Source organism: Anabrus simplex, chromosome 2 (assembly GCF_040414725.1).
Source record: "Anabrus simplex isolate iqAnaSimp1 chromosome 2, ASM4041472v1, whole genome shotgun sequence".
Lineage (NCBI taxonomy): Eukaryota > Metazoa > Arthropoda > Insecta > Orthoptera > Tettigoniidae > Anabrus > Anabrus simplex.
This window is the reverse complement of record NC_090266.1, coordinates 413,595,394-413,667,482: the sequence shown is the minus strand read 5'-3', so window position 1 is coordinate 413,667,482 and position 72,089 is coordinate 413,595,394.

Below are 72,089 nucleotides of genomic sequence, written 5' to 3'. Positions count from 1 at the left end.
AACAAACTCCATCGATTACATTATGTGAGACATGGTTTCGACAGTTCAAACGTGGTGATTTCAATGTGAAGGAATTGCACATTCTGGTAGACCACAAAAGTGCGAAGACGAGCAATTGCAGGCGAATTCGCCAGCAAATGATTAATTGAAATCACGCATTGATCGAAAGATGACCGGAATGAGCCAGAAGACATGGGAAAGTGGTTTTGTTACACGGCAATGCGCCGTTTCTACACAGCAAAGCCAGTGAATGACACCTTGAAATCGCTTGGATGGGTGATCGTTCCGCATCCGCCGTACTGTCCCGACCTAGCGCCATCTGACTATCACCTCTTCGCATCAATAGGGCACGCATTCGCAGAGCAGCACTTATGCAATTTCGAGGAAGTTGAAAAATGGCTCGACGAATGGTTTGCCGCTAAGGCAAACAGTTTTTCTGGCATGGTATTCATAACTTACCTGAAAGATGGGCGAAGTGCGTACTTGCCGATGGCCAATATTATGAATAAATAAGAAATGAATTTCCCTTAAAAAATGACGTGTTTTCCTTACCACAAAAACAAGCAAAAGGTTATGCATACACCCGGTAGACTGGTATACACTATATGTTCATCAAACGAATATTGCTATCCATCCCACGCCATGCAACAGCTCTTTTTTTCTTCAGGCACATATTCTGCACGCTGATAGGTGGTGTAAGTGCAATAATTTCACCCTTTTTTCATATGGTATATGGATAATAAACTTTGTTTTCTACTGTGTTGCAATTTTAATGGTTAGAAGTGTGTATGACGATACTTGTCAAAAAAAATTGGAAAAATATTCAAACCAACAAAACATTTAAAATTAAGGTGAAATGAATAAATTGTGGTGTAATATGTTATTATGTAGTCTGAATTGTGTAATTTATCAAGAATGTAATAATTATGACCATTACAAGTACAGTACTATTTCAACTGGAACGAATGTTTCAGTATTTTTAGGCACTTTATAATGACAAATATGCCAGTGTGATTTCTTGTATGATAATCGTGATCTCTTCTCTTCTTCCAGGATCCAATTGATTTATATAGTCTCCAGATAGTAAAATTTAAATCACTAAATATCAGAGACTCCAGAAATGTTCTACATAGCCTTACTAACTGAATGTGGATAAATTCAATTTAGTTCTCATGTTCAGAAATTAAGATTTTAATCACCAGGATAATTCTTCTAAAATTTCTTATTGAATGTATTGCTTTGGATTAACGAGGAGATGAGAAAAATCACCATGTTTCTTCACAAAATCTACCAAAGACGTTAAAAAAGTTGCGTGACTGAATGTGATGCAAAAGGCTTATTTTCAATATAATTCAACCTCGCTATGTGCGTCAGCTGTTGTACATAGACGTTTAGCTTTTGTGAGGGTGGATCTCTCACGTTTATTACGCAAAACACCTTCACTATCACTCCCACCAGAAGATGAAACTCCATATTCTGGATCAGAACCACTGCACGATCAAGAAAGTGAGTCATGGCCGGCTGAACTAGAGTCTATCATCCGGTTCAAAATGTAAATCCTCTGTGTGGATCAGAATTAAATAAGAGCCGGGTGGTAAATATCTCCCACTGGACATAAGGAGCTGATAGTCATGTGTGTTTGAAAGCAACGTGGGTGCATATGATACAAAGACAACTTTCTGCCCGTATGACTGTACGTGATGCACATGGCCATCGTCAAAATGGCGACCAAAGTTTTGAGAAAAATAATTATAACTAAGGGAAAGTAACAATATTATTTTCAAGGGTTTGGCAGTGAACGTTTACGATGATCACTGAAAGATAAAATAAATTGTGATGTTATATAATAAATTCCCAGAAGAGGAGGAAGAGGAAGTAGAAGAAGAAGAGACATTTTCATTCGGGTAGCCTAATAAACTCAACCAATCACAATGATACCATATTAAAATAGTGTAAATACATCATTTAAAAGATCATTAATAGCTAAAAATGAAGTTGTCAATACTCAAAATAAATACATTTAAAAAGTATGAATAGTTACAAATTAAGTTGCTTGATTCTGACGATTAGAGGTGTTTATCGAAGAGTTATATCTATCAGAAATGTTCTACTGGATCTACATTATGTCCCACGTAGACAATTATCAAATGTCTAAAATCTACATATTACTCATAATTCAGAAGGGCTGATGCACCACTGTACTTTATTCACCACTACAATTTTATTTTACTTCATTTTAGGATTACAAATATCATATTAGCTACGTTCACAAACCATTACTACTGCTATAAACTCTCATAACTAATACTACCATCACCTTTACTAATAACAGTGTGTTAATATTGCATCAACTAACACTCGTATTTCTTAACCTGGACCATGAAATTTATGTAGTAGTATTCCTTTGATATTCTAGAGAAAACTATCTTTCTGAGCATCTTAAGAATGGCATGAAAACCTAGTTGGTACTTCACAAATCCTATGTAACTAGCGTTTCATTAAATCTTGAATTTTCCCGACAAATGATGAAGGTTGGTAACTGGGTATAGGGCTAGAAGCCTGCAAGCGAAGAAGTACGACATCCCAAGACTTACAAATGGTGAATAGCGAACATCACCCTCATTTTGCTCTGATCGACTTTCGATAGCATTCATGCTACACAGGCAGTGTGAATGGAAATGTTACAGGAATATTTCTTCACATTACCAAGCAGTGTGCGGGAATGTTACTTGAGCACAGTTTTAATGCTCTCATCTTCATTATCCGTGTACAGCGGCAGTAAATTTTAACCCTGGAAATGCACTCATGTTCATAAAAACCAGAACACCTTGAAAGACTCGAAATAAGAAGTTCATATTCGAAAGACATGTGCATTAATATGTTCTGAAGAAGTGATTAGCCTTTGAACCATGTCGGCCCTCAGGTTCAAGGTCCACATCGATATCTCGACGCACCACCGCCGACCGGTAAAATGTGCCTGCGGCTCTCGTTGCCGCTATAAAACGAAGGTAATGTATCAGTGTGACTTGAGCAGACGTGCAGGATGCCTCGCACACGTATGCGAGAATGATACCGTGAAATGAGCGAGTTTGGCATGAGGGAAGGTGATGCATCCATCGGGGAAATTTCTGCTCGTGTGGGACGAAATGTGTCAGTAGTGCAACGGGTGTGTACAGAATGGTTCACAGAAGGCCGTGGAACAAAACGAGATGGGTCTGTTTGGGTCTGGTCGCACAACTCAGACAACCCCCCCCCCCCCCACACCGATAAGATGGACACCCCGTTCGAATGGCATTGCTGGACAGATCTGCGTCCTCCTCGGCTCTGGCGCAACAGTGTAACAGCGTAACAGATCGTTCACTATCAGGAGTGAGAGTACTTCGCCGTTTATTACGGTCTGGGTTACCGGCGCGTCATCCACTTCTCCGCATTCCTTTGACTAATGTGCATAAACATGCTAGACTGCAGTGGTGTATGGAACGGCGTCACTGGGGACAGGTATGGCGGCAGATAGTGTTTTCGGACGAATCCAGGTTCCGTTTGTTTGAAAATGATGGCCACATTTTGGCTCTCCACAGACAGGGAGAGAGGCATCACATTGACTACATTGGGTACAACCACAAATCACATTCGGTGCGTGTCTAGAGCACTGTGACCAGTTTGACCTACGTGAATGATATCCTTCGACCCGTAGCCATACCCTTTTTGCACGACACCCCAGACGCCGTATTTTAGCAGATCAATGCGCGACCACATGTTGCTGCACGAGCACGTGCCTCCTTGTTGTTACAGGATGTCAGACTGTTGTCCTGGCTCGCCCGATCACCGGACTTGTAGCCAAACGAAAATATGTGGAAAACAACGGGTGAGGCGCTGTGAATCAATGAGAACCACCAAAGATGAACTGTGGAACAAGGTGAATGCAGCATGGATGGTTATAACGCAGGACGCCATTCGCAGCTTATACGCGTCGATCACGCATGGAACAAGTTATCAGTGACCCTGGAGGACCAAGTGCCTACTAGCTAACAGGGCACATGCTGAACGTAGGTGACTGAAATGCTAATCGTTTCTGCAAAACATACCAGTGAACATGTCCTGTGAATATGAATTTCCCATCTCTAGTCTTTCAAGGTGTTCTGTTTTTTTTTTTTTTTTTTTTTTGTGATTATGAGTGTGTTTGTCACTTAATATTCCAACGATATTTTTTTATTTTCTCCAGAATTTTGGATAACATGCGGATTAAGGATTAGGGATTAAATGAAAACTGTGCTTGTAATGAGAAATATTACCGAAGTTCACTGAATAACTGGCTGAAATAGAGCCATATCTTTTCCTTGCGAGCAAATACGACTTGCAAGATTGTTCATAGAAAGTTGATTCTAATTTTTCCTGTAATATCCATTTGAGTATTTTTATTTTAGCAGAGTCATTCTCAGAATAAAATGCGTTCATTTGAAATGATCACGAAGATTGATAAAACGTTAATAATTTTTATCACATTTAGTTTATTTTAATACAGTATTTTGTTTCCCTTTTCCTCCCTCAATATTGAAATAAGCCACTATATAATAGTCTTCAGCATGATTAACCCAAGTTATAGTATACACTCTGCCACGAACTTACGGCTGGTGTGAGTTGATAGAATAGTGTCTCTCCAACCTCGGATAACGTAAATGTAACTTTCGGGAAACCTAGAGGTGGTTTGACACTTCAACACCGGGTGAATGTCAGGCTATGACCACTTTTGCATCAACCCTAGCCCTAGCTTTTTTAAAAATATACGTATTAGAGCAGATACTAAGGTTATCAAAGTTTCACACACAGGACGGATGGTCAAGATGTCCCAAACCCCTTATATGAATAAACAACTGCATTTATATAAAATTTCTCAAATTAATACGAACTAGTACTACTTCCTTGGTTAAACCTACGAACTGTGTGATGCCAACGATTGATTTTTTCCCATCACAAATCGTTCACGACGGCCATGGGGGAAGCCCTCTGCGAGTTCATAACTACGTTTCTTCCAGCAAAAAAATGCAGGGTCAATCGAGGCGTTATAATTTATGAGATTTTTTCATAATTCGTCATGCCAGTAAGGAAAATCTATATTTTGTTATGGGCCAACGCCAAGTCCCTTAGCAGCTTTCTGCCCTCTTCCGAGATGCCTGGTTTTAATATATTATCAAACCTGAATAAATGACTAATTTGGTCATCCATTTTAAAGTTTGCACGAAGAAAGACTACAAAGAAGGATCCTTTAATGACTGTGGATGACTCCTTGGATGAATTGTCATTGATACTTTTGCTTAGTTTAGGAGTGTTCTGAAACTGGTCTCATTCAAATTCAGTTATCGACCATTTTGACATGGTGATGTATGGGATCATGGGTGCATAAGTTCATAAATACGTCATGCTTATGAAATGAAAATAAGACATTATTGGACATTATTTTCTTAATTCTGTTCTCCGTAACACTGAGTTAGGAGTAAATAAATAGTAATCACCTTAAATCTAGAATTAACCCGAACACGCCATAAAAATAGCTAGATAATAATACACACATGTCTGTATGTATCATATTAGCATTTAAAGTAGGAAGAGTAGTATACAACTCATGAACTAGAAAATAATGTACAACTTGCTCGATTCTGAGCAGGATCATGGTAGACGAGAGAATGAAATGCATGATTTGCGGAACTCTAAGTACCGTGTAGATTTTTTCTTTAGATGTACAAAGAGTGTATTATACAATATTATTTTATTTATACCATGACCTATGGGAGTGCCCGTACGTGTTAACGCGTTACTGTTATGGAGCTTAGCTCTGCATTAGGGAGACGAGGGGTTTCGAACCCCAACGTCGACTGCCCTGAAATTTGCTTTCTGTGGTTTCCCATTTTCACTTCCAGAGAAATGCTAGGACAGTTCCTATTCATAGGCCATAGCCGATTACTTTCACCTTCCTTCATTTCATCTTCATTCGATCCTGAACTGAGGTTGGCGTCAGGGAGGGCTTCCAGCCGTAAAACATGCCTGCCACAAATTTCAGCTCACCTCATCCCCGACCCCGTATCAAGAAGTGGGTCTTACGGGAAGACGCACATTTTACTTATGGTCTAAACAGCGTTCTACCGAATGTCGCACCTTCGTTCGCTTGCAGGTTTTAAGTTTTCTTGTTGAAAGCCATGTAGACTCGACTGTAAAAATGAAATGTCCTTCCGCACTTCTTTGGTGGAGTAACGGGTTCTTACCTGGTGGTAGGCTAAGTGTCTTCTCCTGTGATCAGCCGTCGCTGCCGTCTGAAACATGAGATAATGATAAATAATGAGTTTACATTTACATTGATATTATAGGAACCGTCAATCTACTCCATTCAAAACTTTCCGTTAATAATTAAATCATTTTATATTTTACGATTGGCATTCAAAGAATTTCTCTTACTTCGTACACAAAACCAAAATTCCATTGAATTCATTACTGCAAACGCTAAGAAATGAGGTTTAACATTACGTATTTAATAAAAGATTGTAGACCATTGGAATTAACTTGCTGATTACGACCATACAGTTATTTTAATAGTATCGTAAAACATAAACTACAACACAATGGATGTCTACCAACAATTCAGGATGAATTTACATCTTCAAATTTCTATGTCGGGGGTTGCATTAGTGATATACATAAGTGATACCACATGTGGTACAACTGCCTGTGAACGTACAAAGATTTTCTTGGTTCGATCCCACTACAAGTGAAGTGAAGTAATTTCTGAAAAGCTCAGCGTAAGGGTTAGACGAGGCACTTGTTCTGCTATTCTCCTCGCCAGTCGTCAAAATTAAATGCGCGTTGATAAGAGAGAGAATTGCTAGATTCGAGAGGAAGGTGATATAGTGTTTCCACTCAACTGTGACTCGTCTGTCCTGTAAGCACAGTTCTGATATATGCCCAATGAATCTTGGCAACACAACTGATGATGCACATATGTCCAACGTCAACAATTGCCACATCCTTGCTGAGGAAAGAAAATTGAAGGCCGGCGGAAGACCCCATCCGTTTTCATTTAGCTGTAATTTCTTTGGTGCCAAGTACACTATTATTATATCGTAGCGTTATCCTTCTGGTTCGTGACGTTGACCGCGAAAAGTGTAACATTTGTTCTCAGTTTTCTCACTGAAGTATAATTAGTTGGTTCAAGAGTGAATGTTTCCCTGAACACTTGAAAAATGTCTTGAATTAATAATATTAATTATAAGCCTGCCATTTCAATTGATATTGTAACGTGGAGGTGGGTGGGAAAATGAACACACAATTAATAGCGTTTAATCAAAGGTTAATTGATTGACTAATGATTGCTTATTCAACTACACAGGCACACAATTAAGCCAGTTCGCGAGCTCTCTCTGTTCTAACTATTCAATTACACTAGTAATTCGGTTTATCATTTACAAATTAGCGCACTATAGAGTTCACATTCACATCCATTGTACCTATCGCGGCCGCACAGTTTACAGTTAGCACGCGCGAAATACGGTTAAAGTCTGGACATGGTACACGGTCCGTACACTAATAGCGGCCTTCGTTCTCTGTCCTTCAATGCCCAGTTACACTGCCCCGTACTCGCCTTCAGTACACTCATTAACAGCACTCAGTCGACACTGTCCACTGGCTGATCCAGTATTCCACAGGAACACTCCCAGTGATCCACAGCACTGTCTATTTGACTGAATCACTAGCAGAAAAAAGCCAAAACTGAAACACTGAAGATCATCCGGCATGCCTTATATAGGGAGGTCTGCCCTTCCAGACACTTCGAGAGAGTATAAGACCCTGGAGTCCACTGGAATCAGAAAACGTTGAGTTCACCGTCCGGTCTTTTTTTGGGCCGTCAGGGAGGCCTGAAATTAGATCACGGCGTGGTGGTAGAGGGGCTGGCCGTACGTGCTTGGCTCGATGCTGACTGGTTTTCTGCTATGTATTGAGGGGTTGGGATCTCAATTCGGTGACACCGCCGCAGCTCCAGCCAGGCTAACTTGCATTAAAATGGAGGCCACAGTCACAACATTTTTATAACTTTCAGATGTTTTTCATACATCAGGTAGCCTTGAGGTCGAGCATGTCTGCCTCGAAGCCAGAGGATTCAGATTCAACTCACGGTTCGTCGAAGGATGATATCGAGCTAAGGTCTGAAATGGGATCACTCAGTGTCGTGAGGCTAACTAAGGATCTGTCTGTTATCAAACGTTGCAGCCTCGGCAAGAAATCCAAACAACGTGACTGAGGATATCGGTACGCGGGCCACGTGACCTTTCACTATATATATAGACCATCCAGCTGGGCAGAGTCATCCTGATAGAGTCAGACGACCCTCAACGGGCTGTAAAATCTAAAAGGTTTCCAATATCAGATGAATGTTCAGATGTTTGTTTTATTGCTGTCTAAATAACAAGCATGATTATGGACTAATTCATCTCATGTTACGCTACGAAAAGAAGAATTCAGAAATCCAGTGAAATGGCACTGATATTCATATATACTACAGATGAGACTCAATAAAATTTGAAGGGATAAGATCGGTAGAGAAAACAACATGATAAAATCTCACTCTACAGTGCTGAAAATATGTACGAATCAGTAACGCCGAGAGAAACGAGATTGAATGAAAGATAGTGTACTCACTTTCGCAGGGTGTAACGAAATATCATTGCAGTTACACGTAGAAAGAGATATTATCTTTATAGGGATTGTAATCTCAGAGTGCAGCCACTGGATCAAGATTGAGGTAGGAATATGGATCCAAGAATGAGTCATTTAATAATGAAACATACTATACGTAAAGAATTGTTCACTTGGCTCTAAACTTCAACTGAAGCATAATGCCTACATTTGATTAATTCTAAATGTTCCATTCCATTCCTTCATGAGCTCATTAATCCATCAATTTATGCTATTGTAAACTGCATCACCATAATCAAATATTAGTAGTATTAGTCGTTGAAGGAGCAATTCCTTGGTACTGATAGGTAGGAAAACCTCATTTGTATAGTGAATGTAATGAACCGAATACACGTTGACAAATTTTTGTTACGTCCTCTGACCAACTTAAAATGTTATCAAAAATTATTCCAAGATTCTTAACGGATTTTTTTCAGCGCTATAGGTGTTTCACTGATCTTTGTAACCGTTAGGCCTATGTTTATGCTTTTTAATTTGACATGAGCTTTGTAGGATCCTATTACGACTTGCTAATTTAATTGGTTTACCTTTAGGCAGTGGCTACTAGTCCATTCGTTAATGCTTGGTAGGTCTTGGTTTGATTTCATGGTGGCTTTTTTATGTCATTCGTTTTGGAAGAAATATAAAATTGGATGTAGTCTGCGTATAAGTGATGTTTACAGTTCGTCAATATTTCTCATGTTCTCTCTATCTTATGTGCATAGTATTTAGATCTATTATGCCAATTCACACATTATTTTATTTCTTGCTGATGTAGAACTTATATCGTTTACTAGCTCTATCTGTGGATCCACCCGCGCTTAAGTCAGAATTAGAAGTCGGATAAGAGCACTATTTATAACAGTAGTGAATAGTCCAATAATAACTTTGCCGCCATCAGCTCTCTGTCACATTTCTTCACTCTGCACTAGTTATATTGTAATACCATATCTTCATTACATTTTAGATATTTCTTTAATCAGTAGACCTACATAGATTGTATATGTATTACCTTGTCTTAATGTCAACCTGAAAAGTCTTCAGTGATGAGAGTATGTTTTGTCTATATGCACGTGTCGGACGTACACTTGAATGCTGTAGACCTGGTGAATGGCCTATCCAGAGTGCAATCGCCAACGACACCCAGGTCCCACCCCAGGCTTCATGGTGTAGGGGTGGGGGCATAACATAAAACTCGCGGTCACAGTTGGTGTTTCTGCAGGGTAACGTAACCAGTGCCCGCTACAATGCAAAGGTTGTTGACCCCGTGCTACTGCCATTTCATCGACGGGAAAGTTATCAGCATTTTCAATAGGACAATGCACGTCCACACACAGCTGCTGCAACGCAACGCGTTCTACGTGGTGTACAACAAATACCTCCGGATCTCTCGCCAATTGAACACGCATAAGACATAATGAAGCGGGAACTTGCGCGTTCTCCACAGACTGCAAGAACCATTGCCGAATATCATTAAAAGGTACAAGTTGCTTGGGACAAACTATGGCAGGATGCCACTCGGCACCCTTTGCATACGCGAATGCACGCCTGCATTCAATAAATCAATCAGTCAATACTGATCTGCATTTAGGGCTGACGCCTATTCTTTAATGGTTTCAAAGAAATTGGAAAGTTATTGAACATCTCCCTTGGTATGTTATTGCAATCCCTAACTCCCCTTCCTATAAACGAATATTTACCCCAATTTCTCCTCTTGAATTCCAATTTCATCATCATATTGCTATCTTTCCTACTTTTAAAGACACCACTCAAACTTATTCGCCTACTAATGTCATTCCACGGCATCTCTCCGCCGAAAGCTTGGAACAAACCACTTAGTCGAGTAGCTCATCTTCTTTCTCCCAAGTCTTCCCAGTCCAAACTTTGCAACATCTTTGTAACGCTACTCTTTTGTCGGAAATCACCCGGAACAAATCGAGCTGTTTTTTTTTGGATTTTTTCCAGTTGTTGAATCAGGTAATCCTGATGAGGGTCCCATACACTGGAACCATACTCTAGCTGGGGTCTCACCAGGGACTTATATGCCATTTCCTTTACATCCTCACTACAACCCCTAATCACCCTCGTAACCATGTGCAGAGTCCGGCTCCATGGCTAAATGGTTAGCGTGCTGGCCTTTGGTCACAGGGGCCCCGGGTTCGATTCCCGGCATGGTCGGGAATTTTAACCTTAATTGGTTAATTTCGCTGGTATGGAGGCTGGGTGTACGTTTCGTCTTCATCATCATTTCATCCTCATCATAACGCCCAGGTCACCTACGGGAGGATAAACAAAAGACCTGCACCTGGCGAGCCGAACTTGTCCTCGGACACTGCCGGCACTAAAAGCCATACGCCATTTCATTTCATTTTTACCATGTGCAGAGATCTGTGCCCTTTATTTACAATCATATTGATGCGATTAACCCAATAAAGACCTTTCCTTATATTAACACCTAGATACTTACAATAATCCCCAAAAGGAACTTTCACCCCATCAACGCAGTAATTAAAAAAATGAGAGGAATTTTCCTATTTGTGAAACTCACAACCTGACTTTTAACCTCGTTTATCATCATACCACTCCCTGCTATCCATCTCGCAACATCATCGAGGTCATTTTGCGGTTGCTCACAATCTTGTAACTTATTTATTACTCTATACAGAATAACATCAACTGCAAAAAGCCTTATCATTGCCGCCAGAGTGGGTTAACTGTGTATTGACGCGACTGTTTGGACACCATTTATTGCGATATGTGTGTTTCATTTGTTCTGGATTTGTAATCATAAACTCCTGCAATGACGAACTACCTGTCACACCGCTTGTGAATAAAATGACCTTGTTCTTAAGGATGTTGCGCGGTATTTTCCGGCAGTATATTGAAAATGAAATGAAATGGCGTACGGCTTTTAGTGCTGGGAGTGTCCGAGGACAAGTTCGGCTCGCCAGATGCAGGTCTTTCAATTTAACACCCGTAGGTGACCTGCGAGTCGTGATGAGGGTGGAATGATGATGAGGACGACACATAAACCCAGCCCCCGTGCCAGCGAAATTAACCAATTAAGGTTAAAATTCCCGACCCTGCAGGGAATCGAACCCGGGACCCCTGAGACCAAAGGCCAGCACGCTAACCATTTAGCCATGGAGCCGGACACTAAGATAGCACTTAGATTGGCTGTTATAGTTGTTATATCGTTTACCAGGCAATAACCTCGGCTTCACCACCAATAAGGTCGGAATTAGAAGTCGGACTAAAGTACTATTGGTAACAATAGCGAACAGTTCAATTATAACTTAACCACGATTAGCCTCTCTGTCATACGTCTTCACTCTCGTCAGCCTCTATGTCCATTAGCGATTCAAATCCCGTAGTCACTGAGCATTAAATGTACTTTTAAAAGATTACTTTTTCTTTAAGGGTTCCTTTAAGGGCTTGTTCCAAATTTGTTTTCATTCTCTCCAACTTCAACTATAACAATGTTTCTCTTATAGTGTGCGAAAGCATGACGATTGTTGGACTTGCACCACTAATGGATACCATTGACAATTTTCATCCTAATCCATCCCGCTGAACCACGCTCGACAGGTGGACCCCCTGGGGCTTTGACACGTAATAGCGCAATTATCTGGCAAACCGTTAGGGTTATTAATAAAATGCACAAGGGCATTTTGGTAGAAAAGAACGCAATAACATATGTATGTCCCCTTTTAAGACTGACATTATTCGGTAGTTTGATTGTTATCGGGGGGCTCGCAGCTGTGAGCTTGCATCCGGGAGATAGTGGGGTCGAGCCCCAGTGTCGGCAGCCCTGAAGATGACTTTCCGTGGTTCCCCATTTTTACACCAGGCAAATGCTGGGGGTGTACCTTAAGTAAGGCAACGGCAGCTTCCTTCCCACTCCTAGTCCTTTCCTATCCCATCGTCGCTATAAGATCCATCTGTGTCGGTGCGACGTAATACAAATTGTAAGGTTTTTATCTGATAAAGTATGCTCCAAATTAAGAAAGGGTCTTCATCCTCGAAAGTTGTTAGTGTTAGCAAGAAAATTGATATAAATGGGTTTTTATTGTAAAAATTTAATTCTAAGTAGACTTGGCGGGCTCCGTTTTTAATGGGACTGACAATTCAGATAACGTGTTCGCATTTTCCTACTTGCTTTATCTGTTTAAAATCAACCTTCTCTCCCGACAATCATACGTAGCATATTGGACGAAATAATCATTCTAATGATGTAATGATTACTGAATCGGTTGTGTGATTTCTGAGATTACGGTAGACATACACACAAACTGAAATTTCCTCTCTTTATAATATTAATGTAGAATAACAAAATCGTACATGCTGTCTGCTGTTGGTCTGGTTTCATTTAAGAGAAAGCCTCTGATTAAAAATAATGGGTACGCAATTAATCTGTTAATTACACTAGTCAACAGCCATTTTGCATCTGGAATGTGATACATCAACTAGTATGTATTTTGGTGTGTAGAATCCGAATATACCTTTCAAAATGTTCTAGCACGTACCGTTTTTGAGTTTTTAAAGGTTTTTTATTTATTTTTGTATTCAGTATTTCCCTTTTTGCTGTTCTGTTTTGATGTCTAATTGTTTCTTATTGATTTGCAGAGGAGATCTAGAAGATCTACAAATCGTCAGTAAATGGTTGGTGTGGTAATCCAGTGGTGTGAAAGAGATCCTCAGTGAGAGTTTCCTGTAAAAGATAGTGCAAACTTTTTGTGTTTAAAACTTACACTAAGAAAAATGGCAACTAGTAAATCTCGTTGCTGTCTAAACCACCCCGACAACTTTTGTTATGTGTGTGGGAAATTCACTCCAAAAGCCCAAAGAAAACCAATCACTGATTTGGTTAAGAAGGCATATAAATTGTATTTTGATTGTCCTGTTGGTGATCAAGATAAAAATTTTGCACCTCATATTGCCTGCATAACCTGTACTACAACCTTAACCGAGTGGTTGAAAGGAAAACGCCGAGCCATGCCATTCGCTGTTCCGATGGTGTGGTGTGAGCCTAAAGACCATTATTCAGACTGTTACTTCTGTCTTACAAATATTTCGGGACATTCAAGCAAAACTAGACATAAAATAAAGTATCCAAATGTATCTTCAGTGCATTTGCCTGTGCCCCATGATGAGGGGTTGCCTGTTCCTGTCTGTAACTTGAAAGCCACGGAACCAGACACCATGTCAAGTGAATCAGAAAGTACTGAACATATAGAAGAGTACTGCCCTAAATATCATGACACTTCACCTCAGCTCTTTAATCAAGAGGAATTGAACGATTTAGTTCGCGATCTAAAACTTTCGAAACAGCAAGCTGAACTCTTGGGGTCGAGACTGCAGCAACGGAACCTTCTAGCTTCAGGGACAAAAATTTCCTGTTTCAGATCAAGAGGTGCTTCCTTCGCTCAATATTTCGATATGCAGAATTCAATGTGTGTATGTAGAGATGTCAATGGTCTGATGATGCAGCTAGGTGTACAACATAATCCACAGGAGTGGCGACTATTTATTGACTCCAGTAAAACCAGCTTGAAAGCAGTACTACTGCATAATGGCAATGCATTTCCATCGGTACCTTTGGCTTATGCAGTAGACATGAAAGAAACTTATGAAGCCATGGCTTTGCTGCTAGAGGCAATCAAATATAAGGATCATGAATGGCAGCTTTGCTGTGATTTAAAAGTTGTTGCACTTCTTACAGGTTTACAGGCTGGATTCACGAAATACTGCTGCTTTTTGTGCCTTTGGGACAGCCGTGACACCAAGAACCACTATACAGTCAAGGAGTGGCCTATAAGGAAGTCATATGTTCCTGGAAACGTAAATGTGAACAATACCCCATTGGTTGAGCCCGATAAAATCATTTTGCCTCCCCTTCATATCAAGTTGGGCCTTATTAAGAACTTTGTAAAAGCTCTGGATAAAGAAGGTGAGGCCTTCAAACACTTAAAAGAAAAGTTTCCCAAATTAAGTGAGGCAAAGCTGAAAGAGGGTATATTTGTTGGACCACAAATAAGAAAATTGCTGAAAGACCCAACCTTTGATACCAAACTCACAGATATCCAATTAGCTGCTTGGTCTTCTTTTAAAGCAATTGTGAAGGGCTTTTTGGGTAACAGGAAAGACAAAAACTATGTAATCATTGTGAATGATCTGTTGGACAACTATAAGAACATGGGGTGTAGAATGTCGCTTAAAATTCACTTTTTACATTCTCACCTTGATTTCTTCCCGGAAAATTTGGGAGCCGTAAGCGATGAGCATGGTGAACGCTTTCACCAAGACATTCTTACCATGGAACACCGTTACCAAGGCCATTGGAACCCTTCGATGATGGGTGACTACTGCTGGGGTCTTGTTAGGGAGAGTGATGAAACGGCAAACAAAAGAAGAGCTCCGTCGTCGCATTTTTCAAAAACCAAAGACGATTAAAGGTGAAAATATCTTCTGAACTAATTTGGACCTTTTATTGGCATCATGCCCATATATACATACAAAACAGTATTGATTTCAAACGTTCTGAATGTGTATTTTTGTTTGACTTAATTGTGTCAATTTTCGCTATTGCCGTTTTTTATTCTGCTGCATATCTAGGAAATGTGAGGTCATAGAGAAAAACTGATTTTACCAGTGTATTCAGCACCCCAAAATTAGGTAAATCCACCCATTTACAAACCAGATGCAGAAAAAAAGTTTAAATTTGTTAACTAGTGTTAGCTTACGACTGGAGGATTTATTCACAAAATCTAAAATTTCAATATTACAGCCAACACCGCTAAAACACAGATTATCGGAAGAGTTTAGTACTTCCGTTAGTTGAGCCGTATTTCTAATGCCAGTGATTGAGTGTAAGGGCATAGCTCTGTTTAACAGCTCAGTTCATAGAAACAGGTTCTAATTATTACAACTGCAGGCTGTGCTTCCGCACTTCACTCTTTTACCCGCTCCTGAAACCCTGAGATTTACCCATAGTAAGACTCAACACACTAGACCTATTTAATTGATATCGTTTTAAATAAAGTACAAGTAAAAAAGTCAGTACTCCGCACACCCTCGGTCAACAGCAGCTTAACATTAGTAGATGTTATAATAAACTAGCATTTGCGCCCGTTCTTCGCACGGGAATTTGCAGTGGATTACATGTTTCTTTCAGAAATATAAGCGAAGTAACATAGCTCTACTCACATGTTTAATGCGACATGTTAAAGTTATATTTCCCTACAAAAGCTCATAGCAGTAACGTGAAATATGATGACGATGAACAAAGTTGAGAGACAGAACGAGGACTATTTCGAATTCATTTCACGGTACAGTTCATGGTCCGAAGTTGTGCGAAATTCTTCAAGGTTCTCAGATTGCATATTGTATCTCTGACAACTGGCGTGGCGCTCAAACATTGATGATACCTCCCTTAATATCTGCCCCTTTCGGAAAGAGTAAAATGGCTCTTTAGTCTTCCCGTTACCCACCTTGGACGGTACGTATCACTGGACTTGGACTAAAAATCAAAATTTTCGTAATCATCTGCCTTTATCTGTCGTGCAATAAATACGAACAATGCATAAAGGAACGGAAATAACATATTCCTAAACGCTTCTTATATACAGTCTATTGATAGACCTAATGTGAATGAAAATATTTGAGAATAATCTTCCTATAGTTACCAACTCCGTGTGATTACCGTGACATCATATGCACCTGATAACACAATCCTCAGTGAGCATATTCTAAATACGTAATTTGGTTTGGTTGAAATAAGTAGGGAAGTTTCCCACTTTTAGGAATATAGATAGATAACAAGACAGACTGAAATATAGGCAGACAAACAGACTGACACCAAAGGGAAAACTTCTACCTCATGTTTCCTCGGTTGTCAGTTACATCAGGTGGGGTTAATTATCAAGCACAGCGAAACATTATGCATCCTCTGATTTTCTACCCTTATGGATCCTTCAGATAACTTCAGGTCTGCGAGGGTGTCCGTCACTGGCTTCAGAGAATGAATCCCGTTGAAAATGACAATTTTCTCCGTCATTTGACGAGTAAGCGAAATTATGAGCATAACAAAAGGCATTTTAAATGATGGGGAGTCTCACATAAAGTCTACGGATTTTACATATAATCAATAGTGTAACAGAAAATTGAAGAAACTCTTCTAGTCTTCCTATAAATACGTACAATGCATACCGGATCCTTGATGAGTAGACTCTAAATATAAAGTTTTGTTGAGATATAATGAATAGTGTAAAAAAAGAATTTAAAAGTCATTTCTGGTCTTCCTATAACCCACCAATCTTTTCAGTGATTTTTAAATGATATGCATATCGAAAACTGCTTCTGGATGAATAGAATCTAAATATGAAGTTTGGTCGAGATACTCCGTATAATCAACAGTGTAAGAGAAAGTTGAAACTCTTCTTGTCTTCCTTTATATCCCCAGTCCCTCCAGTGATCTTTCAATGATATGCATACCGACTCTTTGATAAGTAGACTCTAATTATAAAGTTTTCTCGAGATATAATCAATAGTGTAAGAAAAAATTTTACAAATCTCTTCTCGTCTTCCTAGAACCCCAGTCAATTCAGGGATTCTTAAATGATATGCACACCGAAACCTGACCCTGAATGAGAAGACTAAATATTAACATTGGTTGAGATACAATCAATAGCGTAAGAGAAAGCTGAAAAAACTCTCCTCTGGTCTTCCTATAAACCCCCAGTCTTTTCAGTGATTTTTAAATATCATGCATATTAAAGCATGCTCCTGGATGAGTAGACCTTAAATATGAAGTTTGGTTGAGATATAATCTACAGTGAAAGAGAAAATTGAAAAAATCTGCTCTTCCTATAAACCCTAGTCTATTCAGTGATTTTTAAATGATATGCATATCGAAACTCGCTCCTGGATGAGTAGACTATAAATATGAAATTTGGTCGAAATCTATTCAACCGTTTACCCGTAATGATGGAGCAAACAGTCAAACAACCAAACAATCAAACAGACATGAAAGCTAAAACCTACTGATACGATCTTGAGTTGATCTAAAACGAATACATTTTTTTTTTCAAAATATGGCGAAACAAATTATCTTACAGACAGTGGACGCCTTACAACTTTATGCATAAGGTATGAGTTCCTGGAACCTAAAATGAGTTCCACCGAGCTCGATAGCTGCAGTCGCTTAAGTGCGGCCAGTATCCAGTATTGGGGAGATAGTAGGTTCGAACTCCACTGTCGGCAGCCCTGAAAATGGTTTTCCGTAGTTTCCCATTTTCACACCAGGCACCTTAATTAAGGCCACTGCCGCTTCCTTCCCACTACTAGCCCTTTCCTGTCCCATCCTCGCCGTAAGACCTATCTGTGTCGGTGCGACGTAAAAAAATAGCAAAAAAAATGAGTTCCGAATATAAAGTACGAATGTCACTAATTGAGTAACGCGATTTAATGTTATACACTATAAACATAAATACCCCATTAAGCTGTATTTGTTCTCAAAATAAATCTAAAGAGTATATCGTAGTTGCCGGGACAAAACCTCCTGTGTGATAATATTTTTTTGCTGGCAGGACCTAGTGTTTACAGTGCACTATGTCTTCTGGTATGGGCTAGAGCAATTTTGTTACTTTCATTGACCTGTCTCAGCTTTATCCTTAGCTTTGACAAAATGAAAGTGACTGAGGTATGAGTAATGCTAGTAATGCCATTCCTTCTGCAGCCAGTCCCTGCTATGAATGGTGTGAAAATATTGCTCATAGGGTCAGTTGGTGCATGCATTTCAGTGGGCTTGGCAGACTGATGTGTAATAGCAACTTGTGGCTCGGTGAGGAAAGCAACGGGAAACTACCTCACTCCTCATTTCCCTAGTACGCCTCTTCAGTGATGCCTAGGCCATCTATGACAGCTGATGGCGGAACTGTTGAGGATCCAACCAGCCTTCGGGCTGAGGACTAAACATACATACATACTAACCCACAGCACATACATTATGAGGAGCGAGAATGCCTTGACAATATTCACACAATATTGCACCTTACATGACAGAACCTTACCGGCCAAAGTTCTAAGCTAAAATACTTCCATAGGAGGTTTTGTTCCGGCAGCGACGATATTAAATATCTAGGGTTTCCTGTCCCACTAAATCAACTCAAGGATAAATATAATTCATATCTTTCCTGGCTTTTTCCCAATTACCTGGGATCGGCACCAGAAGTAAATTAAGCCCAGTTTTACGGCTGAATACCTTTTCTGTCGCCAACAATTTGTAAAGGGTTGAATTCTATATATTGTGCGTTTCTACTGTGATCGGTAGTGCGATGTGTTGCATTTAAATGAAGGTGTACATGGCGGGGATCAAAAACACTCAAGTCCGGAACCAAAGGAATTAATTAGGTGCGGCTAAAATTCCAGACCAGTTTGGGAATCTAACCTGGGACCTTCTAAACCGAAAGTAATTACACTGATCATTTAGGTATGAACCGAACTCAGGATAAATATATCATAAAAAATGAGAAAGGAAATTAGACCCTTCCAAACATAACCAACCCAACACACTGAATAATGTCTACAAGGAGGTAGTTCCAAAAAACTGAGCTTCAATTTTCAATTCTTCCCTGAAAATATCTTTGGTTGAGTTTAATTGTTCCATTGCTGTCGCTATATCATGGGACTCAAGAAAACAGTAAATTCCACTGTTCTGAATTCTTTATGTATTCTGTAGGCCTTGTTGTCGCAAATAATAAGCGGTATATACATAATGTCCCTCTTACATACTATTCAACATTAATCAAATGGCAATATGCAATTTCTAAAGCGACCAGTCGTCCAGTCTGAATGTCGTGAGGGTACATACACGCCCTTTAGACGTTCAAAGTTATCGTTTCCAGGTAGAAGGCAATTAAGCAAATGGAGTTCCACAGTTACCAAGCAGTTGATGTCTTCAGTAATCACAAGGACTCTCGCGGTTTACTTGAATTACTTTAGATCATAATTTGAGGGGTGCATTTATGACAAATATTTACCATTATATCAGCTAACAAATGATATGAACTCTGCTTTCCTTGCCGGACTAAAGCAGTAGTGGCCACAATCTTAAGTCAGTGGTTGGTTCAATCACACACTTCTCACAGATAGCTCAATTGATGACGGCAGAATTTTCAGGGAAGCTTTTTTTCAGTTTATTCACTTTCTAAGCGATGCTCCAAGAGTGATTAAAATGAACCGCCGTGATCTCAGATGTAGCTATATTCTAAGAAATGAAATAGTATCATATTTTACTGTCTGGAATGGAAAATACAAGACGAAGGAAATGGTCGCGGCATCCTATATTAATCTCAGAATACTCAATCGGTGAATGCGTGATAAATTTAATGATATTTTGAATGAGTGACTGAGGAAAACTTCAGCTGATTTCATTATGTTTGTGCAGTTTGCTGGACGAGTTCAGAATACATACGATCGGTAAGAGTCCTCCGATGGCAAAAGTGAGAGTGGCTCCAAGAATTAATAAAAGTCAATAGGTACTGAGGAAAACTTTTGTTCTTCTGCGTAAGAATCAACAACTCCTAGAAAACTCCAAAAGGAAACGAAAAGCGATCATCTGGACAAAATAGCCAGGGGAGTAGGATGGATATTTTGATCCGTTCCAGCTGTACCCTACCGGATTTGCTAATAATATGACACCTCATGTAAATTTTAACCTAGTCAAATAACAGAAATGATTGATCTGCTTTGAAGAATTGAAACCTACGCTCAAAGACGTAGTACAGACACAAATCTTCTATAGCACAGGATGAACCAAGATGTGGTTGGACATCTAGTGTAAATGAGACGGGATTTTACATTGAGAAACTTGGACATTAGAATTTAGAAATGACTTGATGTAAGCAATTCGCTTCGAAGTTTCAAATCTGGATAAGAGTTCAACATGAGGCATGGGTTTTTAGAAGATAACCCACAGAGAGAGAGAAAGCGATTGGATATACACTGTTGTGTCACTACCAGAAACCACACGCGTTTACATGATAATGCTAGTGCTATCAATATATGACAAATTGCTACCCCCATTTACATGTCCCTGTATTGGATTTGTTTCATTATTTGTTCGAAAATATCACCTCCTTCGTCTGTAAGTACTTCTTCCAAAGGCCAAAGGACAATATGGCAAACAACGTCATAAGAAATTAACTGAGGGCGTAATAGTCGTTTGGCATCGTCACTAGTTTCTTACCAGAGCGACCGCGGTTCGAATCCCTGACAATGTGCGTAGGAGTTTTGAAAAGAAAAGTTACCCCTTCGTGTATCGGATTTGACGTAAATCTGAAGGTCTCTTGTCAGTGATAACGATATCAACAGTGACGTAAAACTTCAAGCTCGCTCGCTCCGAGAAATGAGCTCAAACTGCGAGTCAGTTACGCGTGTCCGTAGCTGAGATGTCTAGGGCTACACAGTTCACCGATAATCCTCTAGAAATATTTTCCAACTTCTTGCTACGAGGAACTTGCCGTCATAGGTAACCCAGTCAAAAGGTGGTGTGAATGATTGCTGGAACAATGCAAGGACAGATACGAAGTGAGTAATGCTACTAAATGAGTATTTTTGAGCATGTATTGCCACTCGCCGAGTTGATTGCATTGTTTACATTCATTTGATTATATCGTAGTTTAAGAAACAATACCGCTAATCTGATAATACTCGTCCTATACATTACTTTCCGTAAGACCGGTCACGCCTCCCAGGCACATATGGACATACAGTACATCAGAACAATTTTTGTTGTGTTCATGAGGGTGCATGAGGGTAGAAGAAAATAAAACCTTACCGTACTGTAGGAATGTATGTCTGCATGACGTATTTACGCACTCCTACAGTTTAACATGTTGTCGCTGCCGGGACAAAATCTCCTATGTGATAATATTTTTGGAGATATACTGACCCGCATCACATACATTATGAAGAGCGAAAATGCCTTGACAATATTCACATAATATTGCACCTTAGATGACAGAGCCTTACCGGCCAAAGTTCTAAGCTAAAATATTTCGCATAGGAGATTTTGTCCCGGCAGCGACGATATTTTAGAACTAGCTACAGTACATGTGAACATTTTACCCTGATTGTTCATAGCTCTACTATTTATTTATTTTTATATTTTTTTACGATTTGTGTGACGTAGCATAGGCAAAGATAGGTCTTATGGCGACGAATGAATAGGAAGGAGATATGACTTGAAAGTGACCGTGGCCTTAATTAAGGTATCCCCAGGATTTGTCCGGAGTGAAAATGGGAAACCACGAAAAACCATCTTCAGGGCTGCCGACAGTAGGGTTCGAACCTACTGTCTCCAGAATGCAAGCTGACGGCTACGTGATCCAAACTGCGAAGCTACTAGGTCGGTCTAATAAGTTATATTTCCTAATGAGGATCTCAATGGGAAGCAATGCCAGTAAAAAATTTGCTTTCATAATCTTATAATAACATTGCTTCAGGATTAGTTACTTTATTTAGCTGTAAATGTGTTAATGGCTGAGCTGAATAACACCGCTGTTTCATTCATCACTGTCATGTGCTACTGCAAGTCAGCTCACTCAAAGTAATTAATCGGCTTTAGCTCCGCATCCGCCTCGTCCCTCAGTTTCTCAGAAGAGCACATCGACGGATCGATAAAACGAGCGGGTGTCTTATGAGAGGAAGCTTCTTCTCTTGTCTTGAGTCAAACCCGAGAGTACTGTAATTATCTAATATCTTCGTAGAATGTTACATGTATAGTAGTGCGTCCAGGAAAGAGATTGCCAAATGCTGATTCCCTATGGTTTGTTGTGTTTGTTTTTGCTTGATGTATGAGGATTGAGACAGCGAAGCCGTGAGTGTACGGAGTCCCTCATAACCTGCGTTAGTATAGTGTCTGTACTGGTATGTGTAATAATAATTGATGCCGGCGAAGTTGATCAGACTTATCTGAGCTCAATTTGGTGGGTTCGATCCCGGCTCTGTCCGAAGGTATTTTAACGTTACCAAATACACCAGCCTCGTGTCGGTAGATTTACTGACACATAAAAGAAATCCTACGGAACGATATTCCGGAACCTCATCCTTTCCAAAAACCGTAAAATTAGGTTGTGAAATGTTAAACCTATGTAATTCTCATTATTATTATTATTATTATTATTATTATTATTATTATTATTATTATTATTATTATTATTATTATTATTATTATTGTTAATGGCGTATGCCTCCCGGGAGACGTGGTACAGGTCATTCGAGTAGACGCCCTGCAGGCGACCAGCACGTATGTGAGGACGGGGCCCTATCGAAGATGAATTGTAATGCTGAAGGTGGTACAAACACGAAGCCCCCAAGCCAGAGGAAGTTAAAATCCCCGATCCGGCTGGCAATCGAACCAAGACCCCTTGGACAATAGGTCAGTCATAGAGCCGGACACTCTTAAGCAATATTTGGATTTTGAAAGGAAGCTATTAGGTCGTTATTAATAGTACAGTTCCGATACTCACCTGGACTTGAATTGCGATATCGTTTAAAACCATTTTTGGAATTGTGTTCCCGAGGGTGTTTTCTCCCAGCTGGTCTTAAATCTCGAACCTAGTCGAGTAACTAAGCGGAACCAATCGTCTAGGGAACTACTGGAATATGAGGATGATGCTTGAGAGTGCAGGGAATATCTTCCGGGCAGACGAGCTGCATGTCAGTAGCCGTAGTGTTAATATACAGCCAGCACGTGCCCAGGTTGCATATGGACGTGATTTTATGGCAGAGGATCGTATCATTTAACCTGTCGAAGTTCGCCTCCGTAGCGTAACGGTTAGTGTAATTAGCTGCCGTCCTCGGGGGCCCGGGTTCGATTCCCGGTACTGCCAGGAATTTAAAACTGGCAGGAGGGCTGGTATGTGGTTGAAATGGTACATGCAGCTCACCTCCAATGGGGGTGTGCCTGAAAAGAGCTGCACCACCTCAGGATGAGGACACGAGTTTACCTGTCGAAGAAGATTCCAATTAGAATAGTCGACAAACTGCTGCTACATTTGGGATGTCTCATTCGATCCTCCTAAGAACATTAAGGAAAAAATGTTAATTAGTCTCTTCATGAGAGAAGATCTTTTGGCTGTTCTAGTCTGTTGTTGAGGAACAAGCTTGTCACTGTATTAATAACTGATATGTCTGTTGTTCATATAGGACAAGATTTGAACTGTATTAACAATTGGTCTAGCCTGTCCATAAACTACGAGCCTTAGCTGTGTTAATGATTGATCTAGTCTGTCCATAAACTACGAGCCTTAGCTGTGTTAATGATTGGTCTAGTCTGTCCATAAGGGACGGGCTTTTGAGCTATATTTATGATTGATCCGGTCTTCTGATAAGGGCTATATTAATGACTGACTTAGTATTCTTAGGTTGTGTAATCTTTCTTCGAGCTCTTTGTTGATATATAAAGTGTCCAGTTCATCTACGAAGAACGAGTTCTTTACTCAACTAATGAAGGGAAAAGTCTCTCTTTATAGATCACGCTCAAGGTTGTACTAATGAAGGACCTAGTTTCCCTTCGCAGAACGAGATCATAATTCTGTTAATGGATTAATGAACGACCCGGTCTCTACTCAGTAGCTTCTCTTTACAGAACAAGCGCTTGACTCTAGCTATAATAGGATTCAGTTCATCCGAAAATATGGGCATCGTTGGTCTTCTAGCTTTATTTATTCCATTACAGTTATTGTGCTCAGAATTATTGTATCATTATTTGAACCTATTCAACGCCACACTAACTCATTTAAATCTTGAGCTACGTGAGTTGGGTAAGAGCGAAGACTATGAAGATAGCGACCGAAGTCTTAATTAAGGCCCAATCCCAATATTTGCCTAGCAGGAATATAGGAAACTATGGAAAGCTATTTCCAGGTTTGCTGATGGTGGAATACATCTCCCGAATGCAAGCTTACTGCTTTTCACCTACTCAACCTGTACTACGTAGCCAACTCGCTCCGTCGTATCTTTTTGTATACTCAAGTATACTGCCTCGTTATTTTATAAACTATGCAACTGATCACTCGGCAGAATAGTAGATTTACTATAATTGTTTGTAGATAGGTTAGATATTCACAGACATTTTTTGCTAGTTCCTTTGCGTCGCACCGACACAGGTAGGTCTTATGGGGACGAGGGGACAGGAAAGGCCTAGGAATGGGAAGGAAGTGGCCGTGGCCTTAATTAAAATACAGCCCCAGCATTTTCCTGGTGTGAAAATGGGAAACCACGGAAAACCATCTTCAGGGCTGCCGACAGCGGGGTTCGAACCCACTAACTCCCGGATGCGAGCTCACAGCCACGCGCTCCTAACCGAAGGACCAACTAGTCCGCTATTCACAGACTTAATACCAGGTAATATCACAAGTTTTCCAAGGAAATACGCTTTGAATAGCAATGGATAATTTACGTTTATTGGAACGAACAAAATAATAAATATAAGTTCGCTTTCTTATCCTGGTATATCGTCGCTGCCGGGGCATAACCTCCTACGTGAAATGTTTTAGCCTAGAACTTTGGCCGGTAAGGTTCTGTCATCTGAGGTGCAGTATTGTGTGAATATTGTCAATGCATTCTCGGTCTTCATAATGTATGTGCTGCGGGTCAATATATCTCCAGAAATATTATCACATAGGAGGTTTTGTCCCGGCAACGACGATATGTCGTAGCATGTATGGATCTTGAGGCAAGATAAGATTAAGTCTAATATGTTATACTTCATGTGGGGTGTCCAGTTACTCACAGTTGAACATCGTCTTAATACGCTTACTAAATGAGCACTTAAAATGCCTTAAAGTAAAATAAATATTCGATATATTTCCAAAATTTCAATCATCCTCGAGGTCGTAAATTATGCGAGTGGCCAGAAAGAGCATACTCCAATACTGTAACATGGGCTGACTTTGATCATAGGAGGTACACTTTATGACATTTTTCATAATGTTTTACAGCCAAGTGGTGGCAAGGATTGTAATGAACATGTGTTACTTGTTTCCATACTGTATGTTGGTTCAACTGGAAACTCATATACATGGTTTCATTACCTGACGTCCAGTTGAGCGGCATATACTGCATGTTTTTCCAAACTTTGTGTTTGAATATTCGAGTTTTCCAAGCTGAAGGAAATCTTGCTCTACGTAAGACTCATTCAACCTACTAGAGGTATGCTTATCTATATATATAAAGTAGCTTGTCCTGACTGACTGACTGACTGACTGACTGATTCATCATCGCCGAACCAAAACTACTGGAGATAAAGAAATGAAATTTTGAGGATATATTCATATTAAGATGTAGGTGCTCGCTAAGAGAGGATTTTTGGATATTCCGTCGCTAAGGGGGTGAAAAGGGGGGTGAAATTTTAAAATGAGTGTGTTTATATCTCAAAACTTTAAAAGTTTAGAGATGTGAGAATTGGTATGTAGAATCATCTTTAAAAATAAGGAAACACGTATTTTTTTGTTTTCAGACAATCCCAATAGGAGGGGTGAAAAAGGGTGAAAAAGGGGTTGAATGCCTAATCAGGATACCGCTGCTTATATCTCAGAAACTGAAGATATTACAGACCTGAAAATTGGTACTTTTGATCTCTATTAAAAATAAAGAAACACCTATTTTTTTGTTTTTGGAAAATCCATTTAATGGGAGGGTGAAAAGGGGGTGAATTTTAAAAATGAGTGAATCTATATCTCCAAACTTTTAAAGTTTGCAGATGTAAAAATTGGTATTTAGAATCTTCATTAAAAATAAAGGAACACGCATTTTTTTGTTTTCGGAAAATCGCAATAGGAATCGTGAAAAGGGGTGAAAAAGGGGTTGAATGCCTTTAATGAGGCTACTTATATCTCAGAACCTGAAGATATTACAGACCTGAAAATTGGTGTTTGGGATCTCTTTTAAAAATAAAGAAACACGTATTTTTTGTTTTTGGAAAATCCAATTAATGGGGGGGAAAGGGGGTGATTTTTTAAAATGAGTGTATCAATATCTCAAAACTTTTAAAGTGTATGGATATAAAAATTGGTATTTAGAATCTCCTTTAAAAATAAAGAAACACGTATTATTTTGTTTTCGGAAAATCCCAATAGGAAGGGTGTAAAAGGGTGAAAAATGGGTTGAATGCCTTTAATGAGGATACTTATATTTCAGAACCTGAAGATATTACAGAACTGAAAATATATATATGGGACCTCCTTTAAAAATAAAGAAACAGGTATTTTTTCGTTTTTGGAAAATCCAATTAATGGCGTTTAAACAGGAGTGACAAATTGGGGTGAATTTTTTGAAAGGCTGTATCTACAGAATATCTTGGAAACGTAAAATGTAACAGACGTAAAAGTGGGTGTTTGGAATATACTGTAAATGTAAAGAAACATAGGTGATTTGTTTTTTGAAACTCCACTTAAGGGGAACTCAAAAGGGGTGAAATTTTAAAATGAGAATTTTTACAGTATATCTCAAAAACTTAACATGTTATAAAAGTGCAAAATTGTATTTTTTATCTCTATTTAAAATAAAGTAACGTGTATTTTTAGCTTTCGGAAATACCACTTGGGTGGAAGGGTGGGGGGGGGGGGGGGTAAAAGTGACTGAAAATGGTGTTGAATTCTTTTAATTAGGCTACTGATATCTCAAAAATGAAGATGTTACAGACGTGAAATTAGACATTTGGAATCTGCTTTAAAAGTATCGAAACACGTATTGTCGGAAAATACAATGAAGGTGGGGGGGGGGGGGGGTGAAAGAATTGAAAAATTAATTGACTTAATTGTATGAGAATACATACATCTAATAAAAACTAAAGTTGTTACGGACGTGAAAATTGGTATTTGAATCTCCTTAAACAAAGAAAAACGCGTTTGGGGGGGGGGGCATCTTGGGGAGCGAGAGTGAAAAGGAGTTGAATTCCTTTCATGAATACATGAAAATCAAAAACTGAAGAAGCTAGAGTCGGGATAATTCCTATTTAGAAGATCCTTTACTATTAAAGAAACAAGTATTTTTTGCCCGAAAATTCACTTACGGGCGGGGGGGAGTGTGAAAAGAAGTGAAAGAAAGTGAATTATTTTTATGGGAATACTTACATCTCAAAACTGAAGGTAACAGACGTGAACAATGGTGTTTGGAATCTCCTTTCAACATAAAGAAACACGCCTTCTATTATTTATTTTTTGGTGGGGGGTAAATTAAGTTAACGGCGGTGGGGTGTAAAAGGAGGTGAGACCAATTGATTTTACAGTTCAAAATGTACTTATAAGTAGCCTCCGTTGCTCAGGCGGCAGCGCGCCGGCCTCTCGCAGCTGGGTTCCGTGGTTCAAATCCCGGTCACTCCATGTGATATTCGTGCTGGACAAAACGGAGGCGGGACAGGTTTTTCTCCGGATACTCCGATTTTCCCTGTCATCATTCATTTCAGCAACACTGTCCAAATTTCATTTCATTTGTCATTCATCGATCATTGCCCCAGAGGTGTGCTTCGGCAGCCGGCACATTTCCTATTGTGGCCGTTAGATGGGGCTTTATTCATTCCATTTCCTACCCTGTCGAATGACTGGAAACAGGCTATATAGTTTCGATGTACTTATTCTGATCATAAACCGATCATTTTTTAATCTTTCCTGGGTTCGTTTTCAACAGCCATCTTTTCATTCGGAGAACGTTCTTAGATTACAGTAGATTCTCCTGGCATAAAAATAAATATTTAAACACATTTGAAATAAACGATAGGAATGAGATGGACTGTCAAATTGTTCACCTCTATAATAAGGTCAATAATGCACGGAAGTATGTCATTGGTGTCGGCAGAAATCCCGCACACTTGCCTACGCGCGACAATGGTACTGGTCACATTGTAACAATGACACTGGCAGCAGATGTAATTTATAGCCACGTAGCGGTCTTGCATCTTGCTCTGGGGTCGAGAACATATTTTAATAATAATAATAATAATAATAATAATAATAATAATAGTAATGTTCTGGACCGTTGTCAAATGTGCGGACCACCCTGGAAACGGGTCCTGGACGTGTAATGACTAAGAATGCAGTCCGGCCGCGGGTTCAGTACCGCGAAGGCACCCAAGACGACACCAAGCCGGATCTCCTGAAGGATTTGATTCATATTAAAAACGCTTATAGGAAGATATGGCAAAGATTTAGGGACCCAACTGACCGGGTGGAATATCTGGACCTAGCCCGGGAAGTACGGAATCGATTGCTGGAATGAAAGATTGAAAAATGGGAGGAAACATACCGTAATCTATTAGAAAACGAGTCAGATCGCGAATTTTGGCGGATTCTCGCAGAAAACGAGTCAGATCGCGAACTTCGGCGGATTATATATCTAAAACAATAAATATTCAATTGTAAATTTCAGTATAATACCGTAGCGAAGCACGGGTATCTTGCTAGTTTAATATAAAATGAGATTTTAGTCATATTTAAAGGAGAAAAGGCCCTATTGCAATTTAGTCTTAATTATTGACTTTCCCCCACAGGGCCCTTTCTCCTAAAGAACGGGAATATGTTGCATCAACAAAAACCGAGCTCGATAGCTGCAGTCGCTTATGTGCGGCCAGTATCTAGTATTCGGGAGATAGTAGGTTCTAACCCCACTGTCGGCAGCCCTGAAAATGGTTTTCCGTGGTTTCCCATTTTCACACCAGGCAAATGCTGGGGCTGTACCTTAATTAAGGCCACGTGCGCTTCTTTCCCACTCCTAGCCCTTTCCTGTCCCATCGTCGCCATAACACCTATCTGTGTCAGTGCGACGTAAAGCAGCTAGCAAAAAAAAAATCGCATCAACGCAAAATGTTTGCAAAGTACGTTATTTAACAAAGAGTTGTATATTATTGTGAAATTATAGTTTCTAACTACACTTATTTACAAAAACATACATATTATAGACTACTATACAATAAATAAATCAATTAATTAATTAATTAATTAATTAAGTAAAAACGCATCATGAACGAATCGCGCTAGTGCAGTGAAGATGGTGTTGATTGAAGGAACCTTGTCGGCTCGGTGATACATAAAGGAAATTCTGTGACCGTGTGTGCTTCCATTCCTGGTGCAGCTGGACTACCCCACTTTAAATCATGATAACGCCCGGCCTCAGAGAGTACGTTAACTCTGGCCTGCATTGATGATGTCAACCTGCCTCCTTGACCGGCAAGTTCTCCAGACCTCTCACCCATCGAGAACGTTAGGGATCAGGTTGAATGGTAACATCGGTCAGCAGTAACTACGGCAGATTTGGAGGGTAAGTTGCACCAACTATGGCAGAATCTTCCTCTGGAGAACATCCGACGTCCGTATTCGTCCATGCCCGACCTTATAATCATCTATCTCCGTGATACGTGTGGTCCAACTCCGTATTAATTGCACCTAGCAAGTGTTCATTATCTTGTAATAAATGATTAGTGTAGTACTATGATGGTTTCCTTATACTACTATGTCCTGTGCTCGTACCCACTTAAGTGCCCCTGCGATGGCTCCTTTGCGGTGCCAAGTTTCTTATATGTGTATTAAGACCTGCCTATTATTGGGATGTGTGAAAACACATCAGGCCGAGTAATTGAAATGGCCGTTCTCTCATTGGGTATGTGACTCTTTTTTTTCCTGTTTACATGCTGAGAAAATGTCCAAGGATAGCTTACAGAAGTGTTTATCAGCATTAAGGAATGGTGAGATTTCTCAGATGGGTACATCAGTTATATTTTAATATTCAAAGAAAAGAAGGATTATAAGTAGGTTAAGTACTGGCGAAAAAGTGAGGAAGCCTAGGCATTCAACCATTTTTAGTCAAATGGGAGGAGGAGGAGGGCTTCGTGATATATGTAGAAAATATGACCGATTTGGACCTCAAGTTAATTTGTATGGTTTGGATATCATAGTACGAACTTATCTGACTTGAACAGGACAACAAGTAAACAAATTCGAAGACAATTTTGCCTGGTCGGGTGTGATTTCAAGTAGTTTTTGCAGATTTCCAATATTCTATCATTGTTATTTGCATCTATCATTAAACCCGGTAGAAATGTAATAAATATGGAGATTCTGTTGCGATTCATTACAAATCTGGGAGAAAATTTGATCAATGTTCCAAGTGATAAAACATACATGGAATTTCGATTCACCAATTTTACCCATAATCCTGTAGAAAGTCACAGTCAAACGTGACACAAAGTATCCGAAAAAATTTGTCATTCTTCGAAATCGAGCAGTGAATGTGATATTGTCGGTATTTCTTCTTAATTGTCCAGTTTTCTGTACGAAAAATGTGTCTTCTTCTTCGTCTACCACTTTTCCCACATCTGTGGGGTCGCGGGTGCGAGCTGTGCTGCACATATGGATTTGGCCCTGTATTACGGCCGGATGCTCTTCCTGACGCCAACCCTCTATGTAGGGATGTAATCACTATTGCGTGTTTCTTTTGTGATTGTTAGTGTAATGTGTTGTCTGAATATGAAGAGGAAAGTGTTGGGACAAGCACAAACACCCAGTCCCCGTGTCAGAAGAATTAATCAGAAGCGATTGAAATCCCCGACCCGGCTGGGAATCAAACCCGGGACCCTCTAAACCGAAGGCCTAAACGCTGACCATTCAGCCAATGAGACGGACTCTGTACGAAAAATGTGTATAACACTTGAAATTACTTCTAACTTGTGATGTAAATAAACGTTCTTTTTAATTAACTGGACCATTGTTTCACTGTCCGTCTCCATGGCTAATTTGTTGGCGTGCTGGCCTTTGGCCCAGGGGTCGTGAGTTCGATTCCGGTATGAGTCGGGGTAACCTTCATTGGTTAACTCCAAAGGCACGGGGACTGGGTGTATGTGCCGTCTTCAGCATTTAGAAATCATCATAGGTAGGGCCCCACCATCGAAGACGCGCAGGTCACCTATACAGAGTCATCTTGAAAGACCTGCACTAGGCCTCTTCGGAGGTCACTTCTAATGTCCTAACTTTGTTCCATCCCCAATGCTGTCTTGAAAAATATAGGAACCATTCCAACTGGAGGAAAGTGTAGTGGAGAAAATATCCATATTCGATTCTATGGTTACTAGAAGTCCATTTTCGGATCGGTGGCTGCTCCCACCGGTAACACCAGGTGGACTAGGTAGCGTACTTCCTGCAGCAACAGTCGGCACCTCACAGGGTTTAGTTTTATGTGAGCACATCGTTGATTCGTGAAAACCTTACGGAGGCCCTTTATGTGCTCTGGAAACGTGCGTCGTACTACGATGATGCCATCTACGTAGACCTGGCAGACATCGTGCGTGAGCCCTCTCAGCACGGAATCCATCAGTCTCTAGAATGTCGTAGTTGTTTTATACAGACCTAAGGGCATAACGGTGAATTCCCACAACCTTGGCCGGTAGAGAATGCCCTGCCCTACTTTTCCTTCGGTCGCAGCCTCACCTGATAATATCCCAACTTCAGGTTCAGGGTTGAAACCAATTGGACTGCAGATAAGGTGTCAATATACCGTCATTTCGGCATAACTCCAAATAAAACTTTTCTGTGACGTCATTCAGCTTCTAATAATCATCGCAGAAGCGGTGCGCGCCGTTCTCCTTCTTTACCAGCACTGCTGGTAATGAACAAGGACTGCTGGATTTTTCGAAAACCATACGTTGCTTCATGTCGCTTATCATCTGGTCAATCTCTGTCCTCTTGGCAGAGGTACCCGATGGGGTGGTTAACGAGTAGGAGTCACGGAACCCTCTTTAAGCCCTGCCGTGGTCACCCGCCGTTATTATGAAGATGTCCAAGAATTTCATGATCAGCCCCCAACTCCTTGAACTGGTCTGCCTCTTGGTGTCTTCCAGCTTCAGATATCACCGCCTGGACCTTGACGTCTGCCTTCCTAATTTCAGGAGTATATGTGTCGCCATCGTTTGCAATCGAACGGTTCACACTGTCCAACGTCGATCCTGCTGGTATCTGCAAACATTGCCACTGCTCCGCCAGTATTGTCGTTAAACGCCGGCCCACACACCCCCCCAGCCTTCATTGTCATAATTAAATGGTATTAAGACTATATGAGTTATATAAGATGAAGGTCCCCCGTGATAGAGTGGCGTAGACAGCGTTTCTTCATATCTGCCCATAGGATATGACTCAAACAACATGAGCTTAAAGGAAAGTGTTTGCTCTCTTAACATGTAAACGAGACAAATACTAGTATTATTATTATTATTATTATTATTATTAGTAGTAGTAGTAGTAGTAGTAGTAGTAGTAGTAGTAGTAGTAGTAGTAATAGTAGAAGAAGTAGTATTTGTTTCGTCATGGCAGGGTTGGCCAATTTCAGACATTACTACTGACAGCTTAATAAACCGGCCTGCTGGCCATGACCAATAAGCGTCAAGTCTATATGGTCTAACACTGTCTCGTTCGAGTCCCGTTGGTCGAAAAAATGTTCACCATCAGAATGTTGGCCGGCAGGGTAGGAGAGGTGATGACATAATCATTAGATTAGGTGCCAACCCCCCTCCATGTCACCACAGCCCTCCAAGGGCCTTAGCCTACCAAGCGACCGCTCCTCAGCCCGAAGGCCTGCAGATTGCGAGGTGTCGTGTGGTGAGCACACCGATTCCTCTCGGCCGTTATTCTTGGCTTTCGAGACCGGGGCCGCCATCTCACCGTCAGATAGCTCCTCAATTCTAATCACGTAGGCTGAGTGGACCTCGAACCAGCCCTCAGGTCCAGGTAAAAATCCCTTTCCTGGCCGGGAATTGAACCCGAGGCCTCCGGGTAAGAGGCAGGCACGCTACCCCTACACCACGGGACCAGCTTAGGTGCCAAAAGCCTGGATTTAATTCCAATACTCTCCACAGCGTTCATATGGAATGAGGGCAGGGCATATGACTGTGTAGGTAGTGATTAGTCCATCGGATGCAGACGTTAAACGTTGAGCAGAGTCCTTGATGCTATTCGACAGGAGTAGGCTATGTGCCGGAACCGGGTCTCCCCTCTCCCTCCCTACAATCTTATATCACGTTATTCACTTTATCTCATTAATTGATGTGATGAGGTTGAAGTCAGGAAGTGCATCCGGTCGTATAAACTCTGTACGAAGATTAATCTCACTTCACGCACCACGCTGTAGGGAAACAGAACAAGGACTGGACACACATACTACAGGCATCTTAATAGCACGTGTTATCACATATAAGTTCAAGGTGCACATTTTTTCATGAAGCTAGTGAACAAGGTGTCAGTAGTCCTTAAATAAAGCGAGAACGCTATTTTCTCTGAAACAAAAAGACTTTTCCTTAAAGTAATATCACATATATTCGAACATTGTATTGAGGTAAATTCTTGCCGTCCAAACAGTACAATAATTGAAATTGTTTATACTGATTCGTAGATGATTTGAATGAAAGTAGAGCTCCGCGTGTTGGATAATATCTAGAAGTGAAAAAACGGATGGGCTTTTTAATCGAGTTCCTCCCTGCTGTGCGAGATGATGTTCGGTCGAAATCGGGCAAAGACCCAAAACTACCAATCACAAAAGAGTGTCGTAAAATAAATACAAGAATGTGATTCCATCTGGCACTGTCCAGTGTTACTCACAAATAATATTTCGCACTCGCTGGGGTATAAAATTGACTGCAAGCCCTAACAGTTTCAAGTAGACCAGTTGCAATTTGGAACTAATTTCTTGGCATTGTATTGCTGAGGGTAGCCTTAAGTCCAGCCTTGTAATATTTCTGAATATTGATACCCATCGTACTTCACTGGCGGCAAACCAACCGATTAAACTCTTGGGGCCTCTCAAGACGATTCCTGCCCAATCGATGGGCCTGTAAGTAGGCCATTGTAGTTCCATGTGGTAAGTGTGACCATTTCCTGAGTGCATTGCTAGATGTTTTTGACCACGATCATCCTCGTGTAAGACATCACCGCAGTGAACCTCGAGTTAACCTCCACTCTAGTCCCCAGATCAGAATCAAATTCCTTGATCGAGACGGAAATGAGAATGAGGCCTTTAGGTAGGATAATATTCATACTTTTATTGATTTTACATCTATTTTCACAGTTCTGGGAGACGAATAAGTTACAGAATTTTGTCGCACGTTTTCTTTTATGAACCGGTAAATCTGCCAGTACGAGACAGATGTATATGGACACCGTCAAATACAATCGGACTGAGCAAGATCGAGCCAGCTAACTTGGGCACAAAACGTCACTGTCCATCCGTCTGAGCCACTAAATCTGGCTCCAGGTAAGTGACATAGACATTATCTGCCCCCCCCCGTTCCCCCACCCTCACACCACCAACATTTCGTTTATCATTGTTTATGCATTTGTTTTCATTGCAGAAAAACAGAGAGATGCATTTAAAAGGGCTCTTCAGCGGTTTTCAGTGATATCGTATGGTTTGTATTAATGCTTCAAAACGACGTTGAGAAAAGAGCAATTGTTACTGACCCCTAAGCTGTCCTTTTTACTATATCTTTCTCACCTGTAGTCCGAGCTCTATATCTTCCTACTATTTTGAAAGATCTTTCTTTGGAGGAGTATTATTTGCAGTCTTCTGTATGTGTCAGTCGTCGTGAGAGAGATGATGCAAAGTTACGTGAAGGCGTAGGGAGCGATTCCATAGTAGAAGAAAAATTCTGACAAGATATCCATCCTATTTCTAGACTCTGAAATATTATTAATATCGTCGAAAGCACCGTACAATGTCTAGTTCAATAGTTCAATATTCGATGTTAAGGGAAAACCTTACTTACAGGACAGCGATATGATTATGATTGTTATGATGATGAAGATGATTATGATAATAATATTTTCTTAAGGAGTCAAACATCAAGTTCATTGGCCAAGAAAACGATGCACAATATTTTATTTGGTTATGGGGAAAACATCCGTCTATGCGAGGTTGAAGCTACATTTGACAAGGTAGTCATCGTCATAGTTTAGAAAATGATCTTACTAGATTTTTAACTTGCACCATAAGCAGCGAATGAAGAACGAGTCAATGAACTCATCACAAATTTTCACCTCACTCCAGGATTGTGGTACACCATTCAGGAAGATCAGATGTGCAACGACTCATAAAGGATGAACATTGAATCACCAAGTTATACATATGATACATATGAATCACATCATTTCAAAACTTGTCAAACCCATTTCACAAAACAGGAAGAACGTTTTACGACTTTCATCTTGGTGTCTCTTCAAGCTGACTATTTCTACATCAACTGGTAGTTCAAAACTATCTTCCAGCGTGAAATAAATAATTTTGTAATAACTGAATAAGAATTTCGAGTTTAAATGTAAATGTAGGGCAAGAAAAGTTTTGATATATAAAAAATGGATAAGTCAATTTTTTTTATTGTACAATGTAATTTAGATTTAGATATTTATTTTCAAAGAACAGTTTATTGAATATCCAAAGCATAGTGATAAAAATATTGCAACTAACAAAAGTAGTTTTTAAACGAAATAAAAGCATATGAAACCATTTTCAATTGTGTAATTTGTCCAGCACAATGCAAAATTTAACGTCATGTTCCCGCTTAGCATAACGAACGTCACAGAAGGTAAGGCCTCCAGTGCCTAAACACGGATGAGGCGAGTGTCATTAGGTGAGAACTATAATTTATATTTTTACAGGTTTTCTTACAGGACTGATGTATGTACGTGTGTTACATGTACATATTCAGGTCCTGCTGCAATCAAGGAATAAGAGAATAAGCTGAATTTTATTTTGGAGTGAACTAGGCGAAGTTTGAAGCAATGTGACTCATATGACATATGTCAGGAGGAAACAATGTATATCCAATGAACCTAAAGAGATTAATCAAATTTTAGATTTACAAGTCTGCCATTTTTATTCTCCATGGTTTGGATTAAAATCAATACATAGTATCACATGAAAATGTATATTTCATAGTACATATCAGAGTTAGTATTGTCTATTATATAGAGGCAATACTCTCTAAATTGTAAATATAACATACACATACTGTGGTAGAAAACAAGGGATGTCAATTGGCTTCGACAGCAGTAATACCAATGCTCGTTTTGACACTGGTAAACAAGAATGGTGGAAATTAGTGTCTGACTCCCATATCAATGTCTGTCCGTTAGATCATCAGCCCAGAGGCTGGTTGGATCCTCAGATAGCACCAAGAAAGGCTATGCAGTTATAGGAAAACCACAAAACCAATGGCAGTACCATAATGAGGCGTACTAGGCAAGACAAGGAGTGAGGTTGCCATTGCTTTCCTCACTGGGCTAGGCAGTGCTATTGTAGCATGACTGACCCTATGAGCAACACGTTTCATGACACTCAGACGCACTGGTTGTACTCTGAATACCATTACTCAGCATCACACGTACCCCAGGAGCTTCCATACTGTCACAGACATTGATGAGACTGGGACTTCAGTGGAAGCTACACTTTGCTCTGGCCTGTGCCAAGAGATGGATGCAAAAGTACTGCATCCTTCAAGAAATGACAGCCGGCAGCCCATATCAATACAGATTTAATATGGAGTTTTAAATGATTGTTAAAAACAGATACAATAATTACTTTCAAAATATCTATCCATCCATTTTTATGTGTAAATTTCATAGAATGTAGGCCTACAAGGGCGAATCAGAAAGTAAGTTACACTTCCAAGTTATGGCCATTTATGGAACCATCTACACATAGGCAACACGGATATGACAACATACAATGTAAATTCACTTTTCTACACAGTACCCAAGAGACTCTAAACATTTGTCGGAACGGTCAATCAATTTTTTGATTCGGGATGCGTAGAAATCACCTCCTGCGCTATGTAACCACTTGGAGATAGCTGCTTTTACCTCCTCATCGTTTCAGAATCGTCGTACACCGAGATTCTTTTTCAGCTTGCCGAACACGTGATAATTGCATGGCGCTAAGTCTGGATTATATAGAAGATGCTGCCATTCCTTCCAATTGAATCGCTGCAGCAGTTCGGACGTTTGGCAGGCCGTGTGAGGTGTTGCGTCATCTTGCAACAAACTCACACTGGCACTCAATTTTTCCCGTCGCTTTTCTTTAATTGCCTTACCCAACCTGTTCAACGTTTGTCAATACGAAGCCGAGGTGATTGTCGTGCGTTTCGGCACAAATTCAACGTGCACCATACCCTCAATGTCAAGGAACACTGTCGCCATTATCTATCCTGCTGAAGGTTGGACCTTGGCCTTCTTTCGTGGTGGTGATGTGGTGTGCACCCATACCATCAATGTTCTCTTTGTTTCGGGGGTGATGTGGTGGACCGTCGTTTCATCCCCTTTGATTCACAACAGAAACTGGTTGCCCTCCACAGAATGTCATTGAAAAAATGCCAGTGACGATTGGAAACATTGTCCCTTGTGAACATCGGTGAGCAGACGTGGGACCCATCTTTGACAGAGTTTATGTAATCCAAGGTACTGGTGAACAGTGGAGAACACACTGCCATACGAAATATTCAGCATGCTGGCAATTTCCTGCAGTGTTATGCGCCGATTCTCTCTAATGATCCCATCCACACGGTCAACATTTGCAACGGTACTGGACGTTGCGGGCCTGTCTTCCCGATATTTGTGCGTCAGATCCGTGCCTCAAGCATCAAATTGTTTACACAACTTTACAATACCTGTGCGAGAAATTGCACGCTCATCATATACAGCAGTTATTTCATGGTGAACGTCCGTGCAATTGAGCCGTTTAGCCCATAGAAATCCAATCGTTGCATACACCTCCAATTTGGAGTAAACATCCAGTAGGCGTGCCTTTGAGCCTAGCCCGCTCTGCACACATAACACGACGGGATACCACACCAACCATTCTGTCGGACGTGTCAGCACTTACTGTAGCTTGCTCCGCATTGTCCATGGTCACGACAACCAGCATGCTCCCGCAGCGAGCTAGTGTGCCTTTTTTATTCGCCCTCGTAATACAAGAGGTGTTTCATAAGCCATAATGAAAACACAAAGTGTTTACAGTCAAATTAATTCCTTCATTGTTTTATAGAGAACCTGATACACAATATTGTCGGAAATAGGTAAAATATATTCTTTTAATTCTTTTTATTTTTACAGTCTCCTTTACGCCGCTCCGATACAGATAGGTCTTACGGCGACGATGGGATAGGGAAAGGCTAGGAGTGGGAAGGAAGCGACTGCAGCCTTAATTAATGTACATCCTGGTGTGAAAATGGGAAACCACGAGAACATCTTCAGGGCTGCCAAGAGTGAGTTTCGAGCCCACTATCGTCCGAATGCAAGCACAAAGCTGCGCGCCCCTAAACGCACAGCCAACTCGCTCGGTGAGTAAAATATAAAGGTTTGGTTTACCACTGAGATCGATCACTCTACCACTCTGAAGAACTAATGTGTTGCAAGCTTATCTTATCCCCTCTTCTCAGATGCTCCACTAGTTTTAAGAACAGTGCACTTCTTTGTTTCAGCGTTGGGTAGCTCAATGTAAAACCTGTTTTTCCAACTCTGCGAACTGGAACCGGATAAGTATACAACGTGTTTGTACTTTCTTTTTACATATTGTATGTTTTTCAGTGTATGATTAAAGAGGCAGGTCGAATTCATGGCGAACATCTAGGAAGCTCATGTCTGATTCAGAAGGTGTGCTTCTTGTCTGTGCAGTTGTTCGAATAAGGGCTTTGCAGTGTTCTTCATTCAAGGTAGGTCGATGCATAATCAGTCGTGGTCATTTGTGCTCATGATTTCTTTGTTTCTTTGGATTAGAAATGGGCAGGATCTTACATACATCTTTTGTGAGAAATTCTGTCCATTGGTTCACATGCACCTGCTGCACAGAGACTACAGTGAATGGAGAAGGTTTACAACGTGCAGGGGTAATACTTTGTTAACATTCGCTGGGAACATCCAATCCGCTTCCTCGTATCTTTGTCTTTATCGCATTCCAGAAAGGAGTGTCCTCGTGCTCGGAAGATTACAGGAATTGATTCTAAAATTCTTACAACATTTACCAAGTAATATACACTCAACCGTGCAAAATTAGCCCGTAAAACGTATTTAAATACTTAATTTTATACATTATCGAAACGCGAGGAAATTCCACAACTGTGGATAACCGGTGGCCGAAGAGATGACACTTGGAATTCTACCACCTTCACAAGATGTTCATCCTATTTCGAACAGGAGGATTTTGAAAAAACGTCGTCTTCTGCGACGGCCAGTTTGTGTGCGATTTAGTGTACAAAACACAAAACTGTACAATTTTTGTTATGGCTATCGCTCCATCATAAATAATATGTACGTGCGTTATATTCCTTGGTAGAAAGTTAACAGTTAACTCATACATAAAAAAGAAGTATAAACCTCATCCGAGCCCTTTTAGCTATAGGCTCTACACTCTGCATAAGTGTATTTACTTTCACCTTTACAGTAATTTACCCCAGTTAGGCTGAGTGGCTCAGACGGTTAAGGCACTGGCTTTCTGAGCCCAAGTTGGTAGGTTCAACCCAGGCTCAGCCCGGTGGTATATGAAGGTGCTCAAATACGTCAGCCCCATATTGGTACATTTAATGTCACCTAAAAGAACATCCGCAGGACAAAATTCCGGCACCTCGGCGTAGTTAGTGGGACGTCAAATCAAATATCTAATTTACTCGATCTAAAAAGAAAATAATAATGGCCGAGCGGATCCGTCGTGACGACCACGCGTCAACTCGTTATCTGCAAGCCTCGGGCTGAGCAGCTGTCGTTCCGTAGGCCATGGTAATTCAGGGCTTTAGCGCCATAGGGTTTGCTTTGGATTTTGCAGTGATTTAAGAATACATGAGTATTATACGCTATTTTTTGCTAGATGCTTTACGTCGCACCGACACAGATAGGTCTTATGGCGACGATGGGAGAGGAAAGGCCTAGGAATGGGAAGGAAGCGGCCGTGGCCTTAATTAATGTTGAACCCCAGCATGTGCCTGGTGTGAAAATGGGAAACCACAGAAAACCATGTTCAGGGCTGCCGACAGTGGGGTTCGAACCCACTATCTCCCGGATGCGAGCTCACAGCTGCGCGCTCCTAACCGCACGGCCAACTCGCCCGGTAGTATTATACGTGTACACTGGTAATTGCCTTCGAAAATACACATCATTAGTAGTCAATACCAGCAGTCTATGATAATATGATAATAGTTTTGCAGTAAATTCGTCGCACTGGCTGTAAGTATCCCTGCGAGGATATCCGAAACTGATGCCGAAATATATTTGAAACATATCCCTGTATGCTTAGTAAGATAGCTGCTTTGATGGATGTTTTTCCAGGAACATTCTGTACATTTTTTACGTTTAGATTTTCTGGAATATACACTCCTTTTAAGGCAATCTTTTCTGCTGTAGTTGATTTTGTCTGGCTTTAAACTAGTCGATATGGTAATGAACATGTTAACTGGTAGTCACACTTAATTTCTTGTAATACGTTGCACCTCGTTTATCTTTTGGCGAATATCTAGGTGATTTAAATACTTCTGCTAGTACTTCAATTTAATTTTACTTATACTGTAATAAGAACTGCTATAAATGGAGCTAATCGAGACATCCTTTATTTTACCACATAACTTCAAGCACAATCATGAAGCTTTGATCCTGATTGCGGTTTCCTCAGTCGACGTTTCTGTACCTCCTTAATGCCGGTTAGACTGAAGAAATAGGAATTTTGTTCATCATGTGATGTCATCACATTAAGTTACCTAGTTCTTCAGGGCTTTGACACTTAAATTGCCTGTATAAACGGATTTTTCCATCACTTCATACATTCCTCCTTGCTTCTTCTAGTTTTGGTATCACGATCAGTATCAGTTTGTGTTGATAACAAAGAAGGCTTATTTCTATTCAACTCCTGGAAATCGCTGAAAATGAACAATAAAATTTTAGTAACATTCATCAAACAGCATTATTTCCATAACCTATTGAGACTTACAAGCCAGTTGAACGGTTAGTATTGCCTGTTCAGCATCTACAATAATGATGCACCGAGCTCGATAGCTGCAGTCGCTTAAGTGCAGCCAGTCGGCAGCCCTAAAGATGGTTTTCCGTGGTTTCCCATTTTCACACAGGCAATGTACCTTAATCAATGCCACGGCCGCTTCCTTCCCACTCCTAGGCCCTTCCCGTCCCATCGTCGCAATAAGACCTATCTGAATCGGTGCGACGTAAGCCAAATAGCAAACAAAAAAAATACTGATGCATAGACGTTTCTTTTCTTTTTCCCATTGGCGTATTGACGTTGCCTGTTTTGTTCCAATATGCTGATTGTAAAGCCATCTCTAATTCAGAATATTTCATGTTTTTCTCCAAACGTAGGCCTATTAGACCTCGAACACAGAAAATGCCACCAGATGGCGTTAACTCCTTAAAAAGGCAATTTGTGACATTTCTTGCTTTCTCTCGACGCCCTTCATACATGAACATCCTGAATGATTTGCTGAACCGAAGGAGATATCTATCTCTAGTGACTTCTTTTATACTATTGGTTTTATGTCTTGCCGACTCTGACAGGCCTTATCGCGACGATGGGATAGGAGAGGGCTGAACGGAAATCCAACATCTGGGCTACCGACAGGGTTCGAACCCACCATCTCTGAATGATAGCTCACAGATATGTGACCAAAATCTCGTAGCCAACTCGCTTGGTAGACGGAGTGATCGCTTATTATTCAATACTCGTGGTGCAGGTTAAAAGTCTGCTTTGGTCATTTTGTGAACTCTGACGGTGGCCATTTGGTGAAACATGCATGTCTCTTATACATAATCATTCCATTCAAAGGATTATATTTCTCTCAGAAAACACAAATAAACTTTCCATCGTCCTCCTCTGGAATAAGATTCTCCCCTAGCAGATGGTGGTGTTGCGCGGGGATATTAACGACACTGTTCTTACCCGATCGCGAAATAGGATGTACTCCTCGTGATTTATACAGTGCGTCTGATCTAGGAAAGTAAGCAGGGTAATAATAATAATAATAATAATAATAATAATAATAATAATAATAATAATAATAATAATAATAATAATAATGGAGTGTAGCCTCCGAAGAGGCCTGGTGCCGGTCTTTCGAGTTGACGCCATATAGGCGACCTGCACGGCTATGAAGATGGGGTCCTACATATGATGAATTCTAATGATGAAGACGGCACACACACACAGCCCCCGAGCCACCGGAATTAACCAATGAAAGTTAAAATTCCCGACCCGGCCGGGAATCGAACCCTGGACCCCCTGAACCACGCTAACGCTAGGCATTTAGGCATGGAGCAGGGCAGTAAACAGGTTTAAAGAAGATAAAATATTTACCGTTAAATTGTTGAAATATAGTAACTAATGTGTGGCTAAACTGCCACTTCGGATAGATAACTCCATTAAGATAACTAAACTGTTCCACCCTAACAACTACCATCTGGTAGTAAATGATCTAACTTATGTATGCCTATACCACAGAGAAATGTGGGAACCATGAGTTCTTGGTCTTTAGGTGATAGACCAGATATCCTACGGCCATCACGGCAGTTTCCAGTGGCGTTTCTCATATTTTATTTGATAAGGAGAATCATTGTATTTTCAGGATCGGATAGCTCCTCAATGTTGTCCACCTGATACTAAGCAGGCTTGCATTAATTTCAGAAGTGAGGAGCTCAGAAATCCTCCGACATGGAAACTTACAATACGATTAACTAGACCGACGAGGTGGTCGAATGTAAGCAAGATTGCAGTCTTACATGACTTTCATGTCAAAACTTTCACTTTAACTAGGAGGGATCCAAACCGCGGTCACTTTGGAGGGAAGAGAGTGACGATATAACCCAGCTGTTAAAAACCGAGGTTTATACATAAAATGAAAAACAGTAATATGTTATACAGTATGTTGAAAGTTTTGCTCGTCGCCTGTAACTGTTTTGAACCAAGAACTCATCGCACCATCGTCTCCCTCTGCTTCCTTATTATGATACAGGACCTGTTACAGACGTCCTTCGATACCATAATCCATGTATGGTAGTCCACTATACGCCTTCTCTATATCTATAAAGCGTAAGTGTGACCCTCTCTTGCTCTCGTATGTGCACTCAATTAAGGTATTTGGCGTTGAACCCAACAAATGAAAAAGAAAAATAACCCGTTCCTCTACTTTTACACCGTTTCATAGAATTTCTTAAAATTAAATTTGAAATGCCACAAGCTAACAACAATCAACCTATCCCATCAATTATGTTTACATAAGCAAACCAGAAGTCCGCCACATCAATCCACCAATTAGACTGTCTAATGACGGCAGGGCTACCGGCTAAGAAAACCACACCAAACAAACGGGAACTGGAGAAGGCTTGCTCATTACAAGTCCTAGGCTTTGGCGCGTCACCGACTGTCAGTCAATGTAGCCATTAACTTTGTTGTTAGCTGGCTTGGCTTTGATGCAATCCCGCCCGGCAAATGGCACACGCTCAGCCCCGCCTTGGAATGCATAATGCAAAGCAGTGTCCTCGGGAGCAAGACGACAAGCTTACAATATTTCTCTTATCGAAACACCATGTGTTGTGGCTTCAACGGCAAGCAGAGATGAGTAGGGAGCAACTTCCCATGGAGATCGGAGTTCGTATCCCGGTGTTGGCATTCAGAGCAATGACTAGATGAAACTGGCAGCATAATATAGTTGGTTAGACGCTTTCCTTCCCGGTTAAAATTTGCAAGATCCAACACGGGAGAATGAAAAACAGTAGTGTATGTTGAAAGTTTTGCTCGTCTCCTGTAACTGTTTGGTGATTTAAGAATGTGATAGAATCGTGTTGGTTGATATATCGACAACACAAAGAACTCCATTTCCGGACGATATTCTGACACTCCGGCATCTCCTGAACGGATGTATATCACATAGTATTAAAATTACCATAAGCAGGCGTCTGTCAGAATGATGTCTGCACTGGTTGTTGCATGATCTCTGCTGGAAAATACAGGGGCAAACATATGTATATTATCTCCAGTTTTACCATCAAGAATTTCGTAATATCATACATACCAAACATATCGGAGAGCAAAAATATACTCAAGTATTACTTCTAATTTTGCATAGTTCAAAACTTAAAATTTTTTGTAATATCGTATACCCAAGGTAACAGCGAACAAAAGCATATTTTCCTTTGCTACTCACTAGAATACACAGATATAAACACAGCCATGGCAATATTTCACAAGCACGCACCATATTTCATATTAATAAGGCAATAATTCTAAACACATCTGTTTTATCATTAATTACCAAAATATCATTCTAACAGCCAATCTCGTATGGTATTTTACCGTGGCTGAGAGTAGCATCACCGGGCGAGTTGACCGTGCGGTTAGGGGGGCGCGGCTGTGAGCTTGCATCCGGGAGATAGTGGGTTCGAATCGCACTGTCGGCAGCCCTGAAGATGGTTTTCCGTGGTTTCCCATTTTCACATTAGGCATATGCTGGGGCTGTTCCTTAATTATGGCCACGGCCGTTTCCTTCCAGCTCCTAGACCTTTCCTATCCCATCGTCGCCATAAGACCTATCTGTGTCGGTGCAACGTAAAACAAATAGCAAAAAAAAATGAGTGGCATCTTCATATCAGAAAGTCACTCAATGAAATGTAGCTTGACGTGAAAATAATGTATGAGGTGATATTTTACAAAATTGTTCCGTCCTTGTAAACGCTATCCATGGTGTAAATCAATCAATCAATCAATCAATCAATCAATCAATCAATCAATCAATCAATCAATCAATCAATCAATCAATCAATCAATCAATCAATATTCACTGATCTACATTTAGCACTGTCACCCAGGTGGCAGATTCACTATCAATTGTTTGCCTAACCTTTTCTTAAGTGATTTCAAAGAAGTTGGAAACTTATCGAAAATCTCACATATTAAATGGTTGTAATTCTTAATTCCTCTCTCTATGAGCAAAATTGTGCCCGAATTTGTCATCCTAAATGCCATTTTTTCATTTATCCCCACTTTTGAAAACTCCATTCAGGTTTGTTCGTCTACTAATACAATTCCACACCGCCTCTCCACTGACACACCACGTTTATCTACTGTCCATCCCACAATATTGTCGAGGTCTTTTTGCCGTCGTTCACAAATCTGTAACTTATTTGTTTCTCTGTACATCGTGAAATCATCCGCAAAAGAAATACGCGATTTCAGTTCTTTTCTCATATCATGTAATGTATACAGGTTCTCTCTTACAAACCCAGACCGAGCGCGAGGTGTTTACTCTGCGGTACGACAGCTGTCTCAACCGAACTTACGTCGCGCGCGGCCGCTCTGCCTTAAGCGTGTATACAATGATATACGAAATCTTACCTTATAAAATATGCTGGAAGTGTCTTCCTTCCTGCGTTATACAGGCAATGTACCTGGTAACAACATTCTGGCTGATGCGAGTGAGTTCTGTCACTGTAATGTTTCTGATTTTATTCGTAATATTTTCTTTCACTTCCTCCAATGTGTGAGGATTTGTTCGATACACTTTTTCTTTCAGTTTATGCCGCAAGTAAAAATCACACACTGCATTTACTCGTCTCGAAAAGGTAGGCCCGATTATTTGTCTTGCCCTGACAGCACACCAAACACCAATCTTCCTATGATTATGAAGGACTTCATTAACATTATTAATATTTTCTGCACACCAATAGGGAGAGTTATACGGTTCACACGACCATTAAGATGAAACCAGGCCTCATCCGAAAAGAACACAAGCTGTGGTTCGAATAAACGTTCATCCAATGATGCAAGATACCACTCACAATATCTCACACTTGTGGCTCAATCAGCAGTTTTTAAACAATGTTAAAACGGTTTGTGTGCGTGCATGTATTTTTTGAACACTGAGCCAGCCGTATCAAAATTATTTACAATTTATTTTATTTGTGGCGACTGCTAGGTCGAACACATGCACGCTCCTTCCAAGGTCAAGAACTATGCGCCCGCCTTCCGTTCTGCTGCTTAAGTCTCAGAGAGTAAAAACGCCGCTGGATGGTCTAGATTTATATGGGAGACCCTGTATGTAAGAAAACATGAAGGTCCAGTGACACTAATAATGCCTTGCGGAACCCATCCCACCTCTAACTCCCCCTGATAATCACAACAGAATCAGATAATGCTTCACTTTCTCTAATTCTTTGAGTTCTATTCTAGAAATTTAGAAACTCATTCAACCACTCTTTTGGCTAGTCCAATAGCCCTCATTTTCGTCGGCAGTCTCACATGATCTACCCCATAGAAACCTCAGATACGTCGAAAGTGATGCAATCCATTTAACCGCGTGAATCTATATCTGCTAGGCCTATACGTTGCTGGAATCCTACAAGTTGAGCCGCACAGAAATAACCTTTCGGAAATCCGAACTGTCTCCTAACAATCCAATGAGTAGTTTCGCTAGTCAGAAGAAATGTTTTCCCGAAGCTTGCATGCAACACACGTCAAGCTGACTGGCCCTTAAATATCCACGCTGTGTTTATCACCCTTTCCTTTCTACACTGGGGCCGCTATAGCAACTAGCTATTAATTTGTTATACAACATTCATGCAAGTAGTTATCATGGATGTGCATCAGATATGGCACTATATCCCAATCCACAGCCTTTAGTACTGTGCAACCCCAGAAATCATATTAATTCCTGCTCCTTTTCTAGCTTTCAACCTTCGTATATTTTTGTAAATGCTATAGGAAAATATCAGCACTTCTCTACTATTAGTCACCTCCTCTACTTGGACATTATCATTATGTCCAACTATCATAAAATCACGCTAAATAAATTATTCCGACTCCTGTAAATCCTCACACATACAGTATATCGTCCCTTAAGAATTCATACCTCGTATCAGACAATGCTCTTCCTATCCATATTTTCCTTAGGACTGGTGACGCCTCCCAGCCACTTGTTGATATGCATGCCATCAGAGCAATTTACGTTGTGTTCATTTTTCTATACGACAGTATAAAGGAAAGCCTTGGACACATTATACTGTAGGAGTGCGCATATACGTCATGCAAACATACGGTACGGTTAGGTACGGTAAGGTTCATTTTATTTTACACGACAGTATAGGAAAATGAACTTAACATAAATTGTTCCGATGGACTGTATGTTCGTATGTGACTGGAAGGTGTGACCAGTCTTAAGGATAGTATTAGAAAGGAAGAGCATTGTCAGGTAGGCGGCATTGGTTCTTAATCGACGATATACATTCCTCCACTTGGTCAATTATGATTCCTGGAATGTCCCTTCTGGAATTCGTTTCTGCCTTAAAGCACCTACATACCCTTCCGTTTCCATTAAAATTCACCCGAACGCCAGTTATGCTTGTCATCATGTTACAGTTAACAGACAAATTGCTAAATTTAATTTCCAAGTAAGCCCATTCAATCTCCCCTTACCTTCACAACCATCCTAACTCAACTTCTTTCTGACCTGCACCTTCTTCTTAAATTCTTTATTTATCTGTTATAATATAGGCTGTCCTTACCACATTTGAAGGTATTTAACTGTTTTCACTCTCCTCAAAAATTGTTGTAAACCCCTCCCACATATTTTTTCATTTTTATTCACAATTTTTCATTGATTGTAATTACTTTTTCAGAATGTCTACAAGACTCTCTTGCCAACTGTATGGCATCACGTGCATTTTTCTCGTATGTCAAATTGTTGGGTAGATGTGTGTGTAGGTTTGCGATGTTCCTTTTGTCAACTCAAAGTCAGTAGTCATCACCATCATGTACACTCTATAACAAATAAAACTACGCACCGGCAAGGCGTTGTCCGATTGTAAGGAAATAACGTATGCAAAAACATTCGGACCGAACATGCAATTGGTTAAAGTTTCGTGTCCAATGAATGAATAGCTGGAGCTCCCGCGCATCCGAACTGTGTATGCATCAGGTGTATATAAGGTGCGATTCTGAAGCGTATGCTCAAAGTAGCTGTTGCACTCGACTGCGATATCTTAACGTCGGCTGTAAGAATGCCACTCCGAAAGATTCATGCTCATTACGAGCAGATGTCAGAGTTTGAAAGAGGTCGTGCGATCGGATTGAAAGAAACTGGTTGGACGAATCGAGCTGTAGCTGGACATTTGGGTCCAAGTGATGCGGCGATCAGACGATGCTGGCCATCGTGGGTCAGAAACGGCAGGCATCAACATCAGGACGGCAGTGGTCGACCGAGGGCCACAACAGCACGGGCAGACAGAGCGATTGTCAGAACAGCTGTCACAGCACCGGAGTCGTCGTTATCATATATCCAGCGTGTGACCCGCACACATGTATCCACCATGACCATCAACAGACGCCTGAGCGAGAGGAATTTGCGCTCTCGCCGCCCGTTACGCCACTTAAACTCACGCCTGTTCACCGTCAAGCCAGATTACAGTGGTGCCGCGCTCGAGCAACGTGGAACTGCTCTGACTGGGGACGTATAGCCTTTAGTGACGAGTCCCGTTTCCAAGGGTGCCCTGACGACAACCGCAGACGTGTATGGAGGCGTCCAGGCTAGCGTGGGGATCCTGCCTTGACTACCGCACGACACACAGCCCCACAACAGGGGTTGATGGTCTGGGGTGCCATCTCCTTTGATAGCCGGACCCCTCTGCTAGTCATTCCTGGCACACTGACAGCACAGCGGTATGCTGATGACATTCTACGGCCGGTTGTGTTACCGTTCCTTCAGCGACTTCCATGCCTTACTTTCCAACAGGATAATGCCCGATCACACACGGCACGTGTTGCTATGACCTGTCCTCAAGCTTGCCCTATCCTTCCTTGGCCAGCTCAGTCGTCTGATCTCTCTCCCATAGAGCACATCTGGGACGTCATGGGAAAGCGACTGCGAACATCCCAGAATGTCACCGATTTAGCCCAAGAGTTGGAGACCACTTGGCACGAAATTCTGCAGGACACCATCCGGAAACTTTATCAGTATATGCCACGTCGAGTGACAGCTAGCATCCAGGCCAGGGGTAGATCAACTCGTTATTGACGTCCTCACTTTGTAACGCTCTAACTCTGCAATAAATCATTCGACTGTTCTGCACTTTTGATCGTTTTTTCTATGTCCGTTTCTCACATCCACCGATTTTTATCGCCATTGGACAATTCCTTCCTGGTGCGCCTTTTTTATTGTTATACAGTGTATTTAAGGGTGTAACAATATGCGTTTAAAGGGGGTGTTAGGAAAGTTTGATTTAGGATGAATAATGGGAGATTCTTGTCAGGGAACGGAAATACCAGGATTCATCGTTGACCATTTCGAGAGTATGCTTATGTTGGGGAAGTGTGCGTTCCGTTCCAGTTGTTGAGAATTAAAATTCATTACCGTTTTGTGTCGAGGAGTCATTGTGAGTATGGTCCAGGTATTTAAATCCTGAGAAACTGGTGATAGTAATTGTAATTCCAGGCTGTGAGTGCTGATGTAATATGGGTTGTACTGTACCCGCTCAAAGCCTGAGTCCCAACCAGCATTTATCTTAGGGGGTGTTACGGTCCGAATCTATCGCAACTAATAAACAATTAAAAAATTTATGAAGATATAATATCTCCAATTAAATGTATGTGCGCCATCCAATTAGTACTACAGGGTTGAACGGGACACTCTAATCATTAACTTTAAGGCACATCATAAAAACACACAAAATATATTAAAACAGATCAAAGAGAAAAATATGAAGGCTCCGTCCTAGGAATGGGGACGGATATTTAAATGGTCACCAAGGGTTTACTATGCTACAAGAACAAGAACCTGGAACTGTTTCCTTGCAAATGCTAAAGGAGCATTTTATTTAATTTGAAAAATTTTACACACAACAAAATTCGTTGACCCTTAATTTGCCGGTTATTTGGCAAATCATTCCTGAAAATTTACATAATAATTTACACTTTTGTCCACCCATCCATTTGGGTGGTGGAACCGTTGATTTCTGAAGGTGTCAGTTCGACCCCTTTTTATCACAATGATCATTGATGGTCATGGACCAATTACCTGTTGGCCAAGTGGGCACGATCACATGAATAATGTCATCGTCTCCACTTTTATTGAGATGAGACCAACCCGGGATACTACAAGCCTCTCCCCGGGTTCCTAACCAAGATATGCTAATCGTTAACTGAAGGAAACGACAAAGAGACTCTAAACTAATGGTCCAGATGTAGGGATTTGCCATCACTTTACAAATAACAAACTTAACTTATTATTTACAACTTGACATTATTATGTTATTTCACCTGCTGACTTCCCTAGTACCATTCAACATCATCATCCGAAATAAAAAAATTAATTTCATTATTATTATTATTATTATTATTATTATTATTATTATTATTATTATTATTATCAGTAGAGATCATGATGTTTGTAACCCGTAAACATCACTGATTCAATGTTTCAATTTCATTTTTACCATTCTTATTATTCTCAAAATTAATTTAATCAATTCTTCTTCTTATTCTTCTTGAAATTATTATAATAATAATTATTAGTTTGAAAATTCTATATTTTAATTTTAATTGTTACGTGGCAGTTAACTATTATCATGTTTAACGCATAACCCCTTTTACAATTCCGATCTAGTTTGGCACTTAATCAATTAAGACGTGATTTATTCGGATTATTATTATTATTATTATTATTGTTGTTATTATTATTATTATTATTATTATTATTATTATTATTTCGAAAATTTATATTTTAATTTCAATGTTTAGAACTTAGTCACATACGTTAACTCCCAAATATGAACCACCATGATCCGATTTCATATCGCTTGGGATATAATAATAACGGTATTCGAACCCGCAACTGTCGTTATTTTATGGAAACACCATGTCCTCTCAAGACAAATCTCAAATCCCATGGCACCTCGCAGTTGGGCAAATACATCCAATCTCTGCAAGTGCTAAATTATTCCTTCCATTTTCTTTTCAAGTCCATTTATCCCACTGGAACTCTTCAAACATTTAATTCATTTATTAATCTTCGGTGCGTGGACTCCTGCCACTCATGACACCGAATCGTCATATTATATTGACGTAGGCATCGAAATTTATCTATTTCATCATCAAAAACAGTACGGCTCAATTCTCACCTCATGCCGGATTTTCGTCCCGCACGACTTCCGATCTCAAAAATGGGCTCAAACCACTCTGGGCTTTCAACATATCATGACCATCCTATACACGTGCCTCTATCACTTCTAAACAAATATTTATGATTATTATGGAGTCCAAAAACGTTAAATCAACAATTAAGGTTAAAATCAAATTTACTGCCTGAATTAGTCATTCACGCCATATGTTATCCCGACATTGAAATTACTTTAACTTGCAATCATTTCATCAACTAAGGCCCGTGCCATTATTCCCAAAACATTACAATAAACACGCATTTACACATTAACCATGTTCATTTATCACTCCTATAATTCTATTGATTATTATATTTCTGTCCACTGGCGAAACTTCGCGGCACAAATAATCATTGATATTTACAGACAATTCAATGGACTTCATTCCGTCCCACAACAATTAAAATCACCTCACAATTAAAATTAAAATCACCTCTACCTCTGACAAATCTTACTACATGCATTAATATCTATAAAGTTTCCGATAACTGAAAACCGCATTTGAGCACTTCTAAAATTAATATTTACCTTATCTTTACGTGAAATGTGCTCCATATAATTTCAAACAATTCAAGCACTTGAATAAACAAATCAACCCTACTCTACTCTATTATATAATCAAAATTATGTAGAGTGCTTGATCTAATTATGTACATATTAATTTGTCCCTTTGTCTATCTATCTCTGAATATATACGAGCCGGAAACGGTTCGTTTCACAATCCTCCGCTAACGATAGCCATCTACAAATATATATTAAGGGGTACTCATCTCAGCCTGTAGTTTGCTAAACCGGACGAGGAGCATAGCCCTCACCCATGTTTAGCATTGCATCCTACTGGTATTCATGCCAGCTTGAAGAGGTAATCCTTGACACTTTTTAATATCACACATTTTAAATCTTATAAAAAAGTAACTTTTGCACATGGAATAATTTCCACTCTAAATTTAACACATAAATTTTACACTATTGGCTTTTTATCTAGCCCACTTAAAATAAATATACATTCTCCGTTCCTTCCCCGGACACTAGGAACATGTGATATCTTGGTATCACTCTCAACGGCCCGGCGCTCACTGGAATTTTCCCGTCTCACGTTCGCGTAGCTGACCAGGTATCAGTTATTAATTGACTGTTTACTTGGTGAAATTCCGTCGAACACCCACGACCGCTCTCACGTAACGTACTTCCTATTCTTGATAAGAAACCTCATACTCCTATCTGTAGGTGTTGATTTAATAAGTTCTATATATATTCGAACTCCTGTTGGTATACTGTTCAAGACAGTAATATACGTCATGGTTCACTGTGCTACGTATCATTATAATAACTCAAACAATATTCCACGAGATACTACACACTCGTACTGTCGTAGTACCAGCACGAACAATTTATCGCAAGTAAGTACGCATCCTGGCGTAGTAAAGGCTCGAACAATTTATCACAAGTCAGATCGCATCCTGGCGTAGTAACGGCTCGAACAATTCTTTACAAGTAAGATACTTCCGTCTCCACGACCCTGTATTTATATTCGACTCCCCTCCCCTCCGAGTTCACGAGAGGTCATCTTACGGCACGCAGTTCCAATATCCTCATACCACTATTTGCGGCCCAGCCAGTGGCTTAAACTTGGGATCCACTGATGTAATTATGTTATATTAGCCTCTATGCCAATTCTCAAATAATATCGTTCGCTGGTAATTGATATAATAGTGAATTTAGCTCCTGTATCCCAGGCTGGGATTTAGCACTATTTGCCTGCAGCCAATCAACGGATAGGGTCCATGAATTCTCAGAATTTCTCCAGTCAATCTCTCTCAATCAATAAGTTTTAATTACTTGTATTATATGGTTAGGCTTCTAAATTTTACCTTCTCTCGAATTTATAATCACTTCCTTCTATAAATTTAATCCGTGGAGTTAACGTTGACAGTGCTTCTTACAATACGAAGTTGTCGTACCTGCTTCTGGTCTATGAATTTACGCTTGGTCCAAGCTCACGCGGGACTGAGAAGTTTCATATTTTTTTCTTTAAGTACCAACTTTGCGTTCAGGTCTCGCTAGTACCTTGGAGATTCCCTGACGTCATTTCTAGGAACTCTGCACACGGCCTCATCCGGTGCGTCGCACTATAATTTCGCCCTCGGGCCTGAAACCTTTCCACTGACTTGGAAATAACTCCTGCCTTACTCTTCCCCCTTCTTCACAATTTCTGAGAATTCTAATTCTGCTGGCCATTGTATTTCTTAAACTTCGTAGAGACAACAGTCTGTGGCAGGTTGCACAATACCATCTCGGCCTGGTCTGTACTTTCAATATGTAAAGTAAGACATTCTTGCTTCTGAAAATGAAATATATATTCCTCAATAATTAATTACAATTGAATGACGCCTATCACACCCCCACCAGGACGCAGTACTGCCGTGATTTTGTACGGAAAGACCCGATGATTTGATGCTGAACGTTGTGGAGCATTTGCTCGTGTGACTTTTGTGGCTCGTATTTTACCCGTAGCCTTAGGATCATAGGTCGCGCTAATCGTAGCGGCCCAATCTGCTAGTTCAAAGTGAAGAGTTTTACATATCCAGTAACCTGGTAACTCTCATCAAGAGATAGTGTTGATGTAGTGGCAAGAATCTTGTTTGGAATAATTCGAGATTATTGTTTGTTGAATTTTGTCAGTGTAACATATTCATTCTAATAATCGTGTCCTAGGGTATCTTGACACGACTGGCATTCAAAATGCACATCTTTTCTCCGGTCCATTTCCTGACTCCTTTGGTTGACACATATGTGTATTTAGCCCAGTTTTATGGCCAGGTACCCTTCCTGACGACAAACATTTGTGGAGAGATGTAATCACTAGTGCGTGCTTCTTTGATGGTTAGTAAGAGAAAGAGAGAGAGAGAGACACGAAAAATTCCAGTCCTCGAGCCATAAAAATTAACACAGTAAAATCCCTGACAGGTCCGGGAATCGAACGCGGTGCCATCTGAACTGTAGGCCTCCACACTGACCATTCAGCATAGGAGCCCTGGGTGTAAAACTTACATACTAGTAATAAAATTCCTACCGATTTTGGGCCAGCACAATGCAGTTGTTTAATGAAGAAAATCGGGGAAAAAGTACATTTTGTGCATGTCAAATTCGTGACCTAGAAAGACTTTCAATATAATGACTGAAATGACATATCCATGTATCTTAAGTTATGCAACGCAAGTAAAAATGCATAAACGTCCTGTGGAAGTGACTAGTATTAAAAGCTAGGTTTAGTACCGAGTATCCTGTGATATAGGCTAGTGAAATGAAGTTCTACGTAGTTCCGAACGTTTTCATTGTGTTTTGATCGGAAATAACCAAAATTAATGTCAGAGAACGCTTTTATGTTATTTAAATGCCCTGCCGTAGAAGGCGGGGCCTGTGCAGCTCAACTTCAGAGCCCTTAGGCCACTGAGGAAAATGTATTGGTAATCGATTTCTGTTCATTGGTTATATTGAGATATATACATGAGATATACTGTGACCATTAATATTTCTTACTTCATTTTTGTTGTGTATTTCACCCGTCGCAGGGCACAACAGCGAGTACTTAACGGAAATGCTGGTCTGAATTTCTCCTTCCCGATTCCCTCCTTGTCCACTCGCCTCACGCAGTGCACTCTGCTGCATTGTTCGCTAACTGCACAGCACATGTAAACTGCCGATACCGTGTGGTCCCCAGTCGCGCACTCATGTCTGCACTCCGTTTACTAGTAAAAGTTGTGATCATTTGTTCACACCCTATGCATTTTCCTTCGGAATGTTAAATTCTAATACAACCTGTGATAATAAAGTTCGTTGAATAGTATTGTACTATCAACATACATGAACAATGCACGTCAGTGACCTTACCGTCCTTCGAAATAGTCCCCTCCCATAACTATGCACTGCCGAGATCGGCGATACATGTCCTGGAAACTTTGCAAGAAGGCTTCCTTTGGGATGGTGTTCCAAAACCTCGTCACGTTTCGTTGGTTCTCAGGAATATTGTCAAATCACTTTCCTTTCAAAGCGAGTTTGGGTCGTGGGAATAGCAAGAAGTCTTGAGGATTGAGATCTGGCCTCTAAACATGCCTACTTCTGATCGCCAGTCAAGTGATGTGGCACAAGACGCGAACACGTCTTCCTCTTCCCTAACTTCTGGGAAACGATTTATCGCACGGATTCACGGTTAATCTGCAGTTCGTCCGCTAACATGTACATAGTTAATCGCCGATTGTTCGTAATTAATGTCCTCCTCACCTTCTCAATGTTTTCGTCACTGAGGGCGGTCGCCAGTCTTTCGCTACGGGGGTTGTCAGAAACACTTTCCCGGCCTCCTCGAAAACGGGCGAACCACTCGTACACACTTCAAGGACAGTGCCTGATCTTCATAAACACGTACCAGCGTCGCATGCGTTTCTTTCGATGTCTTGCCAAGCTTAAAACAAAACTGTACATTGATCTTTTTGTCGTTCATGTTAGTGTTCGCAGTTCAGAACCAACGCACTAAACACGCACTGTGTCAAGCAGGTCTTAACACGGCACACACACACGATGCTCAACTTAACAATGTTGGGAGCAGGTGGTCAATACCTGCTGTTTCGCAGGTGCAGCGTTGCGTGTCGCCAGTGTTGCAGGATCGACCGTTTTGACTTCATTCACTGAACTTTAATGTCACAGGTTGGATTAATACTCTTCACCACTAATTTTTTGTTGCGAATTTAGTGCACTACATCACAGGACATAAGAGATATGAAGCAGTTACCACTGGCGGGAACCTAATGATTTGGGAGGGAATGAATGACGGTACCTGTCTTGGGTTATTGGGCGTGTTGAAAATCCGCAGCCTGTTTCCAGTCATCCGACCGGGTCAGAAATGGAATGAATGAAGGCCCCATCCAGCGGCGAGGATAGGAATTGTGCCGGCTGCCGAAGCCTGTCGCACTCCTCTGGGGCAAAGATTAATGAATGACAGATGAAACGAAATGATAGTAGAGAGCGTTGCTGGAATGAAAGATGACAAGGAAAACCGGAGTACCCGGAGAAAAACCAAGAGTGATCTCTGTACATTCGTTAGAGCTTTTAAAAATCGATATGTGTGTGTCAGTCATGTTTGGAGTACGAAGAAAATGCATTTTTTAAATTTACGTCATGTATGTATGTATGTATGTATGTATGTATGTATATATGTATGTATGTATGTACCTATGCATGTATGCATGTATGTATGTTCCAGATTGTTGATTTCCTCACCAGGGGAGCAACAGTGAATGCTGCCAGTTGTTGTCACACACTGGAGCGTTTGCAGGTAACAATTCGCAGAATACGGCCTGGAATTCTCTCAACAGGCGTCGTGTTGCTGCACTACAACGCGACACCACAGGCAGCCAACAGCACGCGTGAATTGTTACGGTGCTTTCGGTAGGATGTACTGGACCATCCTCCATACAGCCCCGACCTGACACCCAGTGACTTTCTTAGACCACTGAAGAAGCATCTAGTGGTAAGCGATTCAACGACGATACGGCCCTTTAGCATGACGTCATGTCGTGGCTTCAGGGACTGGACGCAAATTTCTTTTATGTCGGCATGGATGCCTTACTATACAACCAGAACAAGTTCTTGGACAAGAAAGGTGACTGTGTTGGGCAGAAATGCACATCAGTACCCTACTACTGCGCAGGGCATGTAAAATAAATTTTATCCCCGCGAGCTCTTGTTACCATATTTTTGAAATTACCTTGTATAAAGGAAGCATATATGCATAGGAAATCCACGAAATGACAGTATCGAGTTACTTACCGCGACTTCTAAGTCCTATAAGTGAATTCGGATATTTAAATGTATAGTTTGAGATATAAATGCCAAAAAATACATATTTGGAACTAGCAAGATACCCGTGCTTCGCTACGGTATTATAATGAAATTTATAATTGAATGCTTAACGTTTTATATATAATCCGCCAAAACTCGCGATCTAACTCGTTTTCTGAGAAAATCCGCCAAAATTCGCGATCTGACTCGTTTTCTAATAGATTACGGCAAGTTTCCTCCCATTTTTCAATCTTTCCTTCCAGCAATCGATTTCGTACTTCCCGGGCTAGGTCCAGGTATTACACCCGGTCAGTTGGGTCCCTAAATCTTTGCCATCCTTTCCTATAAGCATTTTTAATATGGATTAAATCTTTTAGGAGATCCGACGTGGTGTCGTCTTGGGTGCCTTGGCTGTACTGAACCCGCGGTCGGACTGCATTCTTAGTCATTACCCGTCCAGGACCCGTTTCCAGCGGGGTCCGCACATTTGACGGCGGTCTAGAACATTTATTATTATTATTATTATTATTATTATTATTATTATTATTATTATTATTATTATTATTATTATTATTGATATTCTGGGCCCCACAGCAAGATGCAAGACCGCTACTTGGCGGTAAATTACATCTGCTGCCATTGTCATTGATGACAGTATGACCAGCACCATTGTCGCCCGTAGGCAAGTGCGCAGGATTTCTGGCGATACGAATGACATACTTCCATGCATTATTGATCTTATTAAAGAGGTGAACAATTGCACAGACAATCTCATTCCTATCGTTTATTTCAAATGTGTTTAAATTTTCATTTATATGCCAGAAAATCTACTGAAATCTTAGAACGTTCTCCAAAGGAAAAGATGGTTCTTGAAAACGAACCCAGGAAAGATTAAAAATGATCGGTTTATGATCAGATTAAGTACATTGAAAATCCACAGCCTGTATCCAGTCATTCAACCGGGTCAGGAATGGAATGCATATGCCCCCAGCTAGCGGTGAGGATAGGAATTGTGCCGACTGCCGAAACCTGTCGCACTCCTCTGGGGCAATGATTAATGAATGACAAATGAAATGAAATGATATTGGAGAGTGTTGCTGTAATGAATGATGACGGGGAAAACCGGAGTACCCGGAGAAAAACCTATCCCTCCTCCGCTTTTTCCAGCACAAATCTCACATGGAGTGACCGGGATTTGAACCACGGAACCCAGCGGTGAGAGGCCGGCGCGCTGCCGCCTGAGCCACGGCGGCTTCTTATAAGTACATTATGAACATTAAAATCAATTGGTCTCACCTCCTTTTTCACCCCACCGCGGTTAAGTTGGTTCCGCCCCCCTCCCCCCAAAAAAGAAGGAAGGAGATTCGAAATAGACTACCAATATTCACGTGTGTTACCTTCAGTTTTGAGATATAAGTATTCCCATAAAAAATTCACTTTTTTCCACTTACTTTCACACTCCCCTTAAGTGATTTTTCCGGCAAACAATATTTGTTTCTTTAATAGTAAAGGATCTTCTAAATACCGATTATCTTCAGTTTTTGAGATATGTGTCCTCATGAAACTCCTTTTCACACCCGCCCACAAATATGATTCCCCCCCCAAAACGCGTCGTTTTATTTTTAAAGAAGATCTAAATACCAAGTTTCACGTCTGTAACAACTTTAGTTTTTATTAGATGTAAGTATCCTCATACAATTAATTCGATTAATTTTTCAATTTTTCACACCCCCCCTTCCCTTCATTGGATTTTCCGAGAGTACCTGTTTCTTTACTTTAACAGGAGATTCCAAATACCCGTTTTTACGTCTGTAAAATTTTACGTTTCTGAGATATACATAGATATAGTCCTTCTAAAAATTCACCCCAATTTGTCACTCCTGTTTAACTCCCATTAATTAGATTTTCCAAAAGCAAAAAATTAACGTTTATGCATTTTAAAGGAGATTCCATATACTGACTCTCTGCTCTGTAATATCTTCAGTTTAAGTACCAATTTTTAAATCTGTAAACTTTGTAAGTTTTGAGATATAGATACACTCATTTCAAAAATTCACCCCCCTTTCAACCCTCCACTATTTGGATTTTCTAAAAACAAAAAGTACATGTTTCTTTGTTTTTAAAGGAGATTTCAAATACCTATTTCCACTTCTCTAACACCTTAATTTTTTAGATATAAGTATCCTCATAAAAAATAACTGGATTTACTATTTAGTTCTTCTTCCGGGTTGAACCGTGTTTTGTTTTCTGTACATTCTGTACAGTTCGCCGACGTTTCGAATACATTGCAGTATCACACCAGTGCGATTGCTGCCTGGTAGACTGATTAACTCGGATCCAGTAGGGGTATTTCAGTCGCCTTGACAAAGAATACTGCAATGTATTCGAAACGTCGCCAAACTGTATGGAATGTACAGAAAACAACAACACTGTTCAACCCGAAAAAAGAACTCAATAATTCCACACACCGTGATAGCTTCACTTCTGAGATAACAATTCAATATATTTCACACCCCCCGTCCTTAATCCCCTTAAGTGGATTTTCGGAAAACAAAAATATACATGTTTCATTATTTTTAAAAGAGATACCAAATACAAATGTTCATGTCTGTAACATCTTTAGGTTTTGAGATATACTGTAAAGTTACTCATTTTAAAAATTCACACCATTTTCATTTCTTTTCACCGCCCTTGAGTGGATTTTCTGAAAACAAAAGGTCTAAGTTTCTTTATTTTTAAGGGTGATAGTAAATACCAATTTTTATGTCTCTAAACTGTCAAGATTTTTTTATATAGATATATATTCACCCCCCATTTCACCGCCTTACCGACGGTATATCAAAAAATCCTCCCTTAGTGAGCACCTATCCTATAATATAAGTGTATCCCCAACATTTTATTTATTTCATTTATTTCTGTCCAGAAGTTTTGGCTCGGCGATGATGAATCAGTCAATCTGGAAATTATATTTTATACTAGCCATTACCCGCGGCTTCGCTCGCGTGGATTTCGTAATTTGATCAAAGTAATTGTTCCTCGGCGTTTTACTAAGACAATATCTGAAAATTCCTAAAGTATGAAAACTCACCACAAAATTGATTTTCACTTACCCCAGAAATTCTTTGTAAACCAGGCTTGTGGTATTACCTTTTGGGGTTAAGACGATCATGCGACATAGAACTGTACATGTGAAAAACAGTCTTCTCTCAAGTCGAAAAAATAAATACATGTTTATTTATTTTTAAAGGAGATTCCAAATACATATTCCCACAACTGCAAAATCTTCAGTTTTTGAAATATACATACAGTAAGTATCCCCATAAAAGGAATTCATCCCCTTGATCAGTCCTTCCCCCACCTATATCTAAGTGTATTTTCCGAAAACAAAAATACATGTTTCTTTATTTTTAAAGCAAATTCCAAATACCAATTTTCACGTCTGTAACATCTTCAGTTTTTTAGATATATGTATCCACATAAAAAATAATTCAACTAATTTTTCACTTCTCTTCACCCCCTGTTTTTGAGATATAGATATACTCCTTTTAAAAAATACCCCCCTTTCCACCACCTTAGCGACGGTATATCCAAAACCAACCATTAGTGATCACCTACACTCTAACTGAAATGTATCCCCAAAATTTCATTTCTTTAGGTCCAGTAGTTTAGGCTCGGCGATGATGAATCAGTCAGTCAGTCAGTCAGTCAGTCAGTCAGGACATGTTATTTTATATATGTAGATTTTTCCTGGGTTGCATATTTGGTTATCTTCATGCATAAGTCGGTGGTTTGAGGAGCAGGCTCCATGAATATCATCCAAGGGTTTGAAAAAGGCCATCATTTCCAAAACACAATGAACATAATTTCTTGCTTGTCTTATTTATTTACTTGTCTTTTCCCGCGATAATGCAGGAACTTCTAGAAAATGTGAGAATATCCTATCTACATTGTGTAAATTTCTTTTTGGTGGTGTTGAAAATACCGTGTTAAGTTACTCAAACTAGTTTAAATGTAAATACAGTGTTAAGGTACCTAAACTAACGTAAAACGTATTGTTAAGGTATTGGAAAAATTTACGTTATCTGTGAATTTCTATGTAATTGGAATATAATGATTAAGTTGCATTACTTGCAAGGGAATATTTTTCGTCATATTTGTAGTGAGTTCCCATTGACTGCGATTTAAGGACGTAACGATGCCTGTAAGGGAACATTCTGAAGTCTTTTGAAACTTTCATTTGAATTGCTTTATGATTTTAGCAATTATTATTTATCACTACCAGTAAGTACCTTTTTTCATGATGTCACGTGTTTTTGTTCATCTTCTTTCATAAGTACGAAATTTTAGATTTGATATATTGTTTGTAATGTTTTGTTTTGCGTGAAATTGGTAGTTCTACCTTTTTTTTCTTATGTAATTTATGCTTTCATCTCATTTCGCTACTATACGGTCATAAGCAGATATCTCCCAACTGCAACGTATTCGTTAAAAGTAACAAATAAAATTAACATCAACGCAGAAAGTTCTTAGACTTATATAGTTTTATGCGTTCAGGTTATTTTTACCATGTTCGGCTCCATAGCTTAAAGATCATCGTAGTGGCCTTCGGTAAGGAGGGTCCGGATTCGATTCCCGGCCAGGTCGGTGATTTTAATCTTAAATTGTTAATTCCTTTGAGTCGAGAACTGGGAGTTTGTGCTGCCCCAACATCGCTTCAACTTATGAATATCAAACAACACTATCCTCCTCCTCAATAACACACAGTTTCCCATACAAGTCATGCGCCACCCAACATCATCGGAGGTTCTGCTTTACGAGGGCTGCAAGTGGCTAGCAATAGCCACAAAAAAATTATGTATAGAATGTGACAAAATGACTGAAATTACAAACATTCTCTGAACATCAAACGGCACTGAATGTCATCTGAAACCTACCACTGTGTAACGGCAATGGATACAGCAAGATGGAACTACTGCCTACACCGCGAAGGGTGCACTCACCCTTCTGCAGCAATACGTTGAAGATCTCGCGCAGCCTTTCAACTGTCCAGATCTCACGCCCCTAGATGATGGAAGAATCCGTCTCACGGTCAAAGGACTCATTTAGGAATATTCCCGAATTAAGAAGGTACAATAATTTTTGTGTCCTTACGGCATTCTGTGTTCATCAACATGCTCGACATTTTACAGGACCGTCATTAAAATGCGTGAGACTTGAGGGTGCACATTCTGAGCACGTGCTGTATTGACGCAGTTACATGCGTATTGCATTCATCACCTTGCATGTTATAATGACGTATCTTGATGTTCCGAACATCTTTGTAATTATCATACTTCTTGTTTTGCTGCATACGGTATTATCACGACAAGCAGGAAGTAAAGACTATACGGTATATTATCTACGGAGCATTCGTGCATCACGCTCCATCTTCCAAGTGAGAAGTCGGTCTTTGTAACGCAATAATAAATAGAGAAGGAACAATTAGTCGTGCATTCCCCTTTAATTCTCGCCATCTACCTTAATTGATACTCCGGAGATTCCAAAGGTATTTAATGTCAGATGAATAGATGTGAATTCTCGCTGGCTGGAGGCTCGAGAGACTCTGTGTCACTGTGATTGTTTAATTACTGTTTCGCTCACCTAGCGCTGCGGTCTATGAAGTAATAAATGCCTTTATCGACTTGAGGTGGCCTACCCAAGGGCCTCACCCCACAGCCGACGAAGACGAAGTATGGAGCTGCGTGGCGCTGGGATACCAAAACTGCTTATATGTTCACTTCGTGGGGAGCTAAAATTGCTATATTTTAATTTTATACATTTTTAACAAAGATAATGTTAGAATTTCTTCATTACGTTACTCTACCGTTAGTTAAGAAACTCGACCCAGAAAGATGATTAATACGTCTAATAGGTTACCTAAGTTTAGAAAAACTGTCTTCCCTTTTTATACGCTTGAGTTTCCACCTCTACATTTCCAAAAACCAGATGACACGCAATGCTAAAATGTCTATTAATTGTATAGAAAACATCATTCTTTTCATTGGTAGCATTATTATTATTAACAAATACACCTCAAATGACAAATATCCCGGTGACAATGGTCACTTACAGTAGTGTAAAAATAAAGTAAACATAACTACCCAACAACAACAACAAAAACAAGAGTACAACAAGCAGTTCCATGGAAAAAAATAGTACAAGAAATACTACTAGTTTCACATTTTAAATCCAGCATCATCATATAGAAATTCACACACAACTTAAATATTTCCAGTACTTAAAAATACGGCTTACATTACTGTAGGCTGAGCTTACTATTAGCTTAACATTACAAGTAATAATAAAGTAAAGTTAAAACATAATTAATACTAGTTTAACATTCTAAATCCAGCAGAAAATCACAAACAGTGTCCGTCGTTTAAAGCCTTTACTTTTCACTTTACATAAGCACTAATCATCTTCTTAAACGACTTGATACCGGAAGGGAATCTATCAAATATTGCGACAGGTAATTTATTCCAATCCCCTTTCTTTTCCTTTTTTGCTAGTGGCTTTGCGTCGCACCGACACAGATTGGTCTTATGGCGACGATGGGATAGTAAAGGCCTAGGAGTTGGAAGGAAACGGCCGTGGCCTTAATTAAGGTACAGCCCCAGCATTTGCCTGGTGTGAAAATGGGAAACCATGGAAAACCATCTTCAAGGCTGCCGACAGTGGGGTCCGAACCCACTATCTCCCGGATGCAAGCACACAGCCACGCGCCCCTAACCGCACGGCCAACTCGCCCGGTTCCAATTCCTTATGGTCCTGTTTACGAAGAAAAACTTTCCCACATCAGTGTGCTGGTTTCTGTCCCTAATTTTAGGCTTGTGATCATTTCTCGATAAGTACGAGGGAGGTTCCAACCTATTCCTAATACCACTCCCGGCAGCCCCTCCCGTGTAGCTCCTACAAAGGACACACAGGCGTGCTCTAGTTCTTCTAGATTCAAGACTTTCCCAATTAATGGAATTTCTCGTATTCCCATTTACAAAACGCATCGCACTTCTTTGAATTTTTCTAGGGAATTTATTAAACCTACCCTGTACGAATCCCAGAACGCAGACCCATATTTGAGAATCGATCTTAGCAAACATTTATAAGCTTTACGTTTGGCACCAGAATTAGCTTCCTTGATTTTCCGCATAGTAAAATGTAACGATTTCCACGATTTCTTAACTACATTTTCCATTTCCTCCGACCAGTTAAGTTTTTTCTAATAGTAACACCTAAGTACTTACAACTATTAACTTCGTCAACACTTCCCCCCGCCCTCTGCCCCCAAGTTCGTAATCCCGCTTCCCTGTCATCTTTCTACTGAAACACAATTTCTTGCCTTTTCCGCTGTGAATTTTCATTCGATTTTTAAGCGCCCATTTTTCAATCGTATCTAAATCCTGCTGAAGCAATAGTTCGTTCTGCTCTGTTTTTATCTCCCGGTATATGACGCAATCATCAACAAAGAGGCGCACTTCTGATTTTATCGAGTCAGGCATATCATTAATGAAGAGCATGAAAATTATAGTATATACTATGGCAGTTTTTAGTTTGTAATTCAGTGTTTGAATGTGTGAGTTTCATATCGATCACATTTCTGGCATTTGATATTTTAATTGTTCCTTTCCACTTTCCCTCCCACGTTCAACAGGACATCCAGAATCATTCAAAGATATCGCCGGAACTTTTAGAGGCGAAAGTCATCCTAGTTGCCATGCAAAGTCCCTATTGGAATTTCTGCCGGAAGTCACCGTGGTTCTAACCCTCACTGTGGTGAAATCAAGCTTTCAGATGAGAAGTGAAGCCATGAAAAAACATACATGAAGTTAAACTATTACTGCTGACACTGCACCCTAAGGTAAAGAAATGACACGCCGCATTATTCGACGGTCATGTCGTTCTGGGAATTAAAGTTGAAATAAAGTGATAAAGTGATTAGGATAGAAAATGATACAAGAACACTGATCATCTACTGAATAAGTTAGCAGTCAATTTACGAATTGTAAACTGAAACCATAACTTCAGTTATTTTCTAGCCGAGGTGGTGAACATGTGTTCGGTTCACCTGGATGGGTGTGAGCTCGATTCCTCGTGAGGTAATCGAAATATTTAGAAATGAGACTTCAGGAGAGACATATTATGACCATGTGCTTCATTCAGCCTACTATAGAAGTACCAGGTTAACTTTGGGGGACAGACGGAATAGGCGGTTAAAAATGGAATCTATCATTCTGTGTCACTTATAAAGAGCATTCTCCATAATATCCAGCATTACATGTTATTAATTAATATTGACGAATAAGATGAAAACATCAACTGTATGGAGTATTATTGTAGAGATTTGTGTTGCCCACAGCGTTAATTAGGCCAATACCAGTTTATAGTCCTGACACTGAAATCTTCCAGGCATAATGCAGGCCAACGTTAAAATAAATTGTGGTACTCTGGATGAATAATTCAGAAGAGTTGAAGTCAGCCTTGAAGGTGAATGTCAATATTAATATCTTTATTGTTAAGTGATAACTCGCTCATAAAAAACAACTGGCGAATCCATTCGCTAATGAGGTATACACCTTAAGACTGGATCTACAGAAGTTCCTGCCGGAATTCCTTCTAGACAACAAGGACAAAAGAAAAGGAGTTTAGACAAAAAGATAAAAACAACATGCAACAAGTGTAAAAAAAAAGTATTTGTTATGTTCACTCGTAAACTGCAGTAATGTGCTTGGAATATTCCGGTAATTAGTAGCCCTTAAGAGTTTTATTCATTTAGAAGTTTTTTTTAGTTATTCAACAGATTTAGTGTTTATAACATAAGGCAATGTTTCCTCGAACGTCGCCGGAAATTATTGATGTGTTAGTCTGACGGTAAAGCCCCAGCAATTATGAATAAATAAATAAATAAATAAATAAATAAATAAATAAATAAATAAATAAATAAATAAATAAATAAATAAATAAAAATAGAACCAAGTATAGGTCAACGAACCAATGCTCTAATTTTAACCATAATTGGTTAATTTCGCTGACTCAGGAGCTGGGTGTATGTGTCGTCTTCATCATTTCATCCCCATCACGACGCGCAGGTCGCCTACGGCCATCAAATGAAAAGACCTGCATCTGGCGAGCCGAACTTGTCTTCTGACACTCCCGGCACCAAAAGCCATACGCCATTTAATTTCATTGTTACTCCGTCTAATTTATGATCCCAGCCAAAGAGGATCCCATATAATAACTGTTTCCTAAATCCTATGTGTGTAAAATAGCTCAATAATTCATTGTTTAGTTTCAGGTTTAAGGTTTATTAATGCTTCCAAGTAAATGTTAATTGTGAATTTAGTCAAACTATGGAATGATCCTTCTTTCCCTAAAATAAACTAGTGGGACCCTGAAATGCACGAAGTGCTCATTCCCGTAATTTTCTGACGTGCTCAGCTGAGGGTTATAGCCCTTCGGGAGATAGTCCGTTCGAACCTCACTGTCGGCAGCCCTGAAGATGGTTTTCCATGGTTTCCCACTTTCACACCAGACAAATGCTGGGTCTGCACCTTAAATAAGGCTACTACCGTTTCCTTCCCACCCCTAGCCCTTTCCTATCCCATCGTCGCCATAAGACTTCTCTGTTTCGGTGTGACGTAGAGCAATTTAAAAAACCGATCTTATATGATTTCAGACTGTATCGAACATCTCCTCTTATAAATTATTCCAGTCCCTCAATCCACTTCTTACAAACGAATATTTACGCCATTTTTTTGTCTTTCGAATTCCAACTACGGGTATATTTTTCCTTGCTACTTTTAAAAACTACAATCAAGCATATTCGTCTGCTACTGTTATTCTATGCCATCTCTTCACTGACACCTAGACGAACAACTCGTCTTCTTATCCACAACTTCCCAACCCAAAGTATGCAACATTTTCGTTATAGTACTCTTTTGTCGGAAATCACCGAGAACAAATCGTAATAATTTCCTATGGATCTTTTCCAGTTCTCGAATCAAGGAATCCAGGTGAAGATCCCATACAGTTGAATCATACGCCAACTGGGGTCCTACCAGAGACTTTTACGCCCTCCCCATTACATCCTTACTACAATAGCAAAATACCCTCGCAACCACATGAATATATCAGTAACCTTTATTTAGAATCTCATTAACGGAATTACACCAGTTAGCACACGGCTAATTAAAGCGATTTCGATGAGCTTATTTCCACTAAACAAACACAATAATTACAACTCTTTTCATCTAAATGAAACTTACAACCTGACATACCACCACGTTTGCCATCATACCATTCTGCTGTCCATCTCACAACGTTATCGAGGTTATACTGCAGTCGCTAACAATACTGTCATTTATTTATTACTCTACAGAGTATAATATCGTTCTCAAAGAAAATATGAAGACCCAACCGTTCTGCCTCACGGAAATCCGTCTTAATCCTGCAGGATTAGATAATGATTCAACGAATTTAATTCTCTGAGTTCTATTATCTAGAAATGTAACCACCACTTCAGTCACACTATCCTCTAGTGCCTAGTCCAGTAACCTTCATTTTCCTCAACTGACTCCCCTGATCTGCCCTATCAAAGACTTTGGAAAGGGCAATAGCCGTGCAGACCGTTTTACCTCCTCAATCTAAAACATCTGTTATATCTTGCTGGACTACTACAAAATGACCCTTTCCGAATCCCTAATTGCCTACTATCAAACCAGTTAGTAATTTGGCAGCTCTCCATGCCACTCTATCCTGTGCTAACCTTTTCATTCCTCTGTAACTGCTGCATCGTACATCTGCTCTAATCTGCTTGTCATATTCATACCTTTGACTACCCCTGCCGTAATTACAGCATATCCTTCCTTCAAATACCAACTGAACAAGTCTTGAGTGTCTTAAGATGTGCCCACTCATTCTATCCCTTCTTCTCGTCCAATTTAGCCAAAATCGATCTCCTCTCAAAAATTCGATTCACTATCTCTTCATTCGTGATTCGATCTATCCATCTCACCTTCAGCAATTTTCTGTAACCCCACATTTCAAAAGCTTCTATTCTCTATCATTTTGAGCTAGTTATCGTCCATGTTTCACTTCCATTCAGTGCCACGCTCCAGATGAAAGTCTTCAGAAACATCTTTCTAATTCCTATATCAATGTTTGAGGTGAGCAAATTTCATTCCTAAAGAAAGCTCCTCCCTGCTTGTGCTAGTCTGCATTTTATGTCCTCTTTACGTCTCCCATCGTTAGTTATTTTACTATCCAAGTAACAATATTCATCTACTTCCTCTAAGACGTCATTTCCTAATCTAATATTTCCTGCATCACCTGCCTTCGTTCGACTGCACTCCATTGCCTTTGTATTAGACTCATTCATTTTCATCTTGTACTCCTTACCCAAGACTTCGTTCATGCCATTCAACAACTTCTCGTGATCGTCTGCAGTCCCAGACAAAATAACAATATCATAGGCAAATCTCAAGGATTCGATTTTCTCTCCTTGGACTTTGATCTCTTTTACGGTCCGTTCTATGTAAACATTGAAAGAGGGACAAACTGCAACCTTGCCCCACCCCTTTCTGTACTGCTGCTTATTTTTCAAAGCCCTCGATTCTTATCACTGCAGACTGCTTGTCCTTCTTAATTCGAGCCCATTGCCCTTGCTTCAGCACGTCCGTATTTAGTCCACTACACCACGGTGACCGTTGCCTCCAGTTTATCAGAAAGCTTGCTTTGTGTAAACCTACGTCCCGCTCCACGAAGTCGCATACTTTTTCTATCAGTATGCCATAGCTGTATGGGGGGGTATAGCTCAGTGGTAGAGCATTCCACAGCAGATCGAGAGGTCCCCGGTTTAAACCCGTATGCCTGTTAGGGGATGTGGTTAGGCGTTAGCCCAGTATTCGTCGGAAAACGCCATCGGCGGTTCGAATCCAGCTTCGTTCAAATACATGTCCGCCTCTGTGGTGTAGTGGTTAGTATGATTAGCTTGCCACCCCCGGAGGCCCGGGTTCAATTCCCTGCTCTGCCACGAAATTTGAAAAACGGTACAAGGGCTGGAACGAAGTCCACTCAGCCTCGGGAGGTCAAATGAGTACAGGTGGATTCGATTCCCACCTCAGCCATCCTGGAAGTGGTTTTCCGTGGTTTACCACTCCTCCTCCAGGCAAATGCCGGGATGGTGCTTAACTTAAGGCCACGGTCGCTTCCTTCCGTCTTCCTTGTCTATCCCTTCCAATCTTCCCATCCCCCTCCCAGCAACAAGGCCCCTGTTCAGCATAGCAGGTCGAGGTACTGGTTATTCCCCCCTGTTGTATCCCCCGACCCTTGAGGCGGTAGAGGTGGGATCCCTCGTATAGTCCGAGGGAGAAACCAACCCTGGAGGGTAAACAGATTTAGAAAGAAAGAAAGAAAGAAAGAAAGATGTCAGCGATAATTTCATAACCAATCGAAAGCTTATAAATATCACGTACATTTTTAATAGCCGTGTGACAGTTTGATGTATTGTGTAAATATCTGTCGCATACATGCTTTTGCAAAAATCGTGCAGTGATGACGCAGTAAGTGCTTTAAAGGCGACTGTAGATTGGTACATGGCAAAGGAAAATCGACCATCATCCTACTGACGTTCGTTGGGATGCCTAAAATCAGAAATGTCAGGCGTGGTTGACTCACCCGGTATGGAAGCTCTTATGTATAATAATATCTTACATTTTTTGCATTCACTTAGCTTATTTATGATTATTACGCCCTTATAATATATCTTTAGTAGAAGAATATCTGCTTCAATTATCTGTTAGGTCAGTTCTCTTGATAAACTTTATGAAATATAAGAAATACTGGAGAATCACAGTGATGGGCACGGCTAATTTTGCATGTGTTGTATTGTTAAGCCAACGGCCGTAGCCGTGTTTAAACATCGGATCCCGTCAGATCTCCGAAGTTAAGCAACATTGGCCGCGGTCAAGATTTGGATGGGTTGCCACGCCCTGTTGGGGGGGGGTGAGGGAGTGGAGGAGTGGGAAGGAACTGGCCACCCTACCGTACGTAAACTCCGGTTCAGGCACACCTCTGCGGGGGTTCGCACCTGCCCTCGGGCAGAATACACCGTTATCTTACGTTACTTTATCTTACCTATTGTTAAAATACCGTATATACACTGAGGTCATACTGGAAACATTGATGAAATAAAAATGTATAATGCTCAAAGGTTCATAAATTACAGTGGTGGGCACCCAATGCCCATCATTGCTTCCTCAGTTGCAAACAGTCACAGCTATGGGCACATCCATTTTCCGGTTATTATTAGTTCGTAGAAATTCAATAATTATATCAAAATTTTATCATAACTCACGCTAACATTTTTATAAAGCCGATTCGGAACATATAGTATAAAATTTACTTACTTCCCTAATAACTGGATACATTCTTCTTAACAATTTGATGAGGATTCAGTGCCAAACCAAAATGTATTCCACAAGAAACAAACAAATCAAGCTTGTGTTCACTGCGCGACCACACACCGTGGAGATTGCATAGGTATATGCCAAACAGTACATTTGACACAGAGGTACAAATAGTTGATTCATATTGCTGTCAGAAGGCTTATATTTTACACATTTTGTACTGTAGATTCGGTACCCATTACTACGGATTGATGCCCATCACTGTATGGTTTACCTCTTAACGTATTAAATGAGCACCACCTCTATTGCTGTCAGTGCCTCATCAATCTGCAAACCAAAGTCCATCCCCCTCTTTTTTTTTCTATAATCTGCTCATGAAGTACTCCCCTAAATCCTTAATTCGACGGTTGATCGTACTGTCGAACAAAGAAATGAGTGAACGCTGTTTTCCCACGTAGCAGACACCATACCAATAGCATACGGTGGAACAAGTTATTCTGCAATCGTGTGGGGTTCCTACATTTAGCTTCTTAGCTATCTTAGAGGAGTTTCCTTTTAACAATTTGCTTTACGGACACAGATAAGTCTTATGGCGATGATGGGAAAGAAAGTGCTAGGAGTTGGACGGAAATGACGGTGTCATTAATTAAGGCAGATGCCCAGCATTGGACTGGTGCGAAAATGGAAAACCACTGCCGACAGTGGAGTAACCCAATATATTCCTAATGCAAGATGATAGTGACGTGACCTAAACCGCGCAACCACATAGAAGAGCTTTATTCGAGACTGTCGCCTGCTCAGAAAATGCTGATTTTTGTTCTTTCATTCGACTCAGCTTTAACAGAAATATTCTCTTGGTATTCCCGCATCAACA